This window comes from Rosa rugosa, chromosome 6 (assembly GCF_958449725.1).
Source record: "Rosa rugosa chromosome 6, drRosRugo1.1, whole genome shotgun sequence".
NCBI classification, from domain to species: domain Eukaryota; kingdom Viridiplantae; phylum Streptophyta; class Magnoliopsida; order Rosales; family Rosaceae; genus Rosa; species Rosa rugosa.
Window position 1 is genome coordinate 25,544,086 of NC_084825.1, and position 71,069 is coordinate 25,615,154.

Consider the following 71,069-nt stretch of genomic DNA (forward strand, 5'->3'; position numbering starts at 1 on the left):
CTTCTTGAAGATATAATAATAAACATCAAAACTTTATATCATCCAATAGTTATTTTCTGTACCTTTCCAGTGTCACCAGATTCATGCATAACTTATTACAACTATATCTTTTTTTTCATGAATTTTAAGACAATTCATGAAGTTAAGACAATAGTTCAAAGAAATTCAGCTTACTACATTGTTGTGTAACTAAAATGAATGAAGTAAAAATGCTCATATACGCCATCTTTCATAATAGGGTTTGCAACCTGTCAACTAGTAAAGGGAAGGCCGCTTTCAAAGACTTGAGGTTTATGCATTAGGCATGAACATATCAGTTTACCATGAATTTTGAATAAACTTCTATAGGATCAGCTTTATTGTTTATTATATATGTATGCATATAACAGAAAGCACCTTGCAAAGCCACAGCTAAGTGACATCTTTCTAGTACAGGGAATACAATTTTACCTAAGATGTTTCCTTTCCATTTTTGGCTAGAGCATTTGAAAATACTTTCAGTCAAGTTCCCTAACGGCCTTGGGAGGAAGTAGAGTTTTAGTGGCTTAAATTTAACATTTGAAGTCACAATATTGAACTTTCAAAAGCAACAACAGTGACTCTAGACTGAAATAGTTTCGATGTATAGTCTATGAGACCACTCTTGATAATAGGATGACAGTTCTACATCTTTTATGTCTTCTAAGTTCAGTAATCTAATTATGTCTCGACAAGCTAAAACAAATTTGCATCATGTCTGCATCACATGATCACACTATCCTCATGCATCTATTCACAACCGTAGATGATAAACACATAATAGCACTGAAACATTTGTAGAGTCAAAATGTGGGGTAACTAACTAGCACTTGAATGCAGACAGCAACCAGTCACTTAATTTCATTTTTTTTAGCCTTGTGTTGGTATTTGAGTCTTTCGACCTTCTCCTCTTCCACCCTATCAATTCCCAAGAGGGATAAGACTCTTCATATGATTGTAGGAAGAAAGGTCTTAAGCACATATATCATAGGACTCCCTTCTTCCCTAAAAGCTAGTTTTTACCACTAAATTTCCTCCCATTAACAATAATCACATCACTTTCTATAAGCAAGATTAGCATGAAATAATTCATTGCAAGCCAATAAATCATTCTTCCCTGTTCCAACAAGAAGAAACTGAAAAAAGAAAAGCTCAGAAAACCAGTTCCAACCAAATAGATACATGTTTTTAAAGTGCATATCCTCAATCATATGTTTTCGTACACTATCATACCTGAGGTGAAAAACAAATATATCCAAACTTCAAAACGATATTTGTACACAAAAAAACAATCAGGCCTCTTTTGAAATGCTGTCCTTGACTTATGGAATACTAATTGAAGAAAAATCACCACATTTCAGCTTGGAAAGTAAGATTGACATTCAACATTCAAGCAATACAAGCCAATGGAAACTGAAAGTCACCATGATACTCCAAACTTTCAATATTGTAACCGAACCCTCTATTTTTCCATGAATTTACAATCAATTTACTGCACAGAATATACATCTTCAATCAAGGCAAAGGCAAAAAGAACACTGAATCTGCTAAGCCTAAACTAAATTCACTTTCTAGGGTCTAACAATATCATGAAAAGATCAAATCATATTCCTAACACTAACACCATCAATTCACCACCAATTCAGATATTATAAATTGTAAGTCTGAACCAATCAAATACTATTTTGTTCCTTGGACTCTAATCAAACAGAATTGCTATTTGTTATGACATTACTTGAGCAATTTACTTATGTCAAAAACCTTATCTCCATTTTGACAAATCAGTTATCCAATTTCCTAAAGCAACAGTCTTTTCCCTTGAAAAAAATCCACAAAAAAACCCTAAAATCAAAATCAGGAAATCCAAACATGGTAGAATGGGGCGAACAGACCAAATCTAGAGAAGGAGAATTCGTGGGAAACCACTCACACAATCACAGTAACTACGTCATTTTTTTTCTTTGTGGGCATGCTTGTTTTTGCTTTCTTAGTTCAATACAATCACATAACTAATGAAATAAGCATGAATTACACCAATTTAGATGACCCATATTCGAGAGGTGGAATTGGAATCTTACCTGAACCCACAAGCTTTGACAGATCACGGTGGAGGTTAAGTCTGGTAGGATTCGCCGTCAAATTGCTCACTACATACGGGTTCGTGGCCGGAGCACCATTAATAGCGAGTGACGGAGAGAAAAGAGAAAGAGAGACAGATCTGCTCAGTGGTTTCAAGTGGGCTGCGCAAGAACAACAAGGTCAGTGCTTCTGTCAAGTAGACATGCAAACCCGCACCGTTTTGGTTGAGGTGGGAATTACCTTCGTGGTGATTTTTCTTAGAATCAAAACTCCAAGCTTCTTCCTTTTTGGTTTGCAGGTGAGGGGAGATGAGAGAGGGAATGGGTTGGCATGGTTTCTGAGAGATAGACCTAATCGAGATGTGTTTTGATGACAGATGGTGTTTTCATGAGAGACCCATGGTGTTTTGATGAGAGAGTGATGGTTTTTGATGAAGTTGAGAAGAGAGCAACTCGACGAGAGGAAACGGCTGTTTTGACAAAGTGTTGACGCGCGGGCAGACAACAAATCCAATAAACCTAGCTAGGTTATTAAGTTGTCAAAGGCGGGCTTTTAATTTTTGCTTTATGAATCAGACAACATAAAGACGAAGTTTTGTTGTCTGATTGTGAACAAATTAAACCTCAGCTAAGGTTCCAAAGAGGGAAAAGTTCCCGCTATAATATGCAACCAAAGTAACATGCTAAGCAAAGCTCATTTACACAACGGAAACAACTCATTTGGTTGTGGGATCATCAATCTGGTGCTATATTTCAATCAAACCTTGGAGGTTTTTGGGGGGCTTCAGTGCCATTTTGGGCCAAAATCCAAATAAAGGCACATCCAAATTTTCCCACTTTATCACACAACAAAAGTTAAAAACCGTTGTATCATGTTTTGCATGCTACTTTCATACAACAGATATAACTATACTGTTGTACGATGTAGTACCAATTTGGAGCCAAATTTGAGTCGATCTAGGAGGGAAATCTGCCGCTATTTTTTTTATGATTCACACAACAGATTATTCTTGTAACCATTGTGCAATGGCCTTCTAAACAAAAACTTCAGAATTTTAACCACCTTATACAACGTAGGTTTACTAAACATGTTGTCTGATTCACTTTTCTTCATCACACAACACTTTATTTTTTTTCGTTGTGCAAAAAGTGTAGTATGTTGAGGTTTTTGGTGTAGTGAAAATGAACCACGTGAGATTTACTCACCTCCAAATCCTGCTGCGTCTTCACACAAAACCAAGATAAGCACCAAATCGTCCAAACTCCACTCACACAATTTCGTCAATCACCTAATCACATCAATGTCACACTCAATACAACACAAAACACACAATTCACAAAACACAATTATACGACGATCCAACAGTCGGATCCTCATCCGAGACCATCCAACGTCTTCGGAACACTTCTACGATCACTATATCAAAACTACAAGTTGATCGGACACCCGAATCCTCACGGATAGAAAACCGATCGAACCGAAAACCCTAAAACTTGGAAAATTCATAACATGCTCATACGATTTCCAAAAATTACAAACTATATATCGAAATGCTCATATCGACGAGTAGATCACAATGAAGAGCAGAAACTGCCCCAGAGGTGGCCGGAGGCCGCCGGAAACCACCACCACAGTGGCGGCACCGCCACCAAACCAAAGTCAAAATTTGACAAAACCTCCAACATCAAAGTTCTTCATCTCAGCTCCAATTGAAACATTCATAACTAGCACAAAGTCAGAATCAAAGCCATTTGGCCGCAATTTACCTCGCAAGTTCAGAAAACCGATGAACCCTAGAATCACAATCTTTTTTTTTTTTTTTTGATCAAATAAGAACTTCATTAATAATGAACTGCTTACACCGAGTTTTAGGCTACATCTCTTACCCAGAAATGGCCTCTAGACTTCCCACTGGAACTCTAAATACTGACTCTAAACTTGCACTACAAACTGTATGACAAAGACAAAAAGCGCAGGAGCAGTGAACCCTTGACATCTCACCTCTCGTCCAGCCAGTAAGAACTCTAAAACTAGACAACTCACTTGTGTCAACACTAAACTCACCCACCAGAGTCCTCCTGACCAGCTTTTGATCGACCAAGCCAACACTCATTGTGACCTAAACTCAATCAAAAGGATTGCCGGACTTACAGACCTGGGACTAAAGAAAACCCAACACCATCACCACCATATTGTCGACACCATCCATCCACCACTGCTCCAAAACGCCATCGCCTCTGACCCGATCCCAGATAGGAAGGACCCACTAGAAGGCCAAGGATGATTGTCTAGCCAGACTGTTTCGCCATCGCTGCTGACCCAACTCCAGAACAGGAACTATCCCCGAAACCGCGACAGAGAAGATCGTCTCTGCCACACCTTTAGTAGTGTCTTATTACCAACAATAAAATAAAACCAGACCCGAAAACACTAGTAACAGCCAAGCCCGCCACCATGGCAAACCCGATCCACCATCGCACCACCACCAGCGGCGCCCCATCCACCACGATATCCACCTAACAACCAATCAAACAAAAAGCAGCCCAATACCTGAATCCAGGCCCAAGACCAAGCCCAGACCCCATACGGACTGCTCCAGCCCATTAGCAAAACCTGCTCTGCCCTTTCGTCCCTACCATCGTTCCACCACGACCGCAGCACCTCCACCGGCGTACCACCACACCCGACATAAACGAGGAGGAGGTTCAGTCAGTGCCCACCCCCGCCATCAGACACGACTACCATCAACCAGGCATCGCCGGCCAAGCCCCGACAAAATACAAGCCCCACCCCCTCCATCACCTCGCACCAGCCTCATCAAGGCCGCCTCCAACGACAGATCGCCCATCGCGCATCCCAGATCTGATCCATGAAGAACCAGATCCGATCCGAACTACCCCGCGCCGCCACGGATTCGAGGCCGCCAGTCAATCTCCGATATCGCGCCGATCCAACTCGTTCCAATCCACTCTGCATCGATCCAAACCCCATTGATCGAAGCCAACAACCCCCCACCGATCCACACCGTCGACAAGCACCGCAAGTCCAGAACCAAACTCCGACTCCCAACTCGGCCTTCCTCTTCCAAATAGCCACCTCGAACACACCAGACTCACACAGAATCACAATCTTCAAAATTCGACCTCCACACCTTGAATCGTTGCAAGCCGCTTGGAGGGAAGCATCTACATCCTCTGGGCTTCAAAAGCCCCCAAGAATCACCGACTATGGTGGCCGGAAACGTGATCTCCGATATGGGTTCAAAGCATCGCCGCCGCCAAACTTCCCGGCCTTGTACCGCCCTCCACAGCTCGTTTCATGCTCCAATTCTTCCACAGACCTCAAGAGGGGATTGAGGCGAAGAGATCATGAGAAGAATCGCGGCCTATGGTGGCCGGACGGCGGAGAACGAAGCCGGCAAAGGTGAGGGGGCGAAACCGGGCTCGGGCTGAAGGGAGAGAAAAGTTTCCCGTTTTGGAAACTTCAGATTTTCTGATATTTTTCGGAAAAATCCCATATATACCAAAATAGAAAGTTTTTCCGACGGCCATAACTTCTTCATACGAACTCCGATTTCCGCGTTCCACATGTCCACGAACTTGTATCGACGCGCTCTACAACTTTCGTGAAGGAAGTTCCCGCAGAATCCAAACGTATAAAAAGTCAAACTTCGTAACGCCCTAAAACGTGCACTTCGAATAATTATTCGTCCGAAAATAATTCCACTCCACCATCGAACCACGAAATCGTACAAACGAACACTTTATTAATCCTAGGAAATATTTAGGAATTAATAACAAATTTCCAAGGTCTTACACCTTTGTTACTGAGAGAGAGAGAGAATGGAAGAGAGAGAATCCGGTTACAGGTCGTTGGATTCCGGCCAACTTCCCCGGAATCCGGTCACCGGTCGTCTGTTCCGGTCAACTTTCGCTGGAATCCTGTCACCGGCTGCCGCCCACCGGATTTTTCTTGAAAACCTCTATTGCCCCCCAATAGTCTATTTCCCCTTAATAGATGTCTATTAGCCCCAATAGAACTTTCAGCCTCCGAAATGGGAACTAATCTCCCAAAATTTAGACAAATAAAACTCTGATTAAAGAGAAAAAAAACGAAAAGATTACATCAATTCAAAATGTCTATTGCCCCCCAATAAAACTTTTAGTCTCCGAAATGGAAACTAATCTCCCTAAATTTAGATAAATAAAACTCTGATTAAAGAAAAAAAAACGAAAAGATTACATCAATTCAAAATGTCTATTGCCCCAATAGACGCTTTAATAGACGTTTATTGGGGCAATAGACATCTATTACCCCCCCCCCCCCCCCCCAAAAAAAAAAAAGGATATTAATGGATATTAATACTCAATTACTTTTTTGTTCTTCTAAAAAAATGACTTTTTTATTGAAATATCAAACCTGAAATATTTTTAAAAAAATGAAAAAAAAATTTGATCAGGGCACCCAGAAAATGCTTTGGGCACCCATCTCTTCCCACATGGCAGTAACCGGCGGAGATCCCCTTCGGTTGCCAATTTGTGCATATGTTCTTTGGCGGCACCTGCTTCTTCCTCAAGAACGACGGCAACCGGAGCTAGCTAGGCTTAGGCGACATCGCGAAAGCTGGCTCTAGATTCGTGGCATAGATTTCCAGCGTTTCCCCTCCACCGTCGACGGAACGGAAGCGATATGAGAGAGAGAGAGAGAGAGAGAGAGAGAGAGAGAGAGAGAGAGAGAGAGAGAGAAGAGAGAGTTCCGACGTGAGAGAGAGGGAAGAGAGGTAAGAGATAAATGGCATAAATAATTACAATTTAATTAGGTTGAGGGTAAACTTTTTTTTTTTACGTTAAATTAGGTAGCTGGGAATAAAAATCTGTTGTTAGGGTAAGTGAGATAATTTTGTCCAATTTTAGGGCTTTGGGTCAATGACCATTTTTTAATTATTTGAAGGGCAAACTTATCTTTTTACATTTAAATTGGGTAAGTGGGCACACAAAGCTTTTAGTTGAGTAAGTGGACATTTGTTGGGCCCAAATTAGATAAATGGTCAAGAGCTCTAAAAAATAACAAAAACCTAGCAAAGCAATACAGCCCAAAACGGCCGAAGACCAAACAGGGGTGACCCAATCCAAATCTAGCGATCACCACTCATCACAAGTCTGTCGTGACTCACAAGCCACCGCCGCCACGCTGCAAGGGTCAGCACCACGCCTCCTTGACTCCACCATGTAGAAGCCATCAATACAACGACCTCAATGCTGTCCGCGCCGCCACCGCTTAAGCATCGTTAGATCAGAACCAATCTAGCCCACACTGCCAGTCACCGTCTCTTGCTAGCTTCAATACCCATGACCGCCCTAGCCTCCAAGGAGCGTTGAACCAGCTAGAGATCGACATCGACCACCAAACCAATCAAGAAAAAGCAATACCAGTCTGACAACAATCCAAACAACAATACGGCAGAGCCCCCGCTGTCGTCGGCCACCGCCGAATGAGAACACGGTTACGCCTAGAACGCTCTCTCGGGAGAGAGAGGAGATTAATATAATTTAAAATTCCTTTATCCAAAACAAAACAAAAAATATTCAGCGGGATTAGACTAGCTAGTATTAATTAATCTTAAAAATACCACTAGCGATATGCGTAGCACTCAAAACTAGTGTGACGAGTTAACCTGTGAATGATCGAGATTGCTAGATACTAGCAGCGGCACTAGCTGGGATGTAAATCTTAAACAATATTTAACGAGCATCATCACTTAATTTTCTTTTTTTAATTATTCAAACTATCTATTTTGTCAAACCACCATGATCATCAAACCCTAATTTTATATCATTTAGTCGACTCAAACTGTCACGATCATCTCTAAGTTAGTTCTCACTATTTTTTTAAAACCGATTTTTCACCTGGAATGAGTAGTAGAGGGTCAGCAAGGCACCTCAACAGTAGCTGTTTGAATATAAACTAATAACGATCTAATTGGGAAGAACATGTTGTGCCTCGCAGTCCTCGCCGTGTTTTTTGTAACTATGAATTCAAATATATTCATATTTAGTTCCCACAATAAATATTCATGCATAGTTTTTGAAATTGCCATTTGAAAGCCTATGAAATGACAAAAAGATTGCAAGATAGCCATGCATGTCTTACGCGGCTGAGATGTGATATAATCTAATTGCATTAGTGCTCAACACCATCACAAAGTCAACTCATTACTCATCCAAACGATCAGCTAATTTGTTGTTTTTTTTTTTTTAAAAAAAAAAAATCTTATCTTCATATTTAGCCTAGGTATTCAAAGTCTGCCCTGCAATTGATAATTTTTTATCATTCTCCCCATATGTTACGTATAGAAAGAGAATCTCATATATTATATATTCAAAACATAAACGAACGAATAATATATTACGTTAAAACATACGTGTCGTGAAAATGAGTTATAAGTTCAAATGTGTTAATTATATATTCTAATCCATCATTGAATAAGTAGACGAAAAAGGATAACGAAACCTCAATGAGTCAGTCTATCAAGCAACGGTAACAATTTAAGTAGCATGAAACAAGATAGAAGTAAGTTACAGCAATTTTGTTCTACATTAATTCAAACCCATGAAGCGAATGAACAAAAATGGATAATAGATAAATTCCTATTACCTAATGAATTATAATGCTGACACAACCATTGAAATAATAATTACATTATTCAACTACCAAGAATGAGATCTTGCCAAAAAAAACCTACCAAGAATGAGCCAATTTTATGCTATCTTTGAATTTTCTCATGCTGTCAATGGATTGGCTCCTTAGTACATAGCTTCTGACCTAAAAAAAGTTTTCTGCAACCAGTACACTCATCAAATCTCTTAACGCCATATCTGTGAAGCACCAAATTCTTGTGACTTGGTTCAATTACAAAGGACAAAAAGGAACTAACCAACTCACCCATTCTGCGGTCAATATATATATACTTGGTATAAAATAATATGGTAATTAACAAATTATTTATTTCCCTGTATGCAAAAAGACAGAAAAGGTTTCCTTTTGTTTTAATTTCAGTGATTCCTAAAGAGAAAGATTCATGTATCAGTAACTCATTCCCATGCTGTTACTTACCAGGAAATTAACTGTTCTTCCAGCCCTGCATATTTCATAATTATTAAAGTTTTGGATATAAATGCAAAAGGACACAGACATTTGGGGTCAAAGGGAAATACACCTCAACTATAGTAGACTACGGCAGCCACTAGCAAGAGCCTTGGACTTTAAAATATGAAATAAAAAGTAAAATTAAAACAAAGAAAGGTTTCTGGGGTTTCTTGTTGATTTCATGTTTAACAGCTATACCAGATTGCATCCATATTATTTGACTTTGATTTTTTCCTTTTTTTGGACTTTCCACACCCTCCTGCCTCTTTCTTTTTTTGAAATTGCTTTGATGGTATAAAGTCTTGGACATCTTGATGGTTAACTGCACAATCAACTCCTCACCCAACTCACCATCCATTCACTTTCTCAGTTTCAAATCCATGGCAATGGATTTTCCTCCATACCATTTCAGATGCCCCATTTCCATGGATCTCATGAAGGACCCTGTTACCATCTCCACCGGCGTCACTTACGAACGTGTCAACATCGAGAAATGGTTCTTCACATACAAGAAGAAAACATGCCCGGCCACAATGCAAAGAATCTCAAATTTCGACACCATACCAAATCACACCCTCAAGAGGCTCATTCTTGCATGGCAAAACCAAGGGGACTCGAAATCATCTTCATCTTCGTCATGTGAGTTATTGAATTCGCATTCGGATAAACATGAGGAGATTAAAGCACTTCTCAGCACAATCATGTCGTCCCCATTCAAGGTCAGTTCCTTAAAGAAACTTCGTTCCATTATTGACATGGGTGAAGAGACGAGAAATGACTTCATTAGTTCTAATGGAGTGGAAGTTCTTGTTCAAATACTTGATCAAATCCTCACAGAGAACTCGGATTTCGTAACATTTCGGGCTTGCGAGGAGGCTCTTTGTATTCTTCACCAACTTCCCATCTCGGAAGAAGAAGGTAACACTTTTAAGTTGTTGTCAAAACAAGATTCCACCAGATCAATGGCAATCATGCTTCAGCGCGGGAGCGCTGAAGCACGCCTTCACACCATTACCATATTCAAGAAGATGGCAAAAACCAATTACGACTGGAACTTTGTGATACAAGATCAAGGTATAGATTTCTTCAAATCCTTGTTGGAGCTTGTTTCGGACGAAATATGTAGCAAAGCAAGCTCATGTGCCTTGGAAGTTCTGATAGAAATTTTGAGAGCATCAAAGAAAAACAAGCTGAGGGCAATTGAAGCAGGTGCTGTTTGTGTCCTAATAGAGCTATTGCCAGAGTCCAGCAGATCCAGATGTGAGAAAATGTTGCAAGTGATCAAGTTTCTGTGTGAATGTGCTGAGGGGAGGCAGGCCTTGGTGGAACATGGTATGGGCATTGTAGCGATTTCGAAGAAGATGATGCACGTTTCCAATGTTGCCACCAAGATTGGGGTGAAGATCATGTGGTTGGTTTGTAATTTTCACCCGACGGCGAAGGTATTGGAGGAAATGTTGATCTATGGATCGGTGAAGAAGCTTCTTGCACTGTTGCATATGGATGGCAGGTCTTCGACGAAGGATAAGGTTGTGAAGATCTTCAAGATGCATGGAAATTCATGGAAACGGTACCCTTGCTACCCTTCTGATTTGAAGGGCTACTTGGGATGTGTGAATGAACATTGCTAAGTAAAGTTTTTTTTTTTTTTTTTTTTTTTTCAATTGTACTAAATTTTCAAATACAGCAAGCAGTAGACAATTTTCTGGACAAGTTTGAACTGGTAACTGGTGTTGGAAACATTCCACCATTTCTGATGATTTAAATATGTTTTGATTGTGTTGATCACATGTAAGCATGTGCTTCTAGATTTGCTTCCAAACTTATTTTACCAAGCAAATTTCTAGATTGGCGTATTAGACCCTTATATATTCTAACTTTTCATTTTAGATTTTTTCCTCTACTCTCTGTGTAGTGTTCAGTATTTGCTCATCTAGGGCTAGTTCTTCATGTATGTATTCTTCAAAGCGACGGTTAATTAGATGGCTACTGAACGCTCTTTTACAGTGTTTACTGGTCATTTTTGAACTCTACAAAAATAACTTACTTTGAAATGCGAAATAAGAAACCGAACCGTGAAGTAGTTGGTGTTGTAAGTTGTATGTAATTGATCCATGGTCTGAAGTAGCAAGTATTAAAGTGATTGGTTACGTACATGAGTGAGATCTTAATTATCCGGTGGAGGGCAGTTTTTTAGGTTTGTTCACTTTGGCGGTGAAATCATACTAGACATGCTCTTAAACCGTCAAGTTAGAAGAGTTGCCTTCTAAACAATCTTATTCACCTACTCAGTGAATTATCTGCTTAATTGTGTTCAACTGTCGTTGGATTTAAATTATAGGGTGGACGGAGAATAATAAAGTAGTTGGAATTTACTTATTTTCTTTGCTATTATCCACCGTTTAATCTAAATCTGAGCATAGTAGAACACAACTAAATATCAATTCATCGAGTATATGAACAGGACTCGTAGAGCAAATAAGGGTGGGTAACAAACTACAAAGTAGCCAACTACCAAATCACGTACATTTTATTAATGAAGAGGGTGATTCAGTTTTTTCATTTGCATGTATGTATGGCATTATGGGTTTTATCGTGAATTTTGAAATTCACGTACAAGAAAGGGCATCTCGATCTCCTACTTTTTCAATGATCGTTTATGGTGGTTTATGGTTTATGGTTCAGAAGATAGTGGAGCTAGCTAGCATGCATATCTGTTCTCTATTTGTATATTTCAAAGTTTTGTTTGACGTACTTATTACTATATGTGAATGCTATAATTTAGTTGAACTCTTGCAGGTCTGACCAGATCGATAAACTACCAGCTTGATTATGAGTTTTATTTGTTCGGTCTCACCTCACCTTTTTCAGAGTAGATCAACTATACAAGGGTTTTCTTTTCTTTCTTTCTTTCTGAAGATGAACTATATAGATTGCATTTGTAATACGATAAATGTAGATTTTTTTTAGGGGAAGTTAAACTCATACAGATGCATGAGTGCACGTTTTTTTAATTTTAGCATTGCTGTTCTTCGTGGTGGTACACTTCCATCGATAAAATTAGTCAATACTCAATAGTTATTGAAATTATTTATAACCTAGCTTTTTCTGTCTTTTCTTGTATGTTAAGAGAAATCAGTCAATATGTAGAAGAAGTTTCTATTTGAACTGGCCATCCAATATAAGCAGCAGCTGCGCCTGCGCTGTAGTATTAAATAGACAGAGCAATGAACTCCTTTGCACAAATGCTCTTCTCGATCGACAGAAGTTGTTAGTTGTTCTCCAGAAGAAACCCGTCCACATTAATCGGGGGCAAGTATTGAAATATTCATGTATTGAAACCGTCACAGACCAATTCGTTATTGGTCTAATCGTAGTCCAATCTCTCCACAACGTTAAATGAGGTGTCACGTTCGATTTCTCTCCACAACGTTGACAAAGACATCAAAATTTATTAGCCATCGGTCTAATTGCAATTCTCTCCACAATGTCGAATGAAGTTTCAAGTTCGAAACCCTTTCTTCCAGCATTTATAAACGTCGCATATAGAAGTCTTCCATCAGGTCCAACACATGCAATGTGGAATAAGATGACCGCAATCACATCCAGACCTTCCCATATTCCATAACTGGCCAACAATAAACCATTCCCTCAGCGTGTAATCACTGGCACAAATAATCCCAAGCAAACACCAGCCTTGACAAATCCGTGGGTCAACATGTTGAACTTTCGTCACCTTACTCCTCTTCCAAATTCCAAACACAATATTTTATAACAAAATATAAATTTCAACTATAGTTCTCTGTCAATCACTCTACCAGTAAGTACCAAGTCCCCATGCTCCTTTATCTGGAAAACTCTAGGATAAAGCTTTTGTATTTATACAGGACATGAGAACATGAAGATCATCAACAGTGATACAGTATGCGAGTGTGCATTTATATGCTTAGAATTCAACTGAACCGCGAATTTATTTCACCTAGACTAGCAGCCATGAGACAGAAAATATAATGTTGCCGATACAAGAACCATCTAGTACATTGCTGAATACATGATATTGGTGTTTAGTAACATGAATTAAAGTGGTGTTTGTATACATGCCTGCTGACGCCAGAACAGAAACTAAATAGGCTGCAAGTTATAATGGTCGAGTGTGCCAAATACTCAAAGCTTTGCAATGGCAGTTACGGGCAAGTTGAATCTTGCAGGGAGCTTTAACTCTTCCCATTCTTCATCATCCAAGTTAGAGAAGTACTGCTCAACCATATGATCATTGATGAGCTCCAATTTAGAAGGCTCCCACTAATTGAAAGACCAAAGAGGAGGAATCCAAACACAAATTAATGTCCAGGTTGTAGAATATATATATAACAAATATATATTTCAAAGATAGATGTATGTATACATGCACACACACAAATACTAAGGATGTTATTCTCCTACTAAGACAATCTGGTAATGTGTAGGGTATCGTGCACCCACACTCACACATGTATCTCCGTGTATATATATATATTTCACTAAGGGATCCATAAATTGTGCAATTTAAGGGATTGCATGTGGGCAAGTCATTCCTACCTTTGGGTTCCTATCCTTGTCCAACAATATAGCTCTGCAACCCTGCAATTAGAAGCAAGGTTCAAGTCATACAAAGAAATATAATAATTCAGGAAAAGAAAACAAAAAAATATATGTCAGTAAGCTGAACCTCTCTGAAATCCTTGCTGACTTCTCCTCGCAAAACATGAGAAACCATTCTATATTCACGAACAAGGCATTGACCAACTCCCTGAAGCCTTCCTTCTCTAATCTAAAATTGCATTAAAACTATTAATGTCAAGCCAAAAATTTGGCAAGATTCATGAAAGCTTCTTAATAGTTGTCCTCAACAATTAGTATATAATGGTGTTATCATGATTTAAGTTGTTGGCTACTTGCTCATTATAAGTTTTTGGTGCTCATATGGCTGTCTAACATGGTATTAAAGCTTTGGTTGCAAGAGATCCTAGTCCAAAACCTCCAATACCCATTCCCCACTTCTCTATTGGTTTGCAAGGTGAGTGGTCATGCTTTTAGGGTCTAGTGGTCATCTAACCAATGGAAGTTAAAACTACTATTAGTAGGAAGCATTTTATGGAATGAGGTAACTCATTTCCTGCACAAAAAGACTAGATAGATATACCTAATTTTTTATATAAACTATTTTTCCCTAAAGTGTTTCATATGTTAATGTAGACCCTTAAAGAGATTAAACCAGAGTGGATCCCCAATATAGACATACACGGTTGACCGATTAATTTGCATTCTGGTTTGAAATATGATCACTTTGTACAAAAAATTGGCCATCAACAGTTCTACAATCAGAAGATGAGTCATGAATTACTTTCTTTATACAATTACTACAATTCCATGCAGTACTCACATATTTTCAGAATGAATTTATGCAACCCAGTACCAGATGCCTTGTGCTTAGTATGCAAGAAAATCAAAACAAAAACATCCCCTTTCTTTAGCGGAAGATGTCATAGCAGTAGAGATTGTCTTTTAGGCTACCAATAAACTTTTGAAATTTTAGGAATTGCAGTTGTGTCATAAATGCTTTAAACACAAACTAATTATATCATTTTGATAGTGAACAAATCAAGCGTAAACATAAAGCTTGCTTGAAACATACTGATCTCAAAGAAATCTTCAAACTCATTGGTGATGCCTTTTTTAGAGATTGAATTGTTGTCGATAACCAATCATTTGCCCTCTTTGCAGCCTCCTCCTCCTTAATAGCAAGCAAGGCATCGTCAAAGCAGATTGTCAACATTTTATCTATGACCAAGTAGAAAACACTAGAAAGAAAACTACTCAAGCAGAAAGACAAAGAAGTGACAAAGTTACAAAAGATACAGAACCACAGAATATCAAACTAATATTTTCAGTATTTTAAATTAAACATCTACTTACGAGGGCAGATAAAATTTCTTCCACTGTTCTTCTAGAAAAGCACTTGTCAATAACATCCATCCTGTACCAAGATTTGAAGAATTAACAAGAACAAGTAGATTCACAACTTCTTAAGAGTAAATAGTCATTTCATCATAAAACAATGGACCTGACTGAACTAAAAGACTCCTTTCATGAATATGCAATGGATTTATTAAACTTGAAACAGTAGCACTTAGAAGTAGTTACTCTCCTTAATGTACACGACAAACTATCAATTTTAGGATACGTAGAAATATGCTTCAAATATTAATGTTAAGCATACTGTGGTTTTTAGAAACAAAGCAAGTGTCCAAGGTTTGTGTGCTTTGCTACAGCTGTAAAAATGGCTATATAAACGTGTGTGTTCCATTGGCAATTATACTGTATCCAAAATAGAAGTTGTGCAGAACAGCAACTTTAATAAGATAAAAGTTTTGAGCCACCAGTGCAATTGAAATACAGTACAACGAGTACAGAAACAAACCCCAAAAGAAGTGATCGAAAAGAAAAACTAACCGGTAATAAGCACTTTTCTCTTTTAGAGCTGGATGCTGCGAGTATTGATCCAAAATAGCTTGAATTGTTGCGAACTCACTTGAATCAACTTTGCATAGATCTGCTTCAAGAGAGGACAGCCTCTGTTGATCAATCAAACACAAAAGAATTACTCAAAACAACTAAGTAGCTTCAGATATCTGATGGGAAATCAATCACTTATTCAGATATTTAAATGAAAGTTCAACACGAAATTAATATATAAATGATTATCAGGTTATTGTGAGTTAAATTATAGGACTAAAATCTTGCATGAAAAAGAGATATAAGGCAGATATATTAGGATACTATTTATGAATGTAGCTTAACATTCATCTACTTTTGAACCTCATAGGACCTCCTACATGTGGAATTGTACACGGACATTATCTGCATTTTGTACATCAGCGGGTGTTGACATTATCAATGAAATAGAGTATAAGTTGTTTTTTTTATGATTATCTGTCCATATATTCTAAATCTAACTGCCTATGTATATTCTAAACCTTGAAGTATCACATATTGATATAAAATTAAAGCAAGCATAAGAAAATATTCACTAAAGACTTCTTAGTGAAAAAAGCCATGTTTTGACTCATATTGCAATTCTGCAACAACATTAGCATACAAAAAGCTACAGAATGATATGCACAAGTCTCACAAGGAAGCAAAATCCCTGCTTATACTTGTTACAATACAAAGTAGTCAACCAGCATTAGTCCTTAACCAACTAGTTATCTTGCATTATTGGTATAGATAAAACCCAATAATAATAGTTGGTGGCATACCGTTGAGGGAACAAAGTGAGTTGCAAGACCACAAGCAAGCATTTCAGCACCATCCAATCTGGCACCTGTAAGACCAACATATTCTCCTGCAATGTATTGCAAAGGGGAATGAATAGGATACCACAGCAACTACCACAAATAACACAGATGCTGCGTTATTTAGTCGCCAAATTTGGAGTCTAAAATGAGAAACTAAGCAGTAGTAATTGGTAGTAACTTTGTGTCAAATGACTGCATTTGATAATCAATTATCTTACTAGAAATAGGTAAGAGAAAGAAGAATGTACAGAGTAGATAAGGAATCCACTAAAGTCAGAAATTTACAAAGGAAAAACCAAGCAACCCAAGAAAAACAACATCTACCAACCAGAAACTGTAAGAAACTAAACAACAGCAGCTCTCCAATCTAAACCAAGAAAGTGATTTCTTTGAGAGCACAAGTATGTAAACCATAGCTATAACAAGCATTACCAAAGAATCCAGGAAGCCTGGACAAATAATAAGAGGCACCTACATCTGGAAAAAGTCCCAGAGCTGTTTCTGGCATTGCGAAAACCTGCAAAACCGTAATAAGAAATACAAGGGATTAGAGCCAGCAACTAGAAAGACAGAATGACTCGGCCTTCTAGTTGCCTTTATAAAATATGGTAAACAATCTAAATATATTTCTAGGTGTAAATCCTGAATTGCATCCCACAATAGCACTGAAGAATAAGCAGTAAAACTTCGTAATTTCAAATAGGAGGTTAAGCAATAAACCTACCGAATTCTCAGTTGCAACACGGAATCTACCATGGATGGAAGCACCAGCCCCACCTCCCATGACAATTCCATTCAGAATTGAAACCTTCAATGAAAATTCAGGCCAGCAGTAAGAATAACTTTGATACCAAAGGTCATAGTAAAATTGATTAAAACTATACTAAGTGAACTAGATCACCTGTGGTTTACTGTATGTTGCCATTAAGTAGTTTAAGGTAAACTCCTTTCGAAAAAAATTTGCACCTAATCTCCAATTTCCTATGTAACACAAATCGGCAACTCACTAGTATCAGATAAACAAGCACTCAACACTTTCATATGACTCAGCAGCTTCCCAATGAAAGGGTTAGCTAACATAACCTGTAAAAACAGAAGAGGGAAAAAAAAAAAAAAAGAGTTGAAAACTTGACACTTGCACCCCAACTGAGGTAGCTTATTAGTTTTTGTTAAGACTGAGTAAATTACAAATGTATATGCAATTTATTTTTTTGTAAGAAAGAAAAACCAGAGATAATAAAGAATTCCTGCCTTCATTAATATCACGAACCACAGCCGCTACATCACCACCAGCACAAAATGCTCTTCCTTTCCCCTAGAAACATAAAAACAGATGGCATACATGATTATGCACATTCAATTATTATTTCATTTAAAACATATAGTTGATGAAAACACAACATCTGCATCTTCCAGAATATATTATATGCCAAACTAAAACATGGTTTAGTGCAATTAAAAACTTCGTGCCATTCTGGCACTGCCACTGTGTACAGAGACTTGAAACGTTGTGCCTTATGATATCACAAAGTAGCTTAAATCTGTAGTCACGACTCTGGAATGACCCACAACAACCCAATTGACATTAGTGGATACAGTTTCCGAGCTCCATCTCGGGAGGTGCACAGAGACTTCAGGAACAAGTATTTGTAAGTCACCAACCTCACCAAGGGAACAAGTTGCAACTTTCCAGAAATAAATTGCTTTAAGTTCTGATGACCCAACCTTGAACTTTGAAGTCAAGTTTAGTCATTTTAACTCAACCCAGACAAGGGCCTGCATATGGTAATACTGTTGGATATCTCTTTCAGTGAAGATTGGAGTACATGACAGAGAATTGTTCCGTTGAGTTGAAAAAATGATAGGGTTGTAATAGTGGTTTGGTATTGCAAAAGTTCATGTTCAGCGGTAATCTAGTGAAGATTTGAAACTAAGAAAAAATGATCTTTTATATTTTATTTTTTTTAAAGGAAAAAACACAGAGAGAGAGAGAGGGAACAACAACAGGAGTGGATAAGTATCCAAGGGCTAAAGCTGAGAATGAAACACAAAGACTAGCAACCAGAAAACACAAGAAGTCATTTTATAGAAGCCTTACTTCACAACAGCTAACAGATTTGTCATAATAGAAGAGATGGAATAGTCCCTAAAAACCACAGTAACCAAAGCCGACAAATAAAAAAAGGATGGGCTTTCTCCTGTGCTCAATCTTTCACCTCCTGTTCAATTTCTCTGGGGGCTGCAAATCGTATAAAATGTGCTTTCCCATTATTCTTATATTACCTTTGTTTTGGATCATGCCCACTAGACTCTTAACTTAGCTGATCTTACATTTTTGAAGTGGGTTACCGATATCAAATCAAGGACTTGAATATTCATCTACTAACACAAAACATATAAGAAGCTTGAAATGCAAGTAACAGTAAATCTGGGCACAAAACACAGATCTTTCAGAAAGAATAATAAAAGCCATCAAATACCCCAACGAAAGATTAACTAATTATTTCTAGTATTTCAGAATAGAAATGATTTTTAACAAACTTTTTTGTTTCTCTTTCATACAGTTTATTTTAATCTGAACTTCTGAACCGAAGCAGTTTAAAATTATAAATGAAACTAGCAAATGGAAGTAGAGTACCTTGAGAATCACCAACTTGACATTAGCATCCTCCTCATATGCAAGGAAAAGTTCCAACAGTCGAGAAATCTACATGACAAAGAAAAGAAACAACGAAGAAAAAGCAACTAAATTATTGTCTCCAACCAAATAACCCAATATTCCAGCACAGCACTACCAAGCACCAAAATCTTTTCCTTCCTTGAAAAAAGCAAATTGGCCTAATCATCTAAAATTATGCGAAACAAAAAAGAAAATATGATACAAAATAAAAGACTCAGGATAAATCATGCTTCAACAAATATCATTTCATCTCAACATTATTTCTATCTGGAATCATCAAGATTCATTTTTCTTATGTGAGTAGACAATTTAACCTGAAAGTCTGAAACACAATGAGTAAAATCTTAACAAATTAGAAACTCTTCAACAGCACATAACAGGTGGGCAGATAAGCCCTACTGATGAAGCGACGGAATGTATTCACTTGATCCTCAAAAGTCCAACTGTTCTGTAAACATTTTTTGAAGTGGGAAGATAAACCCTACTGATAAAGTGATGGAACGTATTCACTGGATCCTCAAAAGTTTAACTGTTCTGTAAACATTACATTATTGGAGTGTGATAACCTACTAACAACTGGTGAAAGTAAACTCAAATATGCCTTCAACGGCACATGTTTTCTGTAAAATCACTTAAATTGTTAAGTTGAAGGAGCAGATTTCCCTTTCTTCCTCACTTCACATGGTGCACATCTAACCCTATACTCGCTACCAAAACTTATCTAATTTACACAGACCACTGCAAATAAAGGTCATTGAAATTGATGATATATGTTTCTTATATTCCAGAAATCCCCCAAAACCAGCATTGCTGAAGGGAATTGAAGGTGGGACTCCTGCTGAACCCTACGATCCATAGGAGGCAGGAAACATTAGTGAATAGCTTCATTAGGTACCCCAAACCAGATGGGAGCAAATGGGCCTGAGAATTCAGATAAACACCTCTTTGGTGTTGATAATCATTAATCTTCAAAAACAATTTGATGCATCCCCATCTGTTGTTATTTATGCGACCAGAAGGTATAAACTGTTTATTCATATGGTGATATCTTGGCCATCTGAGTAGACCGCTTGGTCTCTTTAAACTTAAGCAGGTCACAGTGTTGGGTGTATGTTTTGGACAAAATGGAAAAAAAAAAAGGAATAGGAGAACATTTCGAGAAGGAGAAAGAAGCAAAAGTTACATACATGGGACTATTTTCTGTTGGTTGTGGCTTTTGAAGAATTCCATATACTCCTTTGTAAACTTCAACCCAAAACTTGCTTATTATCCTAAATCCCAATAAAGTGTATGCTCATATCTTTTAAATGACTAATGTCCTTTTATGTTTTTATAAGATAATAGATACAGTTCAAGAAGCCAAGTATAAAAGAACACACTATAAAAACTATGACGACGGACACAAGAAGAACCAAAGCAACGACATTGTAATTTCATAACCCAGAGACTGATTCAAGAAAGCACAGTTGTAAAGTAACGGGTGTCACTGGGCAATACCATTTCAAAGTTAAGGGCATTCAGTTGCCGAGGCCTGTTCAATGTCAACGTCCTCGCAAAGAAATCCTCTCGTACCAAAACCACCTATCAGAAAACAAAGAACAAACTACAAGCTTCAGAAACCAAACACAATAGTTCAATACACCACAGTTGGCAAATTGCTAAATTACTCGGTAACCATTGGAAGCAAAAAGTACCTCACAAAATCTAACCTACTCTAGCCGAATTAAGTTATCAAAACGTGGAAATTCAATGATTAAAAGCAGTAAAACACCAAATTAGCTTCTTCTTCTTTTTTCGTTGGTGAAATGAAATTCCCACTCTCTGAAAAACCAAACGGATCATAATAATAATAATAATAGGGATTGAGTTACAACAGAAGCTTCATATCATACACTAATTGACAACAGTACACATATGTAGTCGAAATTCTACGCAAATTCAGAAAAACTGTTATACCGAATCGTCGTCGTCGTCGCGTCGGGTTGAGTTGAGAGAAGCCATGGCTGCTCTGGAATGCACCCGAAATCGATTGTATTGAATTGGTGAAAGGAAATAGCACGCAGAGTTTTGGAGAAGCTGGAATGAATTACCGTCGACGCTTCACTCTGCTACTCATATATATATACCTTTGGAAGAAGGATCCTCTGTGTTCCTTCGTATCACCTCTCTATGCGTCCCCTACCCGAGTATTTGACATGTGTACTTTCTTTATCAGCAACATTTGCATTTTGCACACACACCCAAAAAAAAAAAAAAAAAATTGGAAACATAATTTAGCCACTTACAATAATCACCAATTTTCACTTTCATTTTATTGTTAAAAACTTGTGATAATACATTTTCTGAAATGTTATTAACGCTATTGATACCAAATTCTATGAATATCGAAAAGCAATCCAAATAGCTTTGCTTGAGAATTGACATTTCATTTAATTAGAGATAGATTATATTCTATTAGTTTATAATTTTTATAATCTTGTGGGGTCATTCTTATCAGACATGTCGTATGTGGTTTCGACTTTCTCATGTCTTTCAAAGGTAATGTTGTAACGGACCTTTTAGCCAATTTTGGCACCTCCCATTTGGGGGTGCATTGGTTGTCTAAAGTATGTGCTTTCTTAGCTTTATCTTGTGATCAAGATATTTTTGCTATTCCTAAATTCTGCTTTTCTTATTATGTAATTTGACTATGTTTAGTCTAATTATTTTTTGTTATGAGTATGATATTGACTTAGAGTGTGTTTGGATGAGGGAAAAAATGATGGAATTTAATTGGAAGTGAGGATTTCATAATTCCTAAAAACGAAGGAATTCGTTATTTAAATTCCTCACTTCAATTTCCACCAAAATAGGTGTCATTTACGAATTCCTTTGCAGTATTCAATTTTTATTTCCAAAACAAGACTTTTTTCTATTTTATCTTTTTATTTATTTTAAACTTTCTTAATTTATTACATATTTCAAATCCTAAATAGATGCAACCAAACAATAGAAATTGCAATTAATGGAATTTTAGATTGATGGAGTGAAAGATTCCATCATTTATAAATTTCTACGGATTTTATAATTTTCTCATCCAAATGCACCATTAAGTGTATTTGTTAGTAACAACAAAAAAAACCCTAACCTCTCTCCTCGAGGGAACCCAAAAGACCGGTCCTCGGATCTGCGAAGTCATCCTCGTCCGGCGGCGCCCGGACGCGCAGGCTGGCCCTTGGGCCTCGCCGTCGTCATGAGTCGGCTGCCGGACGGGTATTGAATACCTATTGCTCTGGGGAGCCATCGAATGAGGGGTTTGCTCTGGGCTTGTCGGACTGTTTCTGGCTGGGATGGTGAACGGTGGTGGTTGTGCTAATTGATCTTGCGATCGAACCCGGATGGCAACACCACGGGTCTGGCTCGATGGCGGGGTGCGGCGTGTGGTCTAGTTTGGGGTTCGTTTTTTTCTCTGTCTTGGCATGGTTTTGAGGCGGCGTGGCCGTGCGGTTAGGTCCTAAGCGGTTGTGATCGTGGCAGCGTGGATGGGTTTTGCGTCGCAGGCGGCGTGATCGTGGGGCGCGGATTGTGGCGGTGCAGGCTGCGGCGGACGGAGAGTGGCTTGGCTGGTTAGCACGACGGGGCGGCTGGTGCAGGTGGACTGGTCCAGATCAGGCTGTTGGGCCTTTGGTGGATCTTTGTTCGATGGTTGTCCTCTACTTGGGCTTTGAGTTTTCTGGGCTGGAGTTTACCCTAGTCCAGTAGCTTCTAATTTAGGCTAGGGTTTAGGCTCTTGGCCCAATCCTATGTTTTTAGCTTTTGTTTAATTACAATAAGTTTCTTGTATTAGGAACCTACCGAGTGTGGTTTAGCATGTCTATTCTCTATGATGTTTTCATAGCTTATAGGCTCGCTTTTAAAGTGAGCGATAAGTTCAAATATAGTTGGTCTATCCTATGTGCCACTGTGGCTCCTCCACGAAGCCTTGTTCTGGCCATTGTTATGTGTCAGCGGGTGGGTATGTAATGGCCTTCTTAGCATGCGCTATTATCAATGGAATTACCATTATTCAAAAAAAAAAAAAAAAATGTATTTGTTCGTACTTATCAATGGAATTTTCGAGTTAAGGAAACAAGTGTTTGGACCCAAAATGAGCATTTTGGCCTGACAAGGCACGTCTTGGAGAAATTGAGCCAATGTCAGTGGCTCAAGCTATATATTGTTGACAAGTTCGAAATATATATTTAGAGGCTAAATAAAGCCTACTATGGAAGCATGGAAGCATGAAAAGTCAACTTTAGCACATTTTCCTACTTCGGCTAGGAGAAACCGAGCTAAACAAGGAAGGAGGGGCGGCAGACTAACCAAACGAAATTGAAATGAGCTGAAAATTGCCACATTAAATCTAGAAAGCCCAAGGATCATTTCTTATGAAGAGTTCCAGAGCTAGTTTTGAGTGGAAGGCCTTCAAACAATCAGTCCAATTTCGTTGTCTAGAGAGGCTTGGAAAACTAGACCTGTAAGAGGTCCAGCAGCGTTTTCGGCCCAACCACTATATCAAAAGCTCTGAAATTTTACCAGGGTGATCTACACTCATAGTGGAACATTTCTTATGAAGAATTCACGGTCAAAATCTGAGTTCTTGATAGAGATAAAATTGAAGGAATAAAGAAGCAGAAAGTGCTTCCTTATCTCCAAAATTCATCATTCCTTATCTCCAATTATGCCTCCTTATCTCCGAAATTCATCATGCTTTATCTCCAATTATGCTTCCTTATCTCCAAAATTCATCATTTCTTATCTCCAATTAATGCTCCACTATCATTTGTTTAATGCTAAACACCTTGGCATGGTAGCCTATAAATAGAGGTTACAATGAAACACTTAAACACACAATTCACTCATCAATACATCTCTAAGATGATCTAAGTCTCTCTAGAGCAAACCTCTCTAAGAGCAACTCCTCTCCTTCTCTTTCTCTTACCGGTGATCACACTCCTAGTCCTAGTCTTCTCAGAAGCCGACTTTCAGTGCCACCAAACCCTCTGTCAACGTACTTCGGTCCTAGTCTCCTCGAGAGCCGATTGTAGTACCACGACCACAACGGTTATGGAACCAGCCAAGAAAGGGTAACGCCCTCGCAAACCAGCCAAGCTAAAGTCACGCTTTAGCAAGTTCTCTCTACTTCCCAGTGGTTCTCGCTCTGCTCGATCTACAACATCGAGTATCGATTGTGATTTTCAAGAAGATTAGCAAAAGTCCTCACCACGAGGCATAAAGAATCCCACGACGAGGTTGGTGCTCTCCTCGTCTACAATTGCTTGAAAGAAGTCAGGTCAAGGGACACCCCCGACGACCGCACCCGAACGGTGCTGGCACGCCCGCGCAGAAAAGAGACTGTTGACCAGCTGCAACAAAATTGGAGCCAAACAACATGTTTTGTAGATAAGGTTTACGGTATTGAGTATTGACTAATTGTTTCATCTTTATAATTTTTGTTGCATCACATATCTCGAAAGTGCTTATAAGAGGCTTATTTGCCCACAAAGGGTCACAAATCTGATTAGAGAATCAATAAAATTTCAAGTAAGAGCAACATGTTTACTTTACAGGCCGGTATGGTATTGGCTATTGTAAGCATATATTTAAATGATAAATAAGGTGTCAATGGTCAAGCAGACAACAAAAACACGTTTGTGCGTGACTACAATGGTGAACAAAATGTCAATATAATGTGATACCACATTTTGGTATTAGAAATGTCTCTTAGCGTAACTTCCAAAAAAAAGACTCCCAATGTCATTACTTACATTCATATGATGATATTGTTGAGAAATTCTAACAATATTTTTTTTTTTCAAAGTTTATGCCAATACAGCTTCTTTTTCTTCTAACCGTCTCTATGAAACTGTCGGATAGTGATCATAATGGAAAAGAAATTGATTATTTTTTTTTTGAAACTAACAAAAATAAAAACTGAAAAATGATCGAACTCTCACTTGAAAAGAGTTTGATGTTTACCTTACATTTTTGTGCTTCAAAACCAAAATGGAATTCAACATGCATACAAAAGAAGGTAGCAAACAGAAACGAAAGGCCCTATTCATCTGAAGTCAACTTTAGATTAAAACGTATGCAGTTATTAGTGTTCCCAAGTTTGACAAGTTCCTTTGCCTCCTCAATCATGGAGGCCTTAACCAAACCATCCACCACAAGCTGCAACAGTGCCGCACTCACAAGGCGGCGCATTTGGAAAATGTCCTTGCAGAGCTCAAAAGTAAATTCCATATCACCATTCTCACACAAAAAGGAACAAGTGTCTCGAAAGTCCGTTTATCCGGAGCACAACTACTCTTCTCTATTTCACCATGCCAATGGAAAAAAAAATTGATTGTAATTGTGAGTGATTCATTTCGAGTTTTATTGTTTTCTTGTTCTTTTCTCTTAGGTATCATGTGTTTTTCATTTCTTAAAGAATTCTTATTTATTTTCTCATCTTTAGTTCAAAGGAACTTGTGAAATATGTTCGATGTAACTGTTATGCGTTTTGTCCTTATATATTTACCTTGTTAACCGTTATGTGCCTATAGACCAATTCTCACTCACGTTGATTCATAATTCACACTATCTATCAGATATAACCAAATATATCTTTCCTAATTGAATCATAATACTTAATCTAGTTTGATTAGGTATTCTATTACTAGTTGGATTATGTTCCTAATCCTAGCAGACCTAGATTTACTTAATTTCCAAGTTTAGTACAATCTAATGCCTATAAATTTCAAGGGAAGTGGTGAATCCCAATATTTTTGCAAGTTTAGACTCACAATACATGTCCATTTTCATTCACTTTTGCAATTTTTTGTTGCCCAGTTAACACAAAACATTCAATAAACATCAATTTATAACAGATTTGAAACACAAACCCTAGATTTTACAGATTTCCACACATGCAAATCCTATTTTTCTCATTTACCAACTCAATTAACCAAAATCTAGGCTATTAACAAATTTAAAAACGCATATTCAATTTCATAGATACGTCAAAATCTAAAAACTGAAATTGGAGATTGAATTTTTACATACTTTGTGAATCCCGATGCTGGAGAAATGCGAAGCCCAGGAGATATCTTACTCTGAACCGCCGGCAATGGTGGAGTTTCTTAGTTTTGCCGGAGTTTATTAGTTTTTATTTTTATTTTTTATGATCAAGATATTTTCGTTCTTCCTTAATTTCATTGTTCTTCTTATGTAATTTGGCTTTCTCTAGTCGAGTTATTTTTGTTATGGGAATGGTATTGGCCTATGAAATAAAAGGCGTCAATATCTTTTTGAGGAATCACTGTAGTCGAAATTGGAGCGAAAACCAAAACCAAGTTCTACTACGATTTAGATTTTCTCAAATCACCAGTTTGTCAAACTGAACTGAATACAAAGAAATTTGAAAAATTAAAAACCCTTCAATATGCATGTAATACCCAATTTGTCCCTATTAACCTACTAATGTGTTTAGAACTTTATCTTTTTATGAGAGTAATATGGATAACTCAAGTGTATAAATCTTGATTTGATCGTTTCTAGAAGTTAGTTCTAAAAAAAAATAAAAAAAATAAAATTTGATCATTTACAAACTTTCTAAAGTCAAAGAATTAACAAATAATGATTTAGCAGTATGAGGTGAAAGTTGGAATGACAAAGTAAGGCACAAAGAGTGTTGTAAAGCTAACAAAATTATGAACTTAAAAAGTCTAAGAAACTTCATATGGCCTTAAGCAGGATGAAAAAATGTTATTCTGAAGATTAGTCAAACAAATAAATTTCAAATTTCATTTGATGATCAATTGGACTTCCAGCGTTCTATTTGTCTATGAAAAAAGCGATAGTGGCAAAAGTTTTTGTATCGATCCAGTGATTGTGCAACTCAAATCAAAATCTACCTGCTTGGTAAATTTTTTTCAGGAATCATGATTTATGTAGTTTCATGGTTACCTCTCGAGCTTGATGCTAATTCTACAATGATGGATCTAAAGGGTCTAATCTTTCGTGAATATGGGATTCCGGTGGAAAAGCAGCTCTTGTGTCTCCCACAGGACGTTAATAATCCAGCGTTGTTAGGGGTCGTGGTTCAAGTCGCAGATGAAAACACAATTGCAGACCTGGATGACATGGGACTTCCTGCCTGGCTTGAACTTAGGCTAGTCAGCCCACCGCCTGCCCTTGCAGCTGAGACACCGTGAGCACAGAAGAGAGCGTCGGATGATTTGAAATTTGATCATTAAATGAAATTTGAAATTTGAAATTTATTTGTTTGACTAATCTTAAGAATAACATTTTTTCATCCTGCTTAAGGCCAAATGAAGTTTCTTAGACTTCTTAATTAAGTCCATAATTTTGTTAGCTTTACAACACTCTTTGTGCCTTACTTTGTCATTCCAACTTTCATTTCATACTGCTAAATCATTATTTGTTAATTCTTTGACTTCAGAAAGTTTGTAGATGATCAAAGTTTTTTTTTTTTTTTGGAGAACTAACTTCTAGAAACGATCAAATCAAGATTTATACACTTGAGTTATCCGTATTACTCTCATAAAAGGATAAAGTTCTAAAGAAATTAGTAGGTTAATAGGGACAAATTGGGTATTACATGCATATTGAAGGATTTTTTTATTTTTTATTTTTTCAAATTTCTTTGTATTCAGTTCGATTTGACAAACTGGTGATTTGGGAAAATCTAAATCGTAGTTGAACTTGGTTTTGGTTTTCGTTCCAATTTCGACTATAGTGATTCCTCAAAGATGTTGACGCCTTTTATTTCATAGGCTAATACCATTCCCATAACAAAAATAACTCGACTAGAGAAAGCCAAATTACATAAGAAGAACGAAAATATCTTGATCATAAAAAATAAAAATAAACTAGGTACACTTCACACGACCTATGCACCATCATATAGGTGATGCCAAAATTGGCTAGAAGGGTTGCTACAATATTATCTCTTAAAAAGAGGAGAGGATTGTATGCACCGACAGTTACTCCAGGTAGTTTTGAACTTCCAATTAATGACCCTAAGATTAGAAATATAATAAACCATTAGAGAGGTTTTTTTTTTAACTAAATCAAATGTCAATTCTCATTTAAGAAATAGCTCCCAATACTGCTAGAATTTTGGTATCAATAGTTATGGTAACATTGTGTGTTAGATGACAAAGCATCTAAGAACACTTTTTTTCACGACTGTGAAATCTCATCCGTTACCTACATTATTCTCATCTCGAATGAGACAAGCTAAACTTTGAATATGATAAGGATAGAGCGGCTCCTACACTTCGACATAATGATCAAATCAAGATCTACATAGAGTTTCAAGCCAATGAATAAGCAAATATTTAAGGAACCTTGACCCATAGCATCAAAATGGGTTAAAATTAGCCCAATTACACCAGCAAAAGAATTTTGTTCCCACTAACCCCAAAAAAATATAAAAGACGATTCTAGCCACGAAAAATTAAAAAATTACAGCCTACCACTGCACTAAACCCACTAAACAGTTCAATTTTTCATTTCAATTTTTTTTTTCCGAAACATTTTAATTCTCTCGCTCTTCCTCTCCCTCTCGATTCTCGCTCTCGATCTCTCACTCTCAATCTCTCGCTCTCATTGAGGACCCCTAGCAACGCTGGTTATTAATGTCCTATGGAAGACACAAGAGCTGCTTTTTTACCGGAATCTCATATTCATGAAAGATTAGACCCTTTAGATCCATCATTATTTTTTGTAACACACATAACAAGATAAATAGCATTATAACATACTATTATAGTGTGCCAATATTATATTTACAGGTCATTCAACAATGTGAAAACAACATTTTGAAAATCATCAATTTTCTTTGCTAGTAGCAGTGACTAATGTAGTAGTGTTTTCAATTGTAGTGTGAGTTAAAACTTTTTCGTGGCCATGCTTCTGCCAAAATTCATGTAGTTCTTGAATCTTTTTTACTTTACATTCTCCAACATTATAGCATAATACTTGCGCAACCTCATTTCTTCTTCGCTCTGAAGGTTAGGCAATTCTTATAGTACTGATTCAGATGCTTTTATCAAGAGCTCATTTCGCATCTCCAAATGCTTCAATATCTCTCCCAAGTTTCCAGAATCCATTGCACTTAATGATTCTTAACACCAATTAGTAGGTAAAGCAAATTTAGGATGAAGATTATTTATTTAGCCCCTGCAGATAGCAAATATGCAATTCCACCATGGCACGAGTGTAACGAAATCAAGGAGAAGTGATAGCGAAAACTTAATCACAATAGAACAAGGATTTGTCCGTCAAAAATCTTAGGAAATAAGCTAGAATCTACTAGCAAACAAGTTAGAATCCACTAGTGAACATGCACAACCGTAAGAAAATAAGAAGTTTCTCTCTAATTTTCTTATTTTTTCCTTCTTCTTGATGACTTGATTGAAAATTACAATCTAAGACTCTAAAAGGCGCCTTATATAGAAATTAAAATAAACCTATTCATACTAGAACTAGGAACTTATTCCTTATACACTAGGATAAGGAAACATTTAGGGGAAATGATCATTTACCCAATTTTGGGGTTAATTAACCCCATTTACCCAAACACTCTAAGAGATTGCCCACTTATACAACAATTTTTATTTTTAAACCCCACTTACCCAAAACTCTAAGAGTTGGACCTGTTTTGCCCTGATCAATCTCTCTCCTCTCAGTCTCTCTCTCTCTCTCTCTCCCCCTCACTGATTTCTCTCTCCTCCCCCCCTCACCGATTTCTCTATCTATCTCTCTCTCTCTCTCTAGACGACGTCAGATCTCTCTCTCCCTCCCTCCATCCTTCCAGCAGGTTGCCCACGACGCCGGCTCTCCCCTTCGCCGCGCCGAAACTCGTCGTCGTAATCTCTGCGGCCAGGCTCGACGCCAAGCCGACGGTCCTCGTCGCTGAGAAGCTCGGCGAGCCGGGTTGGACCTTCTAAAGGAATCAACGACCGCCAGTAGAATCGGGTACGTCTTCGATTTACTTCTGTCTCTCTCGCCGGCGACTGATCATCACGGAAATCACAACTTGATTGTATCTCCGGTCCCAGGCTGCAACCGGAGTCGTTGCAATCGGAGTCAAATCAGTGTGAAGGCAAATGGTCAACCGGAATTGTTGCAAAATGACTGGAATTGTGGGCAAAATCGTCAACCGGAGTCAATAATCTTCCTATTGGGGGGGGGCAATAATGTGTCTTAATTGTTATAAAGTCTCTATAATTGTGTTCGGTGATATTTTCCTTTGTGTTTAAAGACTGCTTCTAATGTGTTTTGGTATTTCTGATATATTATTGGGGGGCAATAATCTGTTTATTGCGGGGCAATCATATATTTGTTTTGTTATTTTTTGCATGAATATGGGTGATCCTTTTGTTGTTAGGTGCATTTATTCTTGTTAAGAGGCCACCCGGGAGGCCTATGGTGAAGCGGTTCAAGTCAAGTGGAGAGTGTGAAAAAAAAGCCAATTCGTTGTGGTCGTTGTGGCAAAATGGGCGTTCATAACCTAATTGTTTGGGGACTTAAATTCACTAACTGTTGAATTTGAATACCTGTACTTTTGTAAACTAATTTAAAACCAAACTGAGTTACTTTTGACCATCTATTAAAAAATTATTGGGAGGCAATAAACTTTTTATGACCCCCCAATAAACCTAATTATTTTGGTTAATGAATCTAGCAGCATTTTGTTGAAATGACCTGTAATAAATGAACCACAGTTAAGACATTATTGCGGGGCAATAATCTATCTATTGCCTCCCAATAGACCACCCCAAAAATCACTAGTTTCTATCATTGACAGATTATTGTACTTTAATAAACTCAAAACAACATAAGACTTATTAAAACTCTAATTTCAGTTATTAATTAACCACATTTAAGAAATTATTGGGGGGCAATAATCTGTCTATTACCCCCCAATAGACCACCGTTTTGACGTCGTCCGAGACCTGCAAGTGAAGCCCAGACCCGATTTCGGCGTGGAGCTTCGGAGCTTCCCGGACTTCTGATAAACAAAACCGGCGAAGCCTAGACCCGATTCAAGCGTGGAGCTTCGGAGCTTCCCGGACATCTGACAAACAAAACCGGCGAAGCCCAGACCCGATTCCGGCTTGGAGAGCTTCCCGGAAATCTGACGAAGCCCAGAGGGGCTGGGATCGTGGAGTTGGATGGCGTCATCCTCTGGTGGTCCCACGGTGGGACAGAGCGGAGGCGGTGGAGGCCGACATCGACGGTGGAGTGGTGGGCGTCGTGGCTTAGAAAGAGAGAGAGAGAGAGAGCCTGAGACGAGGTTAGAGAAAGAGAGAGAGAGAAATCGATGAGGGGGAGGAGAGAGAGATATGAGTGTAATTTGTTAATTAAAATGAGGGCAATACTGTCAAACACTGTTAGATTGGGTAAATGGAGTTGTTTGGCGCAAAAACCAGTTGGCTTGCAAACTGTCTCTTTTGAGCGTGTGCGCAGGCGTGCCAGCACCGTGGGGTGCAGTCGTCGGGGTAGTCCCTTGACCTGACTTCTTCTTCAAGCGTTGTGGACGAGGAGAGCACCAACCTCGCCACAAGGTTCTTCTCTAGCCTTCCGAGAAAGGACTTTCTGCCTTACGGATAAGGACTTTGGGTGTGATCTCTTCGCGTCACCGAATCGATACTTAGTGTTGTAGACTAAGCAGAGCAATCACTGGGAAGTTTGGAGAAAGCACGGGTTGCGCTAAAGCGTGACTTTAGCTTCGCTGGGTTGCGAGGGCGTTACCCTTGCTTCGTTGGTAGTAACGGTGGCGGTTGCGCTCGCAGTCGGCTCCTGGGGAGACTGGGACTGAAAGTACGGTCGCCGGGTTGATCTGATGATGCTGACAGTCGGCTCTTGGAGAGACTGGGACTGGCGCGCGGTCACCGGATTTCAACAAGGTTGAAGGTTTGCTCCGGGGAGGCTTTGTAATCGCTAGGATTGATTGATATGAGAGAGGTCCTTTATTAGTCCTTGAAACCTGGTATATATACCTAGGGTTTCGACTGCTCCTTGCCACAGAAGGATTATTGGTTGAAGTTTCCTATTCAATCCTCGCTACCCGACTCCAATAAGGTTTCGTTTTCCTTATGGATCACGGAATGGGTGAAGCTGTAACCCAAACCCGAATAGGCTTATTTTTGGGCCGCAGGTATCGGCCCGCTGTGCTGAATCCACTAAAGGATCTTGCCAAAAATACTTTTGGGCTCAAACAGGGGTTAAAAAACTATTGGTGGAGTAAGTGGGAAATTTTTAGGCTAAAATTGGGTAAGTGGTCACGGCCCCAAACATTTATTCTAAAGAAAACTTAAATCCAAATGAAAACTAGAAAAAATCCAAATACTAAAAGGAAGACACACAACTACTTTGACTTAGGGTGTGTGTGTTTGGTGGGGTGGTAAGGCTTTGGTCTCATATATAAGAGGTCAGGAGTTCGAGCCCCATCATGGGTGGGAATGAGGTGGGGTTTAAAAAAAAAAAAAAAAAAAAAAAAAAAAAAACTACTTTGACTTCCGTATTTTCTTTTGCTCCTAGCAAGTTGTACTTCAAACTTATCCGCAAGATGTTTGATATTAGTATTTTTAACTCCTTGGTAGATATGATGTCCATGAAATATTTCAATGAATCCTCATGTGCCACGATTTCTTAGAATGACAATGTGTTAAAAACTTAACGAAAAGTTATCGAGAAACTTGAAATACAAAACTACTGACATTATCCATAGAGCTATTACACATGATATCACCCCTTTTTTAGATCATGACAAAAAAATCATCTAAGTAACTTTAGGTAGTTTCTAACGCAACCATTAAATGAAAATATGTGGATACTTTATTCGACAAATTGGAATAACTCAAAACTCAAAATTTAAAACTTTTCCTGTCAATTTACCTCTACAAAAAAGGACAATGACACATAGCCTAATGCTAAACATAGAAGAATAAACCCCAAAAAATCATCTCCCTTAGAGCAAGTGCAGCGGTTTGCTCTTGACTGGTCATAGTCAAGAAAAATCCTATGTGGTGACCTTGAGAGCAATTTTGCTACTTGCACCGGTGGTTTTTTGACCGGGCAAAACCAACCCTTTCTTGACTACAGCAAAGAAAATAGTCATATCCATGACTATTTCCATGACCGACCAAGCCCAGATGCCAGCTAGGCCCAGGCCTGATTGTGGCTGACGTGAGGAGGAGCTCAGCAATGGTCGACGCGCCTTGGGAGGGAGTGGAGGACTGGGCATCGACGCGTGGTGCCGCAACGGATAGAGAGTGGAGCCAGACGCCTTGTCGCGTAGCGATAGAGATATATAGGGGGCCGACATGCCACGTGGATTCTTCCTTTGAATTCTGGGCCTAACGGTCAAGCAATCCCAGCCCTTCATTTCAATCAAATTTGCAATCCTACGGCTTACAATTAAAAGTGAACAGTAAAAGTGAATAGTAAAAATTGAACAGTGATTTCGAACAGTAAATATTTTGGATTAATAAGCAAGATGAACAGTAAAACTTTTGAACAGTGTTGACCGGTCAAGAAAAAAAAGAGTGCTAACCCATGTCCAGTGGTAGTGAACAGTAACTTGACTGGTCGAATTCTTGACTTTTCGACCTTGACATTTCTTGACTACGGGTAAACTTGCTCTTAGGACTAATGCCCCTGAAAATAGAATAAACTATTCTCATGAGCTCAAGAATAATGTAAGAGAGTCTGACCTAAGTACCTTGGTTCTTAACGAAAAAGTAAAGAGAAAAGTCAACACCCTGACTAAAGTTGATGATGGATATTAGAAAATGCACACTTAGCGATAATAGCATCTAGATAAGCCATGGAGCATATTAGAGGCACTAGCTCAGGTCAGAGTCTAATAACAAACCAGGTCTAGGGTAGAAAAATTTGTGTTTAAGGACCAAAAGTCCTCTAAAGAAGGAGAAGAGATAGAGAGCATGCTCTGTTATGGTTTATACTTTAAACTTTATGCTAGTTTGTAACCAGCAAGTTTGAGGGGTTTTTGAGTTCGTGGGCCTGCGGCAGGAATTAGTCTAATTTTGCTGGGATACTCTCGTAGACATCGGTCTGAATATTAATTAAGTTGGTGTGTTACTAACTCACTAACGTAACTAAGATGACATGCTACCTCACTCTCAATAAAAAAAAATATATATATATCCATAAAGAAAAGGAAACCAATAAAAAGGAGAGACCTTTTTGGCGTAATGATAACAGGGCAGATTGGCTAGACAGCCAATACGACTACTCTTTTGATCAGAGTCTCGACTCTGCAGATTTGGGTCTCTAGTAACAGAAACAAAAATGGAGGGATTCAAATTTGAGGAGCAAGAATTCTTCGCTTGCTGCGGAAGCTCCAAATTCGCCAAAGAAATGTCCAAGGCCTCTCCTTTCTCTTCTCTCGACGAAGCCGTGACTGCGGCCAGAGACATTTGGTTCAACAAGGTCGACGTCACCGGTTGGCTTCAGGCCTTCTCCGCTCATCCTCAGATCGGCCACAATCCTTCTCCTTCTTCCCACTCCACCTCTGCTCAGTTCAGTTTTCTTAACCTCCTCCTCTTTTTTTTTCTTCTTTATTTATTTATATATTTTTCTTGATTTGTTCACTGAATTATACTTTGGAAATTGAGAAATTTTCATCTACATTATTGAAAGAAATGGAATTAGAGTGCTTTAGTTTGTTTAGAATAAAATTTGCTGTTTCTGTTGTTCAATCAAGATGAGTGTGATATGAGAGTTTGTTGTATTTTTCGAACTAACTCGGTTCGGGTCTGGAATTTGGGATGGACATGTGTTATTGGTTATGGTGTTCTTGGATAGTGTAGATAGCTTTCGGTTTTGATTCATTGAAACCATTGTGGGTTTTTGGTCCATGTCGTCGTTGGGCTTGCTGAAAGTTGAAGTGGCTTGGTCCTTTATTTGAGTTTTGCTATGTATTTGTAGATGTAGATTGTAGTTTTGTTAGTTTCTTAGTGGTGGCGCAGTACTAAGTAGATATTAGTTACGCAACTGAGGAAACCTGTAATATGGTTCTTGTGTGGCTCTGTTGAATGACGGATGTGAGTTTGTTGGTGGGAGGAAGAAGGGAAGGGTTTTGGGAAGATGTGCTATGATGGCCATCTTTTGGGTCACTTGGATGGAAAGAAACAGAAGAGGTTGTGAGGATCCGAGGAGGGAGGTGCTGTGGGGGAGGGGGTGCTTCTGAGTTTCTTTGGAGTTGGGGATTTTTTGCTATTTCTTCGAGTCGCTGTTGTCTGGTTTTTGAGAGTTGGCCGTTTGGCGTTTCGGCTGTAATTTTATTAGTTGAGTGGGTCTCTTATCCACTGTTTTTTATTATGGAAGGCACAAAGGATCATCTAGGTGAGATGTGGTATCCAAAAGCAGTGAGTATGGTTTGAGAATAGAGAATTTAGTAGCAATGGATATTTCTTTGTTGGAGTTCTCAAAATTTCCATTGGATATGTGGTGCTGTCATTAGAAGTATGCTATCAGTCGAATCCCTTGGAAGGACAGTTTTGTATGGATGAGCTAATATTCCCAGTGTTTTCAGCTTATAGTTGGTGGTTGTGGGACTGTAGATACTGGAAAGACTTTTCCTTCTTTTTTTTGTTGTTGGAGAGAGAGGGGGTTGATATGGTGGGTTCAATTAAATCAATTTTTTCCAACACTGTTTGGAAAGAGTCAGTTTTGGTCAGTATGGTGGGTTCAAAACGAGATAAGAGGAGATGGAAGTTGGGTACTCTTTTGGTGTTGTAGTAAGAATTTAGCAGTGAGAGTGGTTTGGGAATTAAGAATTCAGTAGAAAGGGATATCTCTTTGTTGGGAAATGGGCTTTGGAGATTTCCATTGGAGATGTGGTGTTGTAATAAGAGGTTTGGGACTTGAGAATTTGATAAAAGGGGATATTGCTTTGTTGGGGAAACGGCTTTGGAGATTCCATGGGAGATGTGGTGGTGTAACAAGAAGTATGGCTTCAGAAAACAGTCAATTTGGTGCCTTGGTGGTTGCGGAAACTTATGAGAGGAGATGGAAGTTGGAATCTTCTGGTGCTTTTTGGGTAATTCTTCCAACACATTCCTGATGGAAGATGAATCAAATCCAGCAAGTGCCATACGGAAACCTAAGATTCTCTTATGGTCAAGGTTTTAGGCTGGTTGGTGGTGCGTGGAAGGGTGAAGACCTGTGTATACTTCAACTGAGGAAGCCAAGTTGTTGCTTCTCTCTCCACTAGTGGGTCATGGAGGGATAGTCGATCATATTTTGATGCATTTTGAAGTTGCTTCTTTGTTATGGCAGAAGTTTTAGAAAAGCGGGGTTAGCTGGGAGATTGCAGCAGGTAGCCCTTCTCTTTTTTGTCAAAAGCAATTTGCTTTTGGCAAAGGGAAGAGAGCCAGTCCTCTGGGTTTATATATTGACATTTGAGAGATTTGAGATTAAATGACAGAATCCAGTTGTGTGCCATCATAGATTAGCTCTAGCTTGCTGAAACGTGTTGTGCTTTTTGCTTAGTCATCTATTTGATCTTCATTTCTGGATTATAAGTTTAGTGGTGTTTAATCAGTAATGATGGCACAGTATTGCTAGACTATAGTTCCCCCAGTGCGTTTAGTGTTCTTAGCAAATTGAGTTAAGGTCCTATTGCTATCCCATCCCTTAGTTTACATTTGAATGTTTAAAAGAATATGTGGCCAGTTTGAGTCCTCAGTTTCTTAAGCCAACTTGTGTTTCAGCTGGGTGTATCGTCAAGATGAGAGGCCTTGAAAGTTTCCATATCCCTTGAAGTCTTGATAGATCTATAAGGGAAATCCTGTTTACTATCTTTCTATTTTATGCTGTTAACCACCTTATCTTTCTATTTCTTTATTATTATCTGTATGCATTGAAGTAATTAGTGTAGAAATCCTTTTGTAGGTGGAGCAAAGGAGAGCAGTCAACTGCTTTTGCAACTGCTACTAGTTCAAGCTTACAGGTCAGTATAATGCTGCTTTCTCCTTGCTGTTTTAGTTTTCAAAAAAAAAAAAAACATATATATTAAAATGAAAATTCATTTGATTTTTCAGTTGTTATTTATTTGACTGAAGGTTTTTAATCATTATAATCTACTGGCTTTTGCAGGAGCTCTCTCAATGGAATACTAAATACAGGGAAAAGTTTGGGTTTGTATTTCTTATTTGTGCGTCGGGAAAGAGCACTGATGGGATACTCGCTGAATTGAAGGTAATTTTCTATTAAAGTTGATTTCCATTTCAACCTTCTAAATTGTAAACTGTTTTTCTATACCATGATGAGCATGAAAACTAGCTTCTGGAAATAAATCAGGATTAAAGGGATTGGTAAAATGAAAACTTAATCAATAAATGAATAAAACTAATTGCCATATCATTTGATATTTAGTAGATATTTTTGGTCTTCATGTTTTGGCTGACTTAAAGTAAGAGATTTTATTATAATTTTTCTTTACATGAGTTTGTTGTCAACAGACTCTGTGTACATTTAAGTACAGTGATGTAGGATAGAGCAAGGGTGGTGTTAATATGGTTATGGTGTGCTAGGAAAGTTAGAAAGCTTAAGAAATAGAGTGTTTTTTAGAAGACAAAAATGTTTAAAGCCAGCTGTAGGTTTAGAGAAGTTAAGGAATAGAAAATGCGTTGCTTGTATTTAGTTGGTACAAAGTAACATTGCCACCAAACCTAGCTGTCCGCTTCAGTTTAGCTTCCTGTGAAAGACTTTTTGCTCCTCTGCCATGTGATGCCACATAAAGGAACTCCCCCCAGCCATATAGCCAATCCAGGAACACTTTGGTAATGCTGTCCCCATTGAAATCAGCAACTTCCTGTTTGACACCCCTTTCTGGCCAGACTGTCTTGGTTCTTATTCTTGTCTAAGAGATGAAGATGATGAATTGATGCTTATATACTTCACATTCTTTCATCTTCTCGTTAAGCATTTGAGACACAGATTTAAAGTTGTTTTCCAAGGAATTTAATTTTTTTGAATCACCTCTTTCTGTGATTTGTTATAGCTTCATAAGATTTTGACAAACCCTCAACTTTGGATGACAGCACTGCATTAGTAACCATTGTAATAGCAAGGGGAAAAGTTTTGAAGAGCAGGTAGGATGTTTTGCTGTGATCCTAATATGATGTAGAACAGAGCAGGGGTGGGGTGAGTATGATTATGGTGGGCTGGGGAAGTTATAAAGCTTAAGAAATGCAGTATTTTAGAAGACAGAGATGGTCTAATGTAGTTTTGGAGAAGTTAGGGAATAGAGAGCAAAGAAAGGAGAAAAGAGAGAATAAAGTAGGAGACGAGATACCAAGGCCCCAACCTTCAACAACACTCAATTCTTGTTCCTTCCGGTATGATTTGGCTAACAGGAGATAGCCAAAAGGCTCCTTAAATAACATTAGACTCTTGGACTATATAAAAGACATTCTACTTATCTTAAGACTTAAATAAGCTCTTATATACTTTTTTAATTACTTACTTTATTTATTATCTATTACTGATTTGGACTCTTTGGCTACCGAGGATACTTACTTCACTTTGGACCAAAAAAATTTGGGCTTATTCTTGGACTTCCACAAGGGTATTCTTTTCTAACAAAGTTGTGGCTACTGCATCATTCTCTGAATGTTGCCTATGTTTCGTTCTCTAACAGAAGTGACGGACATATTGATAGTTTATTACCAACAGTCTTAACAGTAAATGATAACCAATATTTGAAGCGTACTTGTTATCTTCAATAGTTTTCTGTTCGAATAAATATTATGCCTGAAAACTCACAAAAAAAATTTAAAGACCCTGTGAGATATTCCATCGGGTATTATGTTGATGTTTATTTCAAGACTTTGGACCTTGGAATTACAAGGTCCCATAAATTGTTTCTCAGATTACTAAAGTTTACTTTTCTCATTGCAGAGACGATATCCAAATAGGCCTATTGTTGAGTTTGAGATTGCAGCTGAGGAGGAGATGAAAATAACAGAATTACGTCTTGGGAAACTTTTCTCAACTAAAGAAAAGGTTCCTTCAACAGGCAACATGAATCCCACAGTTGCTGCAAAGAAAGTGGAAGGTACTTTAAGTTCATTTCCAGTTGATCTATTATAAAATTGCAGTTACAGTCAGGATGATGATAATGCACCTGTGTTTCTGTATGTTTACAAGTTGATTCTTGTTAGAAATTTCTATTTTTCTTAATATACAATGGCAACATCCCCACAAAGTCAGAAGGCATGACATCTTTCTAGGTCACAAGGCATCATAATGGAATGAAATCAAATAATTTCAACCAGATAATTTCTTCATATTTGTGACAGATATCTTAAATATTAATCGAATATTGGTTTTTATTTTTGCCCACTTCTGCCTTTTTGACATATACTCAGTATGTGCTGCCCGCTTCCATGTTTGATGTCATGCAACTTAAAATTAAGAGAGGAATATTCGATTTTTTTTTTTCCATTCATTTTGTTTTTATATCTTAAGTTAATGTATTTGTTGTTTTCTGAACCCTAGAAGATCGTGTGAGCATTATTGGAGGTCATCTGAGTGCTTCTTCTGAAATTTCAGCTGTAAAAACTGAGACTCCAACTCGAACTCGTCCACCCATCACAACCCATGTCTTGGATGTTTCTCGAGGATCTCCGGGTGCAGGCATTGAGGTATGTTTAGAAATGTGGAAGGGTCATCAACCTCGTCCTGTGTTTGGCGAGTCAGCTATAGGCGGTTGGGTATTTCAAGGGTCTTCAACTACGAATAGTGATGGGCGAAGTGGTCAGTTGTTGAGCATAGTTGATGCAGTGAACCCAGGGATATACAGGATAAGTTTTAACACCGGCAAGTACTGCCCAGGTGGGTTCTTTCCTTATGTTTCCATTGTGTTTGAAATCAGGGAGTCACAGAAGTTGGAACATTTTCATGTTCCTCTGCTGCTGTCACCTTTCTCATTCTCAACTTACCGTGGAAGCTAGACTTTGTTGTAGGCCAGTTGACAAATAAACTGTCAATAATTTTACTTCAAATCTTGCCTTTGAAGATGTATCTTGTATGTAGCCAAAGGACTGGTTTGTTGTTATGAGACTAAAACTCTTGAGAGCCTACAAATTCTATTGGGAAAAAGAAAAAAAAAAGGTTTATCCTGTTGTGCTCAACTAGAATCTGACAAATGAGGTCATCTTGATGACATTTCCTTCATATTTTAGTAACTTTGTTCATTGAATTAGTTTCAGATGGAACAATCTGTTCCGGCCAACATTGGTAATCTTCCCCCTCATCTGGTTCATTTTTCACTTCAACATGTTGACATAAGAAGCTTGCTTGGATACCGAAAATGAAGTGGTTGGCCAAGGTTGTTATTGTCAATGCCTAATTGATTCCCCCATTCGCTTCGTTATGAATTGGTCATTTGGGTACTCTTAAGCTGGTTTCACTTTAAGCTTATTGTAATTTTTATTCTCTCTCTCTGTTTTTTTTTTTTTGGGTCCCATGGAAAATATGCAAAGAAACTACAAAACATTCCAACTTTTGTTGACTGATAAGAATTTCAACGAAAAGAGACCAATATCCAGAGTTGTTTCACCTATTATTATTGAAGTTCTTGAGCTGTTGTAGGCTTGTAGATGGGACCATCAATGACTTCAATGTCTCCTGGAATGTCTGTCCTTTTTAATTTTTTATATGGGGGATTGGTTAAGTCGTTCATTTATTTTTATTTTTCAAAAAATCTAAATTCGTTACACGCATTACTGCACAACAATGTGTAAAGGGTATGGAAAATACTATGTTATTCTATTTTAGCTCAAAAATAAGATTCTGATCTAGTGCTCTGCTAGAGTTTTCTTCGACGACAGTCATCTTTGGTACAAAGTTACAAACTACCAATTCTCATGGCAAATGCAATCTCTAGCCTTGCCACTTCCTTTGCTCTGTCTGATGCCCCACGAGTGGATTTGGGCACGGTTGGAGCTGCTGCTCTTCAAGACAATCACTTCTACCTTGTGGGACGTTTTCTCACCCGTAATCCCAATATTACGAGTTTAACAGATATGCTTCCGATGATTTGGAGGATAATGTAAAACCATAGTTACATGCTCACAACATATGCACAACAATCATAAAAGGATTAAGGCTTACCTTCAGCAATAATAACAGACATGGATTCCATCTTATGCAACTGCTTAACTCGATCACTGAATGTGGTCTTCTGTTACTTACCAACTTGCTTCTCAATGGACAGAACTTATGCAATAGTCGTGGTAGTAATCAGGGACCAATTCATCTGTATATATATGAGACTTAAACCTCAAGAAGCTTCCCATTAAAGCATTCCTTGTCGGTTTAGGTTTCACTGTTAGATTCCTAATGTATCACAACTTGTAGCCTTTCTTGTAGACTAAGCAATGAATTACTATCCTTAATGAATTGATACACTACTTCATTAAGTCACTAGTATTGATTCACTGTTTGTATCCATGTTAAACTAGGATTGATATTAAGCTAATCATCAATTACTTTATGATGATATGTGTTATGTCCATATTTGATCTTACAATCTCCCCTTGGACTCAAACATATCATGCTCGATGATTTGCACCAGAGAACATCAAAACCTACTTAACTTACTGAAGTGCGCGCCAGATAACAAACTCAAAACGAAAATCCATTCCAACATGGTCAGATCACAGTTACTTATGTAGAGCAAGAAACAGTATACATTTTAACAAAAATGCAGAGTTTCAAAACCACTAACACAAGCTTCTGCAATCCACATATGTTCAACCAGAAGTGATACAATATATGTTAATGTGTATCAACAAGTAAACATATATTAGGTCCTACTTTATGTTTCTAAAACCAGAAACTCAAGCAAATTCACTGAACACTGATGGCTTAAAAATATTGCTTGAACCTTAACATCATGCTTCACATGATTTAAGCCATCTGATAGCAAGTATAACTTTAAACACAAAATCGATAATTTTCAGAACATTCAACAAAAACTGCAGCAATAACCAAAATCTGAAAATACCACAAAATTTATTAATAATAAAATCTGTCATTACAAATAAGTTGTGATAAATAAAGTCAAAAGATCACAACTAAAAATACAAGAACTCAAAAACCTTAGAAATTTAAATTGCTCCAACTGGATTAACTCTCTACTGAACCTAAGCATCTAGATTAGCTAAAACTCCAATGCTGGCTGTATGTTTCTGGAATGCTGCTACTGACAAGGCCTTGGTGAAGGGGTCTGCTAGCTGCGAATTCGTGTCAATGCTCAAAACAGCTATCTCACCATGCTTAACCCTTTCTCTAACACTGTAATACTTTAAATCAATGTGTTTAGAATTATTTGACCTTTTACTGTTCTTACTGAAGAAAACAGCTGCTTCATTATCACAATAAATCACAAGTGTGCCTGCCACAATGTGACTTAACACTTTGGTTTGCATCAAGAAATTCCTGATCCAAAGTCCTTCACACACAGTTTCATATACTGCAATAAATTCAGCTTGCATGGTGGAGGTTGAAACTAGTGTTTGCTTCATGGTTTTCCAATCAACTGCACCTCCTGCTAGCATGTACACATATCCACAAGTTGACTTCTTGGAGTCTGGATAATTCCCTGCGAAATCAGAATCTGAAAATCCAACGAGTTTCAGATCCTCCACTTGCCTATAAACTAGCATGTAATTCTTTGTTTTCTGCAGGTACCTCAACACTTTCTTCCCAGCTACCTAATGTTCATGGCCTAGATTAGATTGGAATCTCGATAAAATCCCTACTGCAAAAGACAAGTCTGGCCTAGTGCAGACTTGTGCATACATGAGACTTCCTACAAGTCTAGCATAAGGCTTGGACTCCATAATTTCTTTCTCAACATCACTATTAGGACTCTGCTTCTTGGTTAACTTATCACCTTTGGACATGGGAACTTCTCCAGCTGCACACTTTTCCATACCAAATCTCTTTAAAACTTTGGTAATATAATTCTGTTGAGACAAACCAAGTAGTCTCTGTGCTCTATCTCTTGTAATCTCAATACCTAGTACATAGGATGCTTCTCCTAAGTCTTTCATGTCAAAATTCTTTGACAGAAAGCTCTTGGTGTCTTTAAGCAGTTTAAAGTTACTGCTAGCCAAAAGTATATCATCGACATAGAGTACTAGGAAAATAAAATTGTTCCCAACTGTCTTCAAGTAAACACACTCATCAACAAGATTCTCTGTAAATCCAAAAGTAGAAATCACAGAATCAAATTTCTTGTACCACTGTCTAGAAGCTTGTTTAAGGCCATAAATTGATTTTCTTAACCTGCATACTAAGTTTTCACTTCCAGCTTGCACAAAACCTTCTGGCTGCCTCATATAAATCACTTCATCTAGTTCACCATTCAAGAAGGCTGTTTTAACATCCATTTGGTGCAGCTCCATATCAAAATGAGCCACTAAAGCCATGATTATCCTAAACGAGTCTTTTGTAGAAACTGGAGAAAAAGTCTCAGTAAAATCAATGCCCTCCTTCTGTGTAAAACCCTTGGCAACTAATCTTGCTTTATGTCTCTCTACATTGCCATTTGCATCTCTTTTGGTTTTGAAAACCCATTTACAACCTATAGGTTTCTGATTAGGGTCAGGTTCAACTAATTCCCAAACTGCATTTTGGCTCATGGAATCAATTTCTGCTTCCATTGCTAGCTGCCATTGGTGAGATTCATTACTTTCAATAGCCTGGTTAAATGTAGTTGGATCATTGTCCTCTGCACAGTCCATTTCAATTTCTGCTTCTTGCAGATAAACAATGTAGTCACTGTCTCCCCCCCCCCCCCATAAGTTGGTTTTCTTGCTCTCTGTGATCTTCTAGGATGAGGGTTGACAGGGACTTGATCAGTTACAGGGTCAGGTACTTGACCAGTGACATGGTCAGTTACTTGTCCAGCGACAGTTACTTGGTCAGTGACTTGACCAGTGACAGGTACTTGACCAGTTACATGGTCAGTTACATGACCAGGTACAGTTACTTGGTCAGTTACATGGTCAGTGACATGACCAGTTACATGACCGATTACTTGATCAGGGACAGTTACGTGGTCAGTTACTCGACCAGTGACTCGATCAGTTACATCTTGTTCTAAAGGCAATACAACACTTATATTCTCATCCGACACAATTTCCTCAAAATCTGAGGTTAAATCCTCAAGGTTTGTATTGTGAACTTTTTCACTTAGAAACTTTACTTGATGTGTTTCAAAAATTCTAGGTGAATGATGAGCAGAATATAATTTATAGCCTTTAGATTTATCTGGATAACCTATAAAATAGCAACTAACTGTCTTAGAATCAAGTTTATTCAAGCTTGGATTATAAATCCTAGCTTCTGCATGACATCCCCAAACATGGCAGTGATGAAGACTAGGTTTTCTGCCACACCAAAGCTCAAAAGCAGTCTTTTCTATAGCTTTGCTAGGTGTTCTGTTGCAAATATAATTTGCAGTTTTTAAAGCCTCACCCCACAGAAATTTAGGCAAACTTGTTGTACACATCATACATCTAACCATGTTCAAAAGAGTCCTATTCTTTCTCTCTGCAACACCATTTTGTTGTGGGTTATAGGGTGTTGTATATTGAGCTTTAATTCCATTGTCTTGCAAAAACAAGGCAAATGGACCCTTTTGTTGGCCGGATTCAGTGTACTTGCCATAGAACTCACCCCCTCTATCTGATCTTACTGTTTTGATTTTCTTTTCTAGTTGATTTACCTCAGACTTAAAGATTTGAAAAGCTTTCAATGCTTGTGCCTTTTCTGAAAGTAGATAAACATAACTGTATCTAGAAAAATCATCAATGAATGTGATAAAATACACATTCCCACAGATAGTTTGATGCCTAAATGGTCCACATATATCAGTGTGTATGAGTTCTAATAATTTTTGGCTTCTATATGCAGTCTTCTTTCTAGTATTAGTTATTTTTCCCTTAAAGCATTCAACACAGTCTGTTAGATCAGAAAAATCAAGTTCATTTAGGATGTTGTTTTTCACCAAAATTTTCAGTCTCTCTTTTGAAACATGGCCGAGTCTTCTATGCCATAAAAATGCAGACTTTTCATTTAGTTTGGTTCTTTTAACACCTGTTAAAGTGCTAGTACTGTTGGTGTTATTTTCAACAAGTAAAATTTCTTGTTGAGCCATTGAACAATTTAACTGTAAATAATCATTCATAATAACACCAGAACCAATTTGAACAGAATTTTTAGAAATAAGAATTCCATTACTATCCATAACAAGTCTACAACCAGATTTTACTAAAAGAGAAACTGAAACCAAATTCCTTCTCATGGAAGGTACATAAAAAACATTGTCCAGAACTAATAATTTTCCTAATCCTAAATCGAGCTTTAAGGTTCCAATAGCCTTGACTGCCACTCTCATGCCATTGCCTACAGCCCTACACACAGGTTCACTTCATCACTTTTTGGGATTCTCCTCCTTATGAATCCATGCAAAGAATTAGTAATATGAATAGGTGAGCCTGAATCTATCCACCAAGACTGTGGTTCAACATTTATAAGATTAATTTCTAAGGAAAAAACTGTATTAGAAAAAATCTTACCCTTTTTGGCTAACCAATTCTTATAGCCAGTGCAGTCCTTTTTCATGTGTCCTACTCTTTTGCAAAAGTAGCACTTGAACCTGAATGGCCTGTTTTCCTTGGCCACTGCAGCTGTTGAACTCTTAGTTATGGCTTTGGTAGGCTTGAGCTTATTCTGGGGCTTTTTCCTTTTAGGCTTCTCAATGAGGTTAATGGTTGTAGCAGGTTCCTTTTCTTCCTTGATCCTAGATTCCTCATCCACACAGATGGATATAAGTTCATCTAGAGTCCAGTTTCCCTTTTGAGAGTTGTAACTGGTCCTAAGATGACTAAAACTGTTAGGCAAGGAATGTAGTGCATAATGCACTACCTGCTCATCCCTAACCCCCATCAAGAGCTCTCTGAGTCTGCCATTTATATTGATCATCTTCATAATATGCTCTCTAACTCCCCCTGAACCCATGTACTTTAGATCATGAAACTCCTTGGTTAGTCTAGCTGCTTCTGCTTTTTCACTTTCTTTAAGCTTAGCACCTATGTGTTCCAGAAAATCTGATGCTAGCTCAGGCTCTTCAATACTTCCCCTGACAGTCTTAGACCTGAGGTTCGAATGAGGTTCTTAGCCATTCTATTGGATCTATGCCACTTCTTGTAAAGATCAGTTTCCTTCTTAGTGCTCTTTTCAGTTAACTCTTCAGGTTTGTCCTCAGTGAAGCAATAGTCTATGTTTTCATGCATTCCCATGTAGTTTTCTACGGAGTCTAGCCAAGCTCTATAATTTGTTCCAGTTAACATCAAGACACTGTTCAAGTTCATGTAAGAGTTACCTAAGGAGCAAAACAAAATTCATGTGAGTTCTCAATTTTGTAAAGAAAATTAATTTTAAGTTTTCTGTGTTTTATTTAGCTTTAAGCAACCAAAACAAGAACATACAGAAAACCTAAACAATCCATACTTGCATTCATATCAGTCCATAACAAAAAACAATGTTAAGCAACACTTTCGAGCAGAAACATAACATCCTGGAGTTCTTTATCAATATGCCATGTTTAATGAAAACAAGTTATCCAAAGAAATTTATCCACATCTTTAGACAGAAGAAAAATTTCTAAGTATCCGTATTTATTTTCATCAAGCATGCATACTGCTGTTTTGTATTCTAAAACCATACTTAACCACTTCTTTGGAAGATAAAATTGAAGCATAGTTTTAAAACACAAAACACAATTTCAGTTTTGTTACTCGATCAGGTACAGTTACTTGGTTAGTTACTTGACCAGTTACATGTACCTGATCAGTGTTTTCTGCCAACATCAATGAAGGATGCTTTGTGCATCATAATCACTTATGCCAACAGAAAACCACAAAACATATGAGCTCTTTTACTTTATATTTTATCCAGATTCATCCTTGTAAGAAAATTAAGCTCTTGTATCTGTCAACTTTAACAATGTGTAAATAATTTCTGGGAGATTTTTGTTCTTCATACAATTTTACACAATCACAGATACAATACCATATCATCAATCAACTGAACATGCATATCAATTCACACATACACATTGAAGCACAGACAATTGTTTCGATTCCAAGAATCCACAGAACAATCAAGAAATTGTAAATTTCATCCGGTCACCATCTACTCTAACCTAACGCACGCCGGGAATGCTTCTAGGGTTCTTGAGCACAATCAAAACTTAATTATCATGCTATGAATCGAAAACAATTTTCACAGAAAAACCTGTTTTTGCTTTTTCCCCAATTTGCTGCTAAAAAATCATAGCGGAAGCGTGAATTTTATAATTAACCAGATGCAGCAGTCGACTTAAGTAACTTACCTTGATCAGGTACCTGACCAGTTACTTGGTCAGTTACCTGGTCAGTTACTTACTTGGTCAGGTACCTGATCAGTTACATGACCAGTGACTCGGTCAGTAACCTGATCAGTTACTTGACCCGTAAAGCAAAAAACCCTTAAAAAAATTTATGTTCGTTTTGCAAAACCCTAAAACGATTTTTCATATTTGTGAGCCTATGCTTTGATACCAATTGTAAAACCATAGTTACATGCTCACAACATATGCACAACAATCATAAAAGGATTAAGGCTTACCTTCAGCAATAACAAACATGGATTCCATCTTATGCAACTGCTTAACTCGATCACTGAATGTGGTCTTCTGTTACTTACCAACTTGCTTCTCAATGGACAGAACTTATGCAATAGTCGTGGTAGTAATCAGGGACCAATTCATCTGTATATATATGAGACTTAAACCTTAAGAAGCTTCCCATTAAAGCATTCCTTGTTGGTTTAGGTTTCACTGTTAGATTCCTAATGTATCACAACTTGTAGCCTTTCTTGTAGACTAAGCAATGGATTACTATCCTTAATGAATTGATACACTACTTCATTAAGTCACTAGTATTGATTCACTGTTTGTATCCATGTTAAACTAGGATTGATATTAAGCTAATCATCAATTACTTTATGATGATATGTGTTATGTCCATATTTGATCTTACAGATAAGGTATGGTCTTAGGGCTAGTTTGGGATTGCAGTGCTTTTTAAAAAAACTACTATTGCTGTATTGTGAGAATAATCAGCTGTGAATTAAAACAGTTTCGTGTTTGGTAAATAATATTTTTAAAAGTGCTGTCAGTACATAAAACACATGCAAAGTGTGTTTTGATCCACAATAGCTTCTAAAAGCAACCTCTAGGCTGCTTCTAAAATCTGTTGCCAGTGACCTATAACTTTCAATTAAAGCTACTTTTTATTTATTTACCAAACACAATAAAATATAAAATTTTGAACAAAAGTTGATTTTTTTTTAAAAGCGAAGCAATCCCAAATGGGGCCTTAGTTCGGGTAGGGTCGATGATGGGTATGGTTATCCGTTTTTACCTGATTGCACTGCATTGTAGGCAGGAGAGCAAAGAGCAAAGAATTTGATTAGTGATGAATACAAGAAGGCAGATTAGGATTTTCAGGCAATTTACCTCTTCACAGAAAGTTGAACCTAATTTGATCGACTTTCAATTCGAAAGGATTAAGGGTGCCTATGTACAGGGATTGTGGGTTATTAGAGCATGTTGGTGAGTGGGATAATTAAGCTCCTAGTGAAGGAGATGGAAGATTTGAAAGCGAGGCCGCCTTTGACAGCAATGACAAGGTTGTCGTTGTTTAAACTAGTAAGTCTAGGGTTCCTTTCAGGCAAGCGGCTCCACTGCAGACTGGAGCTAAGTCTACTGGGCCATCCACGAGGGGGGAGGGTGTTATCTGAATAGTACGTGCTGGGTTGTTTGTTGCTAACTTCTTAAGAGTTTTGCTCAGCCGGTTCATACCCGGCTTGTTTTAGGTTTCTTTCCGCAATTTCAAGTGTGTCGGCGGACCAATTGCTGCCAAAAGTGGTGAAGCCTCCTTTACTAGTGGAGGAGGCAGAAGTCGTCTCTCTGAGTGGCCATAAGAGGGCCGACAGAGCTTTGCTGGCTTTGCCTACACTGCTACTAGCTATGATCGAGGAAATGGATTTAGCCATTCCTAGACAATGGGAGGCTCACCATTTCATCTCAAAAGAGAGAGAGAGAGAGAGAGAGAGAGAGAGAGAGAGAGAGAGAGAGAGAGAGAGAGAGAGAGAGAGAGAGAGAGAGAGAGAGAGAGAGAGAGAGAGAGAGAGAGAGAGAGAGAGAGAGAGAGAGAGAGTGGGAAGAATAGACCAAAGCCAGAAGGAGCGGCGAACCCTAACAGGAAAGCTGATAACGCTCGTCCAAAAATCAAAGGAAGCGATTTCTAAATTGGTTGGAGGAGGAAGCGCTATATGAGGACGAAACTCCTTTGGAAGCTCCGATTTCTTCTTCAAGGAAAGTGGAAACTTTGTTGTTTCATTTTAATCGCTTCAGGGCTTCTAGTTTTCTTTATTTTGAGTGTAATCTTCAAAAGTGAATGCGCTAGAGGTGTGTTTCTATTGGAAATACTGTGAGTAATGACTTTTTCTGACGACTCTTATGAGTGATTCGTTATTTTATTGTTTGGTAAATTACATCATGAATTATCTTTTTAACTTAGAAAAATAACGAAGAAGAAACAAAGATCAGTAAGGACCGGGTGATTTTAATGTAAATAAAAAAATAAAAAATAAAAACTCTATTTCACAAAGATGGACCCATTGAACAACTAAATTCCCAGAACGCGCTCCACGCACTATTTCTAAAAACTTAGGGTTTTCTTTTCGCTCTCTGGTTCTCGTCCGGCTGTTCACTGCGCCGAGACAGGCCTCTGGCCTCGTAGGAGTGTGGTGGGTTCTGCCAGATGGGTAATTTTCCTGTTGTGGTTGCTGGCCTTTCAATGGGTTGGTTTCGGTTACTGTCAGCCAGCGGCAAATACGGTGGGAGACCATCTCAGGGCAGCGTTGCTTGGGTGGTGGGTAGACGGTGTCCGTGGCTTGTTGTGGCAGGTCAAGATCGGATCGTAGGGGTGGTTGGTGACGGGCAATTTGGGTGGAGGCGGTGGGATCTAAAATTGAAGCTTGGTTATGTTCTTCAATGGCTTCGACAATGATCTCATCTTGGGGTTTCTCTGTCCAGATTTTCTTTGGGTTGGGTACTAGGGTGGTGCGAAGGCGATCGAGTCCTGTTCACGTTGGTGTTGTGCCGGCGTGCGTGGTACAGCGGCAACGGCGACTTCAGCGACGGGGTGCAGAGGTTGGGTGCGTTGATGCAACGTTGGGCCTGGGATATGGGCTGCATTCTCACTGATATTTGGACTGGATGGTGGGTTGCTCAATCCTTTAGTGGTGCTTGGGCCTGGACTGTTGTTTTGGGCCTAGGTTACCTTGTTCTTTACTTTTGTTGTTTTTTACTTTTACTAGGTTGTGGCTTAATGTCGGTAATAAGCATCTACCATTTAGTGGTAGGGCGCAGTGGGCTTGGTCCTGGTCTATGCACCTTGTGTGCCTTGTCTGCTCTAGGTAGGCGGCGAGCTCCTTGCTTTGGCAAATGGTTGCAATCGCCTAGTAGCAGTAATGTGTCTGCTCTGGGTAGGCGGCGAGTTCCTTGCTTGGTCAAATTGTCGCTGCCTCCTAGTGGCAGGGTGAAACTAAGTGTCACTGGAGTTATTTTCCAGTGGCAACATAGTGGGAAAACTGTGCTATTTGTAATGATGCTTCTTCGTAATAGAGTTATCTTTCCAGTATGTCACCACAATTGTAAAGCGAATGGAGTAGCCAGTAGAGCACTCTTCGCTAGTCGGTGCTTGTTAGAATACATTGTTTTAGTTGAGATTCTTGTTATTATCTCAAGAAGTTATCTCGATGCTTATTGTAATTTGGGGTTCAGGCACTATGTCCCCCCATGTATTCTGCAGTTTCATTAATCAAGGCTTGAGAGCAGCCGCACCGGCCCTTTTTCAAAAAAAAAAAAAAAGATGGACCCATCTCAAACGAAAAACGTAGGTGAGGTTGTATTAAGTTCAAATCTGAGGAGTACTCAAGCAATCAACCGCTATCGACAAATTGCTATTCAATGACTTTATTTAGGTAATTAGTATTGCATGGCCTTCTATTCCCCTACTTGAATAATGAATTTCAGTCACACACCATTCATAAGAGTTCAACTTAAAAACCGGATCTTGAATTGGCATTGGGGGTAAAGATTAATTTTAGAGTGCTTGATGGAAGTCCCTTCAAATATCATCCACAAATTTGTACTAAACATCTGCACGATGTGAATCCTATTACATCTATATATATGGCACAATTGAGAATTGCCCATTTAGATAATTATACAGTGCAACTCATTTGATTTCGATCGTTGTAGGTTGTTCATAAGAGAGAAGGCAAAAATGCAGGCTGTTAAGGACAAGCTTGGTGAAATGACCGCCATGAAAAAGGTCAAGGAAGAGGCTAGGGCCGAAGAGAAGGTACGTGGTCACAAGACCATATACTTGTTACATAGATCATTATACTTGCTAACCACAATGTTGAATACATCTTAATAGATGTTCACATTTAAAGGCAGTTCACATATCAATTAGAGAAGTGATTCGCATAATACCCCAAATGCATGTAGGATTTTTAACCGAAAAAAATGCATATAGGATCTCTTGTGGATCATTTGATGTTGATATTGTGCTAATATCCTAAACGACCTTATTTCAAGAAAGTCGGATGTAAGTATCTAGGACTTATGTTGGAACCATGATTAAAAGAAAATCTAATTATATAACTATGTAATTTTAGATATAAGCATCGAAGGAAAAAAATTCAAATTACACATTACCATTGTAGTGCGTCTCTCCCGTGACAAGACTCCATTGATGTCGATCAGATGTGCATATGTGTAGTTCATACACTTACATTACTCGCCTGCTCTGCCTATGTTTTGGAATACTAACACACAGTTATTCCAATTATATACGAATTTATATAGGCCGAGAAAGAAATAGCTAAAGCCCGAGCAGACATAGCTCATGAGGTGAGATTGGCAAAAGAGGCGGAAGCAACAATGGTGCATCATGTCGCCAAGGCCGGAGAAATTGCTAGAACCGGAGAACAAATGGCGAATGAGAAGTTAGCCAAGCTCAGGGAATCTGATCCAGCGGCCGGGGCAGGGGCAGGACGAGGGGGTGTTCCTAATAACGCTGCTGCTAACCCTCTTCCTACTACTAACATGTCTCCCCCAACTTACAACAAAATGTCTTAATTATTTCATTTTGCATCATCATTCATACTCTTTAACTATATACTATATAATTAAGTACTTTGATTCTATTCGTTGCATGCATTGGGGTTTTATATGCATGCATGAATATCCTTGTAATTGTCTATGTTAATTAACTTGTTCCTAATAGTCTGTAATATAATTTTGCACCCCGTATGAGTGGTGTGTATGTACAATATCCTGTTACTTTCCTTTTCTCTATGCCCTAATTTTGTAATTTTTGTATTTGTAATGGAAAGTATTAAAGTACAGCCGTACAGGTGATCTAAACTATTCATTCTATAATTACATACACACATGAATTTTACAAAAAAATTAGCCAAATCAGAAAACGTTTAACCAATTGATTAGCACAATGTTCGTTTTAAGTTTATCTACCGGACTACATTTGTTTACACAATTTTGAATGATCAAATGATTATGAATTTGATTGATTTTTTATAGACACAATTCTTGCATAGGAATCTAAAGGATCAACGGTTGAAATTATTGAATTAAGTCATATATCAGTGGAAAATAGTAAAAATCTTCAAATTCTTAAAGTAAGGAAGTGCTCTCTAAAACGTGAGATTTTAGAGAGGATCTCCATAAACTTGAATTTTGAGGATATTTTTATTTTAAGCATATATTTTAATAATCTAAACAAGTCATTCTCTAGTTACATAATAAAGACATGTGAATCCTACAAAAAATTAGTCAAATCGAAAAGGGTAAATTCCTTCTATGGCACCCGAGGTATGGCCAATTGAACATTTTGGTACCTAGTCTTTAAAAGAGGATAATTTGATACTTGAACTTTGGATCCGTTTGACCTTTTGGTACTTCTGTCAATTTTTAGAATCTATTTATAAAAATAAAATAAACAACATGAGTTTTGTGGGTTGATGGCCATCAGCCCCGGGTCTTCATCATTTTCTGGGTCCTTTAGGAACAAATGAACATGATTTAATGTTTTTGGGTTATGTTGAAGCTGACATACTTGAATTTTATGTTTAAAAAATTTAGCCGTTGTGATTTGAACACCCACGAGACTACTTTCGGTGAATTTGACATAACTCGGTGGAGTAGTCTGGTGGGTGTTCAATCACGTCAACTAGATTTTTTAAACATAATATTCGATTATTTCATGTTCAACATAAACCCAAAATCATTAATTCATACCCATAAAATGATGAAGAACGGTCATCAACCCACAAAACTCATGTTTTTTATTTTATTTTTATACATATATTCCAAATATCAATTTTATCCTTACATGTAACTGGAAAATTAACAGAAGTATCAAAAGGTCAAACGGAGCCTAAGTTCTAGTATTAAATTATCCTATTTTGAAGACTAGGTACCAAAGTGTCTAATTGGCCATACCTCAGGTACCATAGAGGGAATTTACCCAATCAGAAAACGTTTAATCATTTTTTTGAAAGAAATGGCTGGTGCAGCGGCCCTCACGCCTTAACCATTAATGAAACCATATAATACACGGGGGGGGACATACATAGTGCCTTAACCCCAAATTACAATAAGCCTCAAGAGAACCACCTGAAATAATAACAGGCGTCTCACCTAAGAATATGCATTCTATCATGCACCATTTAGCAAAGAGCACTCTACAGGCTACTCCATTCGCTTTACAAATGTGGTGACAAACCGGAAAGATAATGCTCACGCGAAGCCATAAGTGACTAATATTATCAGCTTTCCCAGTATGCTGCCACCGGAAATATAGGCCGGTGGCACTAAGTTTCATTCTACCACTAAGAGGCTGCGACCAGGCTGCGACCATTTGACGAAACAAGAAACTCACCGCCTACCTAGAGCAAACATGGTACGCAAGATGCGCAAGCCGGGACAAAGCCCACATCTCCAAACCAAAAAATGGTCGGGACTTGTTGAAAGCGTAAAATAGATTACAATTGAAAAAACAAAGAAGCTGAAAATTAAAAGCAACACAGCCCAGATTGGGCCCGATACCAGAACCCAAGCCCAATAGTCGGTCAAGAATGTGGGAAGTGCCACCAAGCAGCAGTCCATGACGCAAGCAGATCGTAGACTGCTAGCCCAACCTGGCCCAACCTAACCACCTCCGACGGACCACCATCTGCGCCGCACAGCCACCTTCGCTCGACCGCCGGCAACCTCGCTCCCTTCCCGCCGCACCGTGGAGAGGCGCCCCCCTTCCTAACCAATCCCTTCACCAGATCGGAGTCATGCGCAGCAACCCAGATCAGACCATTCCAATCAGATCCAATCCAGATCGGGTCAGGCAAACCTGAGCTAAGCCACGCCACCACGATTTCAATACCTCCAGTCCGGCTCCGACCCTGCAAAACCACTTCACGTCGCCAACCCTGCCTCCACGTCGGTCCAGCCGCCACTCTAGCCAACTATGATCCCACCAGCCAGCAAGAAGGGAACCACCACCCGACAGCAGCCTTGATCTCCCCTACCATATCCAGCAAACCCCTTGTCGCCGGAATGAAGGCGCGAACACAGAAAACGAACCTAAAAGGTCACCAAGTCCCGTCCGACGACAGCGTCACCGGACGGAGAGAGAGAATTTTTTAAAACCCTAGCAGAGAGGAAGGAAGCAACCGATAATTCAGTACGAAGTTTGAGAAAATACAACCACTGAAAACGTTTAATCATTTGATTAGCATAATGTTTATAATTTTATCTAACAGACTACATTTGTTCACACATTTTCATTGACCAAATGATTATAGATTTGATTAATATTTTATAGACACAATTATTCCATATGAATCTAAAGGATCAGCGAATCTAAAGGATCAACGGTTAAAATAGTTGAATTAGGTCATATATTAGTGAAAAATAGTAAAGTTCGTTAAATTCTTAAAGTAAGGAGGTCATCTATAGAACATGTGTGTGTGTGTGTATACACACATACTAATATTTACTATTTGCAGAAGTGTGGATCCACTATTGATACATATATATAGGGCCATTTCCACTAAGGTTTTTTTTTTTTTTTACCCTTTTAAAGGATCTTTTGTGGGATCCATTTTTCCAATCACATATGACATCTTGATCGTTCAGTTTTTAGATCTCTATGAGTACATCATTTCAAAAAAAAAAAAAAAATTATCTAAATTGAAAAGAGAAAAAAATGCAAACAGTACCTGACCTCAACTTCAAAAAATATTACTTTGGTACCTAAAGTTTGGAGATTGACCCAACTTTAGTACCTGAAACACTGTTGGCCGTTACAGCGTTTGCCAGATGGCAAAATTTGAGGGGTATTCTTGCCCCTTCACTCAATATCTTCTTCTTCTTCTTCTTCCTCACGCTCTGTTCATCTTCTTCTTCCTCCTAACTCTCCCTATTTCTCGTCTTCAAAGTTCAAACTCAGTTTCACCTCTCAAGTTCTCATGCTTCAAATTTCAGTTTCTCCGACTCTCTTAATCCTTATTTGAGTCGATTTCAAGAACCCAAAAGCTGTAGCAAGACTCTGACTGGACTTCAATTTCCAGATTTCTAAACTCGGGTTTCTCCTTCAAACCCCACTTGAAGAACCTAACCAAATTCTCCCCCACAATAAGTGGAGTTTCAAGTACTTTAACCACAAATTCTCTTGGAGAAGCGTACCAGAGAAGAAGAAGAAGAAGAAGAAGAAGAAGAAGAAGAAGAAGAAAACGAATTCTCTTGGAGAGAATAGGAGGAGACGATGATGTTGATGAGGGCAACTATTCTTCAAATATCGATGATCTCTTCCCGCACACTACGGCATACATAGTTTTGGAATCACGCTCTCTCTTCTTCCTCCTCCTCCAGCCTCAACAGCCCCACCTTCTTCTTTCTCATGCAGCGCATTGTTTCGATCTCAATCCCTTACCCCACCAATTTCCGATCCAGATCGGACCCAGAACCCCAATTTTCACTAATTCGTTAAATTTCATTGCTTTTTGTGTCTCTTAGGAGTCTGAATCTATGGCTGCTTTGCTTCCCCTGGCTTTCGTGATTAATTAGAGGGAAGATGGCGCAATTGTGTGCTGTCTTTGTCGAAAGAGAAGCCTTGAAATTAGGGTGCATACGCCGGTTGTGATTTCTTGCAATGAGGGTAGAAGGGAAGTGCCACGAAGTAGCCGGCGAAGAAGAGTTCTGGCGAAAAATGGTGAGATGGGTTCTCAAAGCAAATTTCTAGGAGCTCGGATAAGATTTGGACCAGAAAGTGGAGGAAAAAAAAAAAAACAAATAACATTAGAGACTCAAATTATCCATTTACCCTTTATTATATGTCAGCTGACTAACGCCGTAACGTCTTTAACGGCTCTAGGTACTAAAGTTGGATCGGTCTCCGAACTTCAAGTACCAAAGTGATATTTTTTGAAGTTGAGGTATGATTTACCATTATAAAAATGAACAATTCAAGTCGGACATATTTAGTTCGTCCATTGATTTAATCTAGTTCGGTACCTTAATGATCACCAATTTGTTTGAAAATTTGCAGAAGTGATCTACTTATGAAGACCTAAAAACTGAACGGTTGAGATGCTGATATGTGCAGAAAGTGGGTCCCATAAGAAATCTCTTAAAATAGCCAAAAAAATAGATCCCTCACTAGAAGGGTTGGATATCTCAACTGTTCAGTTTTTAGGCTTCCATGAATAGATCACTTCTGCAAAATTAATTATCGATCTTCTAGTTCATCAAAACTTTACGTGATTTTTTAAAATAGTCAAATTAGAGTTTATTAATCTCACATAAACGCAAGTGAGTGATTCCAATCTTCAGATACATAAATTAGTTTCTTTAAATAAGAGATATTTCATTCATAAATTTTGAGTAAGCCTGTAAACAATGCTAACAAGTGACTTCATCAAAATAGTCAAAATCTCGCTCCTTTTTTTTTTTTTTTTTTGGAGAATGAAAATGTCTCTCTTTGAAAACCCTAAATGATGAGAAAGTCGATGAACAGCATGAATTCTTGAAAGTTGAAACATGCTTTTCAGAATGATCCTAGCTATAGTTAGGGTCTTTTCCTCTATACAAGTTATCCTTGCCACATCAATTACGCCCAACACTTTTCCTTTGAGAGCAAAACTTTCTCAAAAGTAACATCAACACATAGCATTTCGAATTATAAATAAAGGTTGTAATTAAAGAGCTAATTGTACTACCGCAACTAGAAAACCGGTCAATATGAAGTCTAACACCTAAAGCATTCACGCTTTTCTACAACTTTTGGTTTGGAATAAATCCAAGTAGGATCTACGTACAACTGATTAGTCGACAAATTCTCATCGGATTTGTCGATTGTGATGTATAAGAAATCACTACGTTTGTTACGAATTCATATTCTATTTGATAACAACTTGTTGCAATATATATAACAATTCTACGATGAGGATTGAGGAAACTTGAGAATTGATTACTTCTTTTGGTTAATTTTGTAGACTCTTGTGCCACTTTGTGATGGAAAATTTGGAATAAGTAGGCTACTTTAGTAACTACAACCATTGGGAGTTGATGATACTCACAATATGGGTGACGGAATACCAAATGGCACATGAAACAACTTTTTAGCTAGGAAAAATGGAGAAGGTAAACAATCATATTTAATGGACAATCTGCCACAAATTAAAATCCAATATAAAAGAACCAACCATTTTCTCCATTAGTTCAAGTATCAAAGGGTGGTGAGCTACCTCCACGCCAATTCCAACCAACACGGTTCCTTGAAAAGCAATGCAAAACTAATACCATTTCATTCACTTAACTATTTCCAAACTCCAGTTACTAGCTTGATTGGTTTTGAAATCCCTCTTTGGTCTCTGCTGCTAATTGGTATGGCAGCAAAAGAAGAAGCTAAGGAGAAAGATCGGAAAGACGACAAAGCAAAAGATGAAAAGAAAGCCAAGGAGAAAGATGGAGTAATCACAGCTGTTTATAAGGTTAACCTGCACTGCCCACAGTGTGCACGTGAGATCAAGAAGCCTCTTATTGCTACCCAAGGTAATTAAAGCTAGATGTTTACTTATTTTGTGTGAACAAAATGGAAGAGAAAATTAAAGGTCATTTGATTTTCCTTTGTATAAATTTATCCTTCATATTTGAGGCACTTATGAATTTGACTGTGTGAACCTTTTACCAGGGGTTCACAATGTGGAGGTTGAAAGGGACAAAGGTGAAATCAAGGTAAAAGGCAATTTCGACCCGACAAAGATACAGAAACGGCTTGAGAAACTTTGTAAGAAAAAGATTGAGTTAGTGTCACCCAAGGTCCAGATCCAGGAAAGCATCACAACTGAGAAAAAATTAGTGAAGGAAACCAAAGAAGTGGTGCTCACTCTCTCCCATATATATTCTTCAAATTTATTGCTTTATAATCTTTCCATGATTCCATCAATCAATTTATCTCACTAGCTAGTAGAAAATTTAAAATGAACCATCATCATGGGCAGCAATTGAAGGTTAATTTAAGATAGAAATCTTTTCTTTTGTTTGGCGTACTGAAAAAATTGTTAGGTGAATTTGGAAAATCACATACAGATGATATGTCTGAGGACATTTATAGAAAGTTTAGAGCCGATATAGTCGATGAAGGTAATTTCGTGATTTTTTGGTATTAAGCTGTAGTAATTCACTGATTCAAATATATATAGAAAATGAAACTGCTGGTGATAGACATCTAAATGTAACTGGGGAAATGGATGATGATGGATGATGCATGCAATTCGATCAGCTAATTCTGTTTGTTTGGTTTCAAATTAAGGCAATTTCACGGACAACATTAGTGAAGGTTCACATGCATTGCCACAAATGTGAGCAAGATCTAAAGAAGAAGTTGTTAACGAACAAAGGTATGTAATTAATTATGATTTCAAAGATCTTCAATATATTATATGATCATGAAATGTCAGTGATGCATATGCAGGTGTTCACAATGTTAAAACGGACATGAAAGCACAAACCCTAGCAGTGGAAGGAACAATTGATCCTGAAAAACTAATATCGTACTTGCGCAAAAAGGTGCACAAACACGCTGAGATTATACCCCCAAAACAAGAGAAGAAGGATGAGACGAAACAAAAGGAGAAGAGTTCCTCAAAACCCCCAGAGAAAAAGGAGGAAAAGAAAGAGAAGGAGAAGGAGAGTGGTAAATCTACTGAAATAGATACCAAGGTTGTACACGTTAAGGAAGAGATAAAGGTGGTGGAGGTTAAGACAAAAGAGGGGAGTGCTCCTTATTTCATTCACTATGTCTATGCTCCACAAATATTTAGTGATGAAAATCCAAATGCTTGCTCTATAATGTAACTATGAGAATCTGTAAGCAGGTATATTATGCTTTTGAGGTTCTGTTTGGGGTTAGTTTTTTTTTTTTTTTTTTTCATATTTGAATCCTTCAAATAAAAGTAATGTAGTACTATTATAAGCTATATTTTCGTTGGACAACACTATCATACTCTAGCTAATTCACACTCTAGCTAGTACTATTAAGTAATTCACACTAACTATAGCTAGGGTATATATTCAGGCTTAGATTGAGGAATTCCTCTCTATGGGAACAAGACTAAGACTAAGAGGCCGGTGCATTGAAACGTAGTTGCATTTATAATAGCAGCACTTAATTTTTGTCCATTCTGTAGCCTCTAGCTTTGAGACTTTTTCACAAACCCTTTACCGTTGTAACCTTGATGAACACATATAGCTATTTCATGGTCTCTGGTGAAACTAATGGTGAATACAGCAAGGTTACAAGGGTAAAGGTTTTTTGAATGCATATAGCAACACTTAATTTTTACCCTTATACATATAGCTATAACCCTTGTAACCTTGCTGTATTCACCATTGGTTTAACTTGGTAAGGAAATTTTTCACACTCACCACCTGATCGTTCCCTATTGCAATCTGATTTTTAAAATACAAGTGTAAATTCTAACACAATTGAACCATCACATGATCATGAGGATGATAAAGAATTAATACTACTCTTTTTAGTACGATGGATTGAGTTACTATTATCATCCACTTGACTGTATTATCTTCTAAATAAAAGCTGTTTATGATATGGAATCAAGAAGATTCTCTCCTCGTATTCTAATTTGGTCTTGACATTGTACTTACCAATTGAGTGACCTGTACTCAATGATCTGGTGTACCAAGACTATGCTAACAGCCTAATTAAGACCCAGTCTTCTCTTATCTGTCAGGCATAATAGTATTTTATGAAGAAGACAAAAGGATTTAGGCACTTAATTCCTACCCCCACCCCCACCCCCAACAAAAACTAATATAAAGACCTCTCATAATAGGATTTGGAGCTGCCAGATAGTAGGGGAAGTATGTTCAATTTAACAGAGGAGATGTCATCCTTAATTCTGATTATTATAGAATTTCATTTACTTTCGTTTTCTCATTTTTCTGGGAGTAGAGATCGATCTAATGAGAAACTGATACTCATATATATCCCAGGTACTTAAAAACTAAGCTAGAAAGAAGCCATATTCATAGATTAATGAGTCAAAGTAGTAATAATAAATAATCTGAGACGACACTTAGAACTAATCCAGGGTACTTTATGCCAAATAGCAAAACCAAACCTAGCTAGGCTGCTTGTGGTATTGATGATTATATAATAGAGATATATGTCATACATATCATGTTTCTAAGATCTATCTGCATATACAGAGAAGGGGGGGGGGGGGGGGGGGGGGGGGGGGGCGGGGGCGAGAGACAGCTTTACGTAATTAATTCATTAAACAACCACGAGATCATATAAAAATATATACTTATTGGAGTGGAAAGCTTGATGTATAGTTTACATCGTACATGGAAAACACAAAATTTAATCATTTTCATGACAAAACTCCAATGTTTTGATATTTTGATTATTGAACAAGTTATATATAAATTCTCGATATCTTCTGAAAGAGTGAAACTATTTATTAAAGTTTATGATAAATCGAGTATATATGTATATTAAAAAAAAAAAAATCTAAAATATCATTTAATTTCATAGAAGTTATAAATTTCTAATATCCTCTGAAAAACAACTATTTTTATTAAGTAAAAGCGAGTTCAATGGAGATTGGAAATGGAAATTGTGGAAAACAACACGCTAAAAAGCACTTCAAATTAAGAAATAAAATCCAGTTACCACGACAAGAGATTGAAGAAGGAAAACTAAGAAAGAAACAATTGTACAAGATGATCGATGGGGGTTCAATTGAGATCTTAATTAATGCAAATATCGATTTCTCTGACCTGACCTAGCTTAGAACAAAACTATCAATATGATGGCCGCCCAGTAGGGTTTCCAGCCCAACCATCTTGTAGCTGAGGCATGTTATTCAGGGGCAGATTGAAGAAGGGGAGCCCCGAAGACGGATCTGGAAATGGGTTGTTATTGCCTACTCCTCCACTTCCGCCTCCGCCGGAAGACTGCGGCACAGGCGGCTGAATCTGCAGCTGCTCCTCTTCCTCCTCCAACGGCAACCTCTCATAAGCCACGTTGGTAAAAGAAGAAGCTATGACGATCACAGGTCCTGATGCTATGAGAGGTCCCACAACATTTCCTCCCACGACCTGGCCCTGACCGCCTGCCAAGAATATCGTCAGGCTGGTGGCGCCTGGTGGGGCAGGCGGCGGCAGGAATGAGCCGGTCAGCGACAGGATCTCGAACCTGCCGTGTAGCGTGACCACTGCGCCAGCCCCAGCCGGCTGGCGCAAGGTCACGTTGGTCACCATCCCACTCCCACTCAAGACGCAAATCCCACGCTGCCGCTTCCGGGCGTAGGTGCCAACGCAGTCGAACACATCGCAGCCGCTGCTGACCTCCAGAATATGAGCTCTGAGCGTGTTGGCGCTCTCCCGGGTTATGATCACCGGAGGTTTGGGCCTGTTTCTTGACCCTGGAGGCCGACCCCTGGACCTTCGAGCCGTACCATCTCCGCCAGAGCCTCCGGAGTTTGGGGTCACAAGGTCAAGCCCTTGGCGAAGATTGCTGTCATCATCACCGACGTCGTTTTGGTGGTGGTGATCCGAGTTGAAGAGGTTGTCATGATCTTCAGATTCCGGTGGTCTTTGGAGGTGAAGGTCGGGGAGCTGGAGCTGCTGATGAAACAAGCGAGATGCTGAGCCCAAGTCTAACCCAGCCATACACAGAGAGCTAAAGAGAACAGAAAACAAGAAAAATATAGTAAAATATGTGGGATTTTAATATATGGAAGGGGCGTTAATATTTTATGGGTTTGTGGAGAAAGGAGAGGCTCAAAATAATTTCAAGCCCTAGAACGAATAGAAATAAAAGGGAATCGAGTGCAGGGAAAGGGAAGGGTACTAATTCGAGAGGAAGAGGAAGCTAGAGGTGGGAGGAGAGAGAGAGAGAGAAATTATAAAGTGGCAAACGCAGCCATTCTCAACATCTAAAGTATATAAATTTAAAATAGTTATCCAGATAAAATAACCGGGATAAAATATTTCATTTCTTTTGGTAACTTTTTATTTTTAATTGTGGTCTATTTTTTAATGTGTCCGTTGAATTTTCAGTAGCAACACTATGCTTGCTTGAAAGGAAAACTTTAACTAATAATATGCTGAAAGAGCAAGATTGGAACTGGGGAGATCACAATAACCTATCAAAGAATCAATGATGTTTAAAAGATTAATTGTAGAAAGTTCATGTAAGTACATTTTTTTGTTTTTTGTTTTTTTACAATTATCAAGCTATCTGGTTGACACTATCTTTCGTTCGTATTATTGTCATGCAATTTTTTTTTTTATAGGAATAGATAATTTTATTATTTATCCATGGTCAAAAGACACATACATCATATAATGTTTTGAACCAAATAAAATCTAGATGTCCTAAGCTACCAAACAAATGACAGGTAACCCTCATTGTAAACAAAATGAGCACAATTTTTAGACCTAGCCATATGAACACAAATCCAACACTACCTAAATCCTTGCTAGAGCAACTCTAATCGCCTAGAGACCTCAATTGGTGTACAACTAGAGAAGCTAGGATTAAATACTGTTTAGTCCTTGAACTTTTACCCAAAAAACACTTCAGTCCTTCGCCTTCTAATTTCACACGTTTAGTCCTTGTACTCTTCAATTTTGGACCAATAGGTCCATTCCGTTACTATCTGTCCAAAATCGCCGTTAAATTGCTGACGTGTCAACCATTTGCGCCAAAATGTCGATTATACCCATACCCTCACTTTTTTTCTAATATTTATTTCTCTCTGTTTTTTTTTTTTTTTTTTTTTTTTCTGCTTTCTCTTCTTCTTCCAGCTCCGCGAAATCTCCTCCTCAATCTACATAGACCTCCTTCGTCCCCTCCGCATTTTCCCGGTTTGTTCGTCATGTCTTATATTCACCATTTTGCAATTGCTTTCTTCCTCTTGTTTCTGGTCCAGCCTGGTTTCGGTGGTCGGAGACTCTCCTTCCCTCAGCATCTTCCTCTGCGGCATCCACTACACTGCCCTCCCCTTTCGCCACCTGCATCATCACCTCCCATAAACAAAGAAAACAGAGGCAACCCATATAACCCCACAAGTTCATCCCCAACTCCAAATCACAAGTTTCAGAAACAGAAAATCAAAGGCAAGCCATATTCCCACCCCAAAATCAAATCCCCTACAATTCCTAATACCCAACTCTTCGGATGCTATTTTCTTTCCCCCTCCAATCACCGATTTCTGAGCAAAATACAGAGGAGGAGGCTGAGGCTGACGGTAGCGAAGGCGGTGGAGGACAAGCTCGATGAGGATGACGGCGTTGGGTTAGGGTGAGAAATAACTGCAGATCTGCAACCAAAATTACACATGTTGAGCTCCTATTCTGCAGCGCCCTTTTTCCAAGCTGGGTTCTTCTTCTACAATGCCATCACGGTCGCTCAACCCTCTTCTGCGGGCCGGATCAGATGATGCAGAGGAGGCGGTCTGAAGTTGGAGAATGGGTTTGGAGGATAGAGGTGTAGTAGTGGTGGGGCAACATGGAGGCGTCGGTTTTTCCGGCCATTGAGAAGGTTTGCAAGTGTTGCCGATCGAGGGAGGTCAGAGATGGACATTGGAGAGAGCTGTAGGGATGGGTTTGGAGGGGGGGGGGGGGGGTGAAGGTCGCGAGGATGGAGGGAGAAGAGATAAACAGAAAGAAAAAAAAAAATAAATTTAAAAAAAAAATTTAAGAAAAAAAGGAAGCGGGGGTATAATCGACATTTTGATGCGGAAGAAATGCCACTTCAGCGATTTAACGGCGATTTTGGACGGATAGTAACGGAAGGGACCTATTGGTCCAATTTTGGACGGATAGTAACGGAAGGGACCTATTGGTCCAAAATTGAAGAGTACAGGGACTAAACGCGTGAAATTAGAAGGCGAAGGACTGAAGTGTTTTTTAGATAAAAGTTCAAGGACTAAACAGTATTTAATCCTAAACTTAAATAGCAAAAGACTAGAATTCAAATGCTAGGTACCGAGAAACAGAAAGCTTAGAGCTTCCCTTTGCCCTTATCTATAGGGCTATCCTCATGAATAACATCAGCAGTAGGGTAAGCGAGATGCAAAGGAGGCAACCTTCTTTTGAACCTGGAAACACTTGTCGACCATCCAAGTGCGAAGGTTGAAAGCATATGGGTCAACAAGTCGGCGTGTCAGAGGTTTTGCTAGGAGAAAAGCCTGGGAAGAACGCCCCCCCCCAATTTTGAGATTAGGAGCACCATCACCCTCTGCTAAAGCAAGGGATGCAGCAAAACTTGCGGTTAGAACTTCAAGTGAAGCCATAGGATCGAAGAGAAGAAGTGAAGAAGCTATAGGGTGCAATCTTGGAGGATACAGCTAGGGTTGAGAGAAAAAAGCTCTCCTAGGGTTTTTTTCATATCTAACAAAGTTTTTCATGCAATTTATTTAAAGTGAGGCCATTACACTAAATTTTGTCCTTTATTTTTTGAATGATTAATATGGTCTAGTACACAATTACAATTAATTAAGGTTGATATTGATATTTTACAAAATAGTACATTTATTTTGGCTTATTTTACCATTCGACACATACATTTATGCTCAGTCGATCTTCATTCTCTATCTCATTAGTCTTTCTTACGACCATGTGAATTTTTCTCTAAGTTATAGCCATGCTGAATTTCTAGCTTCTCCATGAGCGCGACAATTTTCATATCATTCTCTTCAGTAGTCTGCTTTAGCTTCTCGATTGCTCGGCCTTTTGGGCTATTTGGGCCACTTGTTCTTCCACAATGATGACTCATGTCACCATGACTTGTATAATGACAGAAGTGTGCTGAAATCTCTTCGTTTTAGTTATTAAGGGATGACTCAGAGTGTAGGCTTGTTCTTGAATCAAAACTAGTACTAGGTGAAGGAGAAAGCTCCATTGAGTCACTTAAACATGAGACACTTTTTTTCTTTGTTTGATTTGCACCCAGAGATGTCAAAGTGTTGATCGGCTGACGCGGCTTAAGGGGTTTAGTGATGAATGTTGTGATTTGAGACAACTCACTCTAAGCGGTATGAATGCTAGGGTTTCTACTGATCTTCGAAGCAGCTACCTTGTTTGCTTTGTTTACCAGTCCGAGTTGAATCATCTTTGAAGCAATATGTCGAGGAAGACAACTTAAAATTGTCAGAGAAAGAGATTACAGACGGAGATGGTCCCACCAGGTGTGCCAAATTTATAAACATGAAAATTCTGCAACGAATAAAAAAAAGATACGTGTACAAAATAATATATTTTATTTAATGAATTTGAAGATTAGAATCGTTGAGGGTATCTCTAACAATTTCCGCTTATTCGATCTCTGACTTTGGTTTGATCCAAGGGTTAGAAGCCCTTAATCTTGAATCGAACTATAGTAGGTTTAACTTCTTGTTGTGTTGCGAATTTGAAGATGGCAGTTGATCAAGAGCCGTAGAGGCTTGACCTTAATTGAATTTGGGCCACGAGTGGTATCACATGGTGAGCGTTCCTCGGCTTTGGTAGTAGATGAATCGGCACATATGTTTGGTGCTTTTGTTGATTATCCATGAGCTTGATAAAAACCTTGCAAATGATTTTCTTTGTTGGCTACTTGAAGACACCGGTTGATCAAGGGTTGCAGAGGCTTGATCTTGATCGGATTTGGGTCACGAGTGGTGTCATGTGGTGAGCGTTATTCAGCTTTAGTAGGGAATGGATCGGCACGTGTGTTTGGTGCCTGTTGATTTTCCACAAACTTGACAAAGAACTTGGCACAAGATTTGGTTTGTTGACAACTTGCAGACGACGGTTGATCAAAGGTCGTAGAGATTTGATCCAGATTGAACTTAAATCACAAGTGATGTCACGTGGGGAGTGTTCTTCGGCTTTGATGGCGGATGAATCGGCACATGTGCTTGGTGCTTGTTGATTCTTCATGAGTTTAATGACTTCTGAGCTTGTAGGTGATTTCCCTTATTTGTCTCAAGTCCCCCCTCTTGATTTAAGAAGAGTTACATAGTGTTGGGGTCTCCCTTAATTTACAATGCATTAATTACATTATATTAATTGTATTCCTCAATTATTAAATTAATCAATCATTAAGTTTTCTTTAATAAATTTTACTTTCATTAATTTTTTTTTTTTGTCTATGACACTTTTGGAGTAAACGTAAAAAATTGACTAGTTATATTGAATTTTTAGACAATTTAACTAAGAATAAAATTTTACTGTTGATTTTACACACATTGTGAGATAGTCGTTCTGTTAGGGTTTACTCTTGAACTTCCAATCTACGACAATACTTCCATAATTTCCCAAGCTTCGATGGCCGAGGTCATTGCTAGCCTTGTGGCTGGTTGTATTTTATTTCTCATCATTTCTAATCTGGTTGCAGGTTGGCCATCAGTGTCGATGGGAGTGTCGTCTTGTGTTGGGGCTTCTTTGGAGGCCGATGACGGTTTGCTGATCTTATTATTGAACCCAGGATTCCAATATGTTGCCACGGAGGGTTGGTGGCTCACTGAGGCACTGGTGCGGCGATCTGATGTGTTTTGTCCATGGATATTTGGCTTTCTTCATGGTGATTCGATGTTTAAATTTGAGAATGGTTGTAGGGATAATGATTTGTTTTACTCTGCTGATGGTAGGTGTGATGCCCATGGAGACAGGGTCAAAGATCAGATGGTGAATGATCTTATGTTTGGTGCTGGTGCATTGGATTTCTTCTGGACTTATAATGGTGGTGACGGGGGTGGTATGCAGCTTGGACGAATTCTGAAGGTTGTGAAGGCTGGGGCAATTGGCCGTAGAAGTTATACCGAAGGCTGTTTCTCTGGTGATGGCTCTCTCTACAACCTCTACAGAACCCAGTGGGTGCATTCTTGGATGGGTTGGGCTTTTATGTGGGTGATGGGCTTCAAAAGGGGCTATCGGTTTGGACTGTCCAAAAGGTTTTTAGAAGCTTTTATTTCTTTTTACTTTGTATTTTAATTTTGGCCAATCTCCTTTCTTTGTTGAAGAGGGCTATGAATATTTCTTTCTTTCTTTGAGAGAATAGGTCGTAAAGAAACTTGATGCTCTGTTGAATTTTTTTAATCTCCTTAGAGTTTTAAGTTTCTTTGTTTGAGGGCGTAATTCCAAAAGGTTGATGTACTGGGGGTGTGTTGGGTAGCTTGTTCTCTTTCAGAATAGGTTAATTTGGTGTATTCTGTAAATGACTATTTCTGACAATCCTTTGAGGTGTGTTGTTTTTGTACTGCTTGTTAGACTAAAATTGACTTATCATAAGTTATCCTAGAGCAACTAGGAAACCATTAAAATATTAAGTTGAATACAACATGGATCTGGAAAAGAATCAACCTAGATATCTAATGTGATAGTGTATTTAGCATTGGATTAGGAATCCATTATTTGGACTACAACAAAGTCCTAAACTATGATGCATTAGGATTCTAATTATACAGTACTTGATTCTTAAGGAAAACCTTTATGGGAGGATTCCTAAGACTTGAACTTCTATAAATAAGAGGCTAGGGTCCCTGTTATCACCACCATTCTACAAGCATTGTGTTCTGCCCATTCAGAAGCTACAGTTGGTGACTAGCAAAAGACTTCAGCCTCGACTTGTTCCTTGTTCTTGCAACTGCATCAATGGCTTCAGCTATGGACATCAATGGTATGTTTAATCTTCCGAGGATAATGTTGAACATGTATTTGTGTGAGTTTCTTTGTATTTTGGTTTTACAATTGGTATCAGAGCTTAGGCTCACAAAATTGTTCTTCAAATTTTATTTTCGACGTAACATCGTTTTAGGTTTTCAAAAAAAAAAAAAAAAAATTGCTTTGCAATAAACAGGCCACGTTTTGGCCACCTTTAGAAAACCCTTTTTGGCCCAAGAAGCAACATAAGCTTATCCGAGGCCCAGACCCGGCCCTAAAGGCTCCTTCAGAAACTAAAGAAAGTGACAGTTATTACAACGGTCACATGAACTGGAGTTGTTTCTGGGTATTCAGGATCAGAGATGCACAAGATGAATTCATCTTGTAGGGATTCAAGACCCCTATGTTGCCCAATTAAGATGCCAAGAAGGATGCTTTGCTGCCCTCTGTTTTTGAATTCATGCTTCCACAAAAGATTTTTGCAGCAAAATTGGGAAATTTGCAAAGGTTAGATTTTCAGAAAAAATTAGTTTCGATTCAATTTTGTTTTGTCGATTGATGAGTACAAGAACCCTAATAGCATTCCCGGCGTGCGCATAGGCTAGAGTCGATGGTGACCGGAGGAAATTTAAATTTCTTGAATGTTTTGTGTTTGTGAAATCGAAATTGTGCTTTCATATCTGTGTTGTTTGTGTTTGTGATTTGATATGCATGTTTAAAATAAATTCTTGATTTTTTGTATCTGTGATTCATGATATGACAATGCGTGCAAAAAACTCTCAAAATCTTTAGGCATTGTTAAAATCTAACAGGTACAAAGAGCTTAGTTTCTTATAAAGATCATTGATCCGGATAGAAAATCAAGTTTTCAAGCTCAATTTGGTATGTGTTTTTCTGTAGGTTTGAGTGAACATATTGCACAAAGAATTCTTCATTAATTCTTGTAGAAAACCTTGAGTTAACAAACCTGAAAAATTGTATCTTGTGTTTTAAAATTATACATATAATTTTGCTTCCAAAGAAGTAGTACAGTGTGATTTTAGAATGCAAATAACAATATGCATATCTGTTCTTTTCAAATATGGATACTTATAATTCGAATTTCTGTCTAAAGATGTGATTTGTATTCTTTGGATAACTTGGAATAAACAATATGGCATATTGATTTGGAACCTTCAGAATATTGTGTCTTCTGCTTAAAACTGTTGCATGATATTAATTTTGATTTAAGGGCTGTTGAATGAAATATGACATGGCTTGTGTTTTTGGTTTTGTTTTCTGTTTGCTTTATTTGGATTTATTTTGCTTAAGTTACAGAAAGCATTAAGACAATAAAAACTTTTTGGAATGAAAAACTTACAAAACTTTATTTTGTTTTTTGCTCTTTAGGAATCCCTACTGTGACCTTGAACACCATTCAGCTCTTAACTGGCTATAATTACAAGAAGTGGAGAAACCAAGTACACTTTTACCTAGCCATGAACCAGAACATGGGTCTTTGCTTAACTGAGGATGAACCTGAGTTGCTTACCAGTGAAAGCACAGGTGAAGAGAAGAAATATTTTAAGGAGTGACATAAGGCTAATATGATGGCAAAGAATGTTATTAGGACTACCATGTCAGACACAGTTAGAGGTAGTATAGAAGAACCTGATCTAGCCATGGATTTCCTGTATGCCATCCATGATATGTACAGAGAGAGTGATAAGGCTGAGGCTGCTAGACTGGCAAAGGAGTTTAACGAGCTCAAGTACACTGGCACAGGAAAAGTGAGAGAGCATATCATGAAGCTCATTGAGATTAATGCTCAGCTAAGGGACCTCAACATGGGGGTCACTGATGATCATGTAGTGCATGTTGCACTGCATACCCTTCTTAATAGTTTTAGCCAACTCAGGACTAGCTACAATGCTCAGAAGGAAAAATGGAGCCTTAAGGAACTGATTGGCATTTGTGTAGATGAGGAAGACAGGATTAGAAAAGAGAAAGAGCCAAACACCTCAGTGAACCTTGTTGAGAAACCTAAGAAGAAGAACAAAACCAGTCTAAGCTCAAGCCTACCAAAACATCACCAAAGGGTCTACCTCGGGAGCAGCTAAAGCTAATAAACCATTCGGATTTAAGTGCTATTTCTGTAAGAAAGTGGGGCACATGAAGAAAGACTACACAGGTTTTAAGAATTGGTTAATCAAAAAGGGTAATATTTCTAACTCACTGTTTTCTTTAAAGTGAACCTGTGTGTAGGCAATGGCATGAGAGTCGCAGTCAAAGCTATTGGAACCTTAAAAGTAGATCTTGGTTTAGGAAAGTTGTTAGTTTTGGATAATGTTTTTTATGTACCTTCCAT

At 38.3% G+C, this 71,069-nt stretch overlaps 6 protein-coding genes across 9 annotated transcripts; 4 read left to right on the forward strand and 2 right to left on the reverse strand.

Moving 5' to 3' along the window:
- The first annotated feature begins 9,477 nt into the window (after nt 1–9,477).
- Nucleotides 9,478–11,091, forward strand: LOC133717843 (E3 ubiquitin-protein ligase PUB23-like). Its single transcript, XM_062144590.1, has one exon. The coding sequence runs from the start codon at nt 9,558–9,560 to the stop codon at nt 10,872–10,874; it is 1,317 nt and encodes a 438-aa protein (XP_062000574.1). The 5' UTR covers nt 9,478–9,557; the 3' UTR covers nt 10,875–11,091.
- A 1,996-nt stretch (nt 11,092–13,087) lies between these two features.
- On the reverse strand, nt 13,088–21,705 carry LOC133715943 (3-hydroxyisobutyryl-CoA hydrolase 1-like). Its single transcript, XM_062142645.1, has 15 exons — nt 21,560–21,705; nt 21,217–21,359; nt 20,758–20,841; nt 19,219–19,287; nt 17,832–17,895; nt 17,482–17,561; nt 17,305–17,388; nt 17,013–17,097; nt 16,542–16,627; nt 15,736–15,857; nt 15,199–15,259; nt 14,918–15,016; nt 13,952–14,053; nt 13,822–13,863; nt 13,088–13,545 (listed from the first exon to the last, which is right to left on the reverse strand). The coding sequence occupies exons 2-15, from the start codon at nt 21,259–21,261 to the stop codon at nt 13,408–13,410; spliced, it is 1,161 nt and encodes a 386-aa protein (XP_061998629.1). The 5' UTR covers nt 21,262–21,359; nt 21,560–21,705; the 3' UTR covers nt 13,088–13,407.
- A 12,864-nt stretch (nt 21,706–34,569) lies between these two features.
- On the forward strand, nt 34,570–40,466 carry LOC133717236 (uric acid degradation bifunctional protein TTL). Of its 3 annotated transcripts, none has more exons than XM_062143913.1 (5): nt 34,570–34,838; nt 37,216–37,273; nt 37,420–37,521; nt 39,226–39,382; nt 39,826–40,466. In XM_062143913.1, exons 1-5 carry the CDS (start codon nt 34,609–34,611, stop codon nt 40,278–40,280), a joined length of 1,002 nt encoding a protein of 333 aa, XP_061999897.1. In that variant the 5' UTR covers nt 34,570–34,608; the 3' UTR covers nt 40,281–40,466. The 3 variants fall into 3 exon arrangements, with proteins under 3 accessions (XP_061999897.1, XP_061999899.1, XP_061999900.1); XM_062143915.1 differs by having other exon boundaries at nt 39,829–40,466; XM_062143916.1 differs by having other exon boundaries at nt 39,880–40,466.
- An 11,198-nt stretch (nt 40,467–51,664) lies between these two features.
- LOC133718179 (late embryogenesis abundant protein 6-like) lies at nt 51,665–52,870 on the forward strand. The gene is made up of 2 exons (XM_062144990.1): nt 51,665–51,821; nt 52,331–52,870. Exons 1-2 carry the CDS (start codon nt 51,744–51,746, stop codon nt 52,601–52,603), a joined length of 351 nt encoding a protein of 116 aa, XP_062000974.1. The 5' UTR covers nt 51,665–51,743; the 3' UTR covers nt 52,604–52,870.
- A 5,427-nt stretch (nt 52,871–58,297) lies between these two features.
- Nucleotides 58,298–60,023, forward strand: LOC133718060 (heavy metal-associated isoprenylated plant protein 4). 2 transcript variants are annotated; one of them, XM_062144856.1, is made up of 4 exons: nt 58,298–58,594; nt 58,734–58,777; nt 59,355–59,442; nt 59,517–60,023. In XM_062144856.1, the coding sequence occupies exons 1-4, from the start codon at nt 58,429–58,431 to the stop codon at nt 59,897–59,899; spliced, it is 681 nt and encodes a 226-aa protein (XP_062000840.1). In that variant the 5' UTR covers nt 58,298–58,428; the 3' UTR covers nt 59,900–60,023. The 2 variants fall into 2 exon arrangements, with proteins under 2 accessions (XP_062000840.1, XP_062000839.1); XM_062144855.1 differs by having other exon boundaries at nt 58,309–58,594; nt 58,734–58,921; nt 59,517–60,014.
- Nucleotides 60,024–61,686: 1,663 nt separating this feature from the next.
- On the reverse strand, nt 61,687–62,971 carry LOC133716016 (AT-hook motif nuclear-localized protein 23-like). Its single transcript, XM_062142744.1, has one exon. The coding sequence runs from the start codon at nt 62,741–62,743 to the stop codon at nt 61,874–61,876; it is 870 nt and encodes a 289-aa protein (XP_061998728.1). The 5' UTR covers nt 62,744–62,971; the 3' UTR covers nt 61,687–61,873.
- Between the last annotated feature and the right edge of the window lie 8,098 nt (nt 62,972–71,069).

Coding starts and splice junctions, on each gene's coding strand:
- LOC133717843 (XM_062144590.1), top strand. CDS start 9,558: ATGGTTAACTGCACAATCAACTCCTCACCCAACTCACCATCCATTCAC.
- LOC133715943 (XM_062142645.1), bottom strand. CDS start 21,261: ATGGCTTCTCTCAACTCAACCCGACGCGACGACGACGACGATTCG. Junction 20,842..21,216: donor GCGACGACGACGACGATTCG/GTATAACAGTTT, acceptor GTTTTCTGATAG/GTGGTTTTGGTACGAGAGGA. Junction 15,858..16,541: donor CTCACTTTGTTCCCTCAACG/GTATGCCACCAA, acceptor ATTGATCAACAG/AGGCTGTCCTCTCTTGAAGC.
- LOC133717236 (XM_062143913.1), top strand. CDS start 34,609: ATGGAGGGATTCAAATTTGAGGAGCAAGAATTCTTCGCTTGCTGCGGA. Junction 34,839..37,215: donor TCCCACTCCACCTCTGCTCA/GTTCAGTTTTCT, acceptor ATCCTTTTGTAG/GTGGAGCAAAGGAGAGCAGT. Junction 37,522..39,225: donor GGATACTCGCTGAATTGAAG/GTAATTTTCTAT, acceptor TTCTCATTGCAG/AGACGATATCCAAATAGGCC.
- LOC133718179 (XM_062144990.1), top strand. CDS start 51,744: ATGCAGGCTGTTAAGGACAAGCTTGGTGAAATGACCGCCATGAAAAAG. Junction 51,822..52,330: donor AGGCTAGGGCCGAAGAGAAG/GTACGTGGTCAC, acceptor GAATTTATATAG/GCCGAGAAAGAAATAGCTAA.
- LOC133718060 (XM_062144855.1), top strand. CDS start 58,429: ATGGCAGCAAAAGAAGAAGCTAAGGAGAAAGATCGGAAAGACGACAAA. Junction 58,595..58,733: donor GCCTCTTATTGCTACCCAAG/GTAATTAAAGCT, acceptor ACCTTTTACCAG/GGGTTCACAATGTGGAGGTT. Junction 59,443..59,516: donor GAAGTTGTTAACGAACAAAG/GTATGTAATTAA, acceptor ATGCATATGCAG/GTGTTCACAATGTTAAAACG.
- LOC133716016 (XM_062142744.1), bottom strand. CDS start 62,743: ATGGCTGGGTTAGACTTGGGCTCAGCATCTCGCTTGTTTCATCAGCAG.